The 72089-nt window shown below is 35.9% G+C and overlaps 1 protein-coding gene and 1 pseudogene across 3 annotated transcripts in view; one reads left to right on the forward strand and one right to left on the reverse strand.

Moving 5' to 3' along the window:
- Nucleotides 1-4532: 4532 nt before the first annotated feature.
- On the reverse strand, nucleotides 4533-37431 carry LOC120163019 (annotated as a pseudogene).
- A 33860-nt stretch (nucleotides 37432-71291) lies between these two features.
- The window catches only part of LOC120163176 (zinc finger CCCH domain-containing protein 48-like), a 4319-nt gene continuing 3521 nt past the window's right edge, over nucleotides 71292-72089 (forward strand). For 2 of the 3 annotated variants that reach the window (XR_005519630.1, XM_039173175.1), the window contains exon 1: nucleotides 71292-72046. Coding sequence is in view for 2 of the 3 variants with exons in the window: in XM_039173175.1 (XP_039029106.1) it covers nucleotides 71597-72046 (450 nt within the window). In the remaining variant the exon portion in view is untranslated. The remainder of the gene's footprint in view (nucleotides 72047-72089) is intronic. The other variant, XM_039173176.1, reaches the window with a different exon arrangement.

The raw sequence follows: 72089 nt of genomic DNA on the forward strand, positions 1-72089 counted from the left end.
ATAATGCCTCCATGTGCGCAAATAGTGCATAACTGCAGTCATCTCTTTCTCATGGACCGTGTATCTCCTCTTTCCCTCATTGAGCTTTCAGCTTTCATAAGCAACAAGATATCCTTCCTACATCAGGACCCCACCAATGGCAATGTCGGATGCATCGGTGAATACTTCAAATGGCTTGATGTGATCTGGCAACACCAAAGCTGGCTCACTTATCATAACAAGCTTGATTTCGTCAAAGGCACTTTGACACTTCGGGCCTTAATCCCACTCCTTATCTTTCTTCAATAACTTAGTCAATGGGGCGGTGATTTTTGAGTAACCCTTGACAAACCTCTAGTAATAGTTGGCCAACCCCAGGAATGACCTCAACTCATTCACCTTGGTTGGTAACTCTCATTTTTCAATATCTCGAATTTGTCTTTATCCATCTAGATCTTGCCACCTCCAACAATGTGGCCATGGAAAAGGACATCTCTTTTGGAAAATGAGCACTTCTCTTCTTTAACAAATAGTTCATTCTCTCACAATACTAGGAACACTTGCTTCAAGTGTTCAACATTCTCTTTCAATGTCTTGCTATAGATAACGATGTCGTCGAGGTAGAGTATAACGAATCGATCTAGAAAGGGTTGCAATACCTTGTTTATCAGGGTGCAGAAAGTGGCTAGAGCATTCGTGAGGCCAAAGGGCGTCACAAGGTATTAATAAGAATTGTACCTAGTCACATAGGCTGTCTTTGGTTCATTTCCCTCAGCTATCCTGACTTGGTAATAGCTCGACCGTAAATCCAGCTTGGTGAACCACCTTGCACCACCAAGCTGATCGAACAAGTCCGCAATGAGAGGAATTTGGTACTTATTCTTCACCGTGAGCTTATTCAAATCCTGGTAATCGATTCACATCCGCAAAGAACCATAATGCTTCTTTTGAAACAACACTAGTGCACCATAGGGAGACTAGGATGGCCGGATGTATCCAGCATCAAGGAGATCCTTCAACTGTCTGCGCATCTCCTCTAATTCGGGCGGAGCCATTCGGTAAGTGACTCGAGCGGGTGGCTCCACATTCAGTACAAACTCAATCTTGTGATCTACCTCCCTCTTTGTAGGCAACTCGGTAAGCATCACATCTTTGAATTCTGCCAAAAAGTGACTCACTACGTCGATAACTTCCTTTGTCGTCGCTGGCTCATCATACACCAAAACAGCTAAGAAGGTCGACTCCTCCTTACGCACTGCCTTCGTTAATTGAATTACGAATAAAACTTTGGCCCCTAATTTGAACCCTCAGTTCACTAAAATAATGCACTATTTCTTTGGATCCAGGATGCATAAACAATCAAAAAAATGAATAGGAAGGCATTGATTCGGTTCAAGAAACTCAACCCAAGCAAAAATTCGAAGTCATCAAGATGAATCACCTTGTTGGCTTCCCTGCCGGACCAACCTCTAACGGGTATCTCAATTCCTTTCATGACCCTCGCAATCAGAACTTCTTTGGCATTCACAGTTTTGATAGAACCAATTGTCTTCTCCACATGAAGGCCAAGTTTCTTGGCAACTTGTTCGGACATGAACAACTTTGAGGCACCGGTGTTCACTAGTGCACTCAATTTCTAGCCAGCAACATTGATGTCAATGAACATCAACCCATTCTTCTTTCGACCATTCTTGACCTCTATAGTGCTAAGGATGGAGCCAAGCTTAAGAGTCTCAATCTCCTCCCCATCTTTCTCCTTGATGGTTGAGAGTTTATTCTTCTATAGATAGTCCCTCGCCAAATGCCCTTGGCCCTTGCACTTGTAATATAGGATAATATGCTTGTTTTTCTTATCCAAATATTTAACATTCGATGGCTTGACAGTGCCACTCGAATCTTTATCGGATTTGGACGACTCGTCCCTATCACCACTGTTGCCTCGAAACTTTGGCTTTGGTTTGGAGTCCACATTCTTGACGCCAAGCTCTATGATTTACTCGGCCATCGTCAAGGCAATCAAGAGCTCATTGACCCTTTGTTGCCTTAACTTGTTCTTCGCCCATAGTTTCAAGCCATCCATGAATGTGAAGAATCTGTCCTCTTCATTCAAACTCGGGACTTGGAGATTTAGTTAGATAAACTTTTGAACATGCTCCCTCAATGACCCTTCATACTTGAAACGCCTCAACTTGGATCGCGCCTCCTTTTCAGCATACTCCGGGTATAACTGTTCCTTGAACTCAGCTTGGAACTCTGCCCAGGTCTTGATGGCAGCGTTCCTACGCTTCACATCATTGCATCTACGTCGCCACTGCATGAGGGCAACCTCCGACAATTAAACGCTAGCGATGCTTACTTTCTTGGCATCCTCCGTGATGCCCATATCTACAAAGTATTGGTCTAACCCCCAAAGGAAATTCTCGACATCCTAGGCGTACCTTGTCCCTTTAAACTTCTCTGGCTTAGGGATGTCACCCAAGGCTTTGGGTGCAATAGTGGCTATGCTATTCCCGAACTCAGCTTTGCACACCAGCAACTCGGTCTTGAGCAACTCGACCTCCATTTTCAGCCCTGCAACCTCATATTCAGAACCCTTGCTCTTGAGTTCCTTGACTTCCTTCCTTAAAGCCACCACCATGGCTTCCAAGGAATTTCCTCGATCAGTGTCTTCACATCTAACCAATTAAGTGTCTCATGAACCTCCTCCTTGATATTCTCCAAGGACTCCAGCTTGTCGAGATCCAATGATCCCAACCTTTCAAGGTCTACGGACTCCAGCATGTACATCACTCCCTTGGCTTCCGTAATGGAACCCTCGAGCCTAGTAACCTTCTCCTGGATGGACGTGAGAACATCTTTCGATGGTGCTCTCTTCTTCCCAGTATTGCGGGTTTCATTCCCATCAGAACCTGTTGCCTCGCCATGTTGTGGTGTCATCTCGAACTAACGAAAATCAACAAAAACAAGCTCTTATACCACTTTTCACAGGGCTAGACTACTGCTAGTAAACTCGTACGAACTTAGATGTTTTCAAGGTCGAAAATTGACTAAGTAACCTAACCCTCACTAAGAAATAAGCTTAGAACATTCTGGAAACAAAGGAAATGGGGGAAAATAAAGAGATGGGCACACAAAGGAAAAAGAGAGAGTTTAGAGTGAATGCTAACTTGTACTCCTCAATTTTAAGTGTGTAAATGAGGTAGGGGTGAGCCTCATTTTATAGTTGGAGTCCCCTACAATAACGGTTAAGATTAAATTACATCAATTATGAAGATGAGAGCCCTACTTTATCTACAAGCTAAAAACAAGGGATACTTTGTGGGAATTCTCTCTCTGAGATAATTTCAAATCATTATCATGCCTTTTCTCTCTCCAAGGTGATTGGGCCAGCTCTCCTGGGTCTTCTGGAAGGCCCAAAATGTGGCAAAGATAGTCTCTGTTAGCCTTGAACGAATTGGGCTCGGTCATGGGCTCGCGGTCCGTGACACAAGCTACCAATCCCATGCATGGAACTCTGTTCGGGTTTCAGTTAGATACAATCAGTAAAATGAATAATTAATTTGAGTTAAGTACTAGGTAGTATTTGTTTAAAGATAACTCTCAACTATTTGGCATTGAACGCTCACACACCTGACATTCTTATACTCAAACGTGGTACATTAAGAAATAGCAACAATTCATTTACCACCGAGATCACTTGGTTCGTGTAGTCCTAATCAATGTCTAAACTTACAATACGGAGGCCATAAACATCCTTGTTGAAAGAAAATTGTAAAGCAATAGGAGGCGAATCAAAGAAGACAGTAGAGGGATGAGTTGGTTGGGTCGATTTAGAATTTTTTTTGGGCTTAGGTTTGAACTCGACTAGGGTTTTATGTTTTGGGATGCCTGAATTTGGTTTTGATGGGCCCAATGAACTATAACATGGCACTGGATCTGTATATGTAGATTATTAAAATAAGAATATCATTCACTATTAATAATTTAATAATATTACTTTTATGTCATTGACCTTCATTGTTTGTATTTATTAATATTTTTATTAAAACAATTGATTTATCTCCAATATCAACATTCAAAATCAAATTCAACCTTCATTGTTTGTATTTAGATATTATATAAGAATTTTATTTTATGAATTTTTTAAATTTTATTTAAAATTTATATTTTACTTCACTAATTAAAATATCGCGACAACTTATTATTATTATTTTTAAATAATGACAATCGGAATAATATCGCATATATGGTGCGAGTATGGAAGACGAATGTTTCATACATTTTTCATAGAAAATATGGTATATATTTATTTGACTAATATTTATAAATATATATTATGAAGTGGGTCACAGAACAAGTATAACGAAGATAAGGTGGGTCTCAAGCTTCACGTGAGTGATAAGAAAAGAATAATTTTAATCTTATGAATCACGAAACGTGAATGATTTTAAGTTTTATATCGGTGACGGATCACGGGACGAGATGAAAATCTTTGACAAAAATAAATGCGGGCGTAGAATCCCTCTACCCGTCCCGCCCAATTGACATCCCTATTTACCTTCTTCATATTATTGTTTCCATCTACTTGTTGAATTACAAGATAATACAAGAATTGGTATGATAGATGACCTAATCGAGTCCTAAAACCTAATACAGAATCCATCAGGTAGTCTGACAAGAGAGAAAAATAAATACTATGCTATAATGATCCAGCTTGTATCTGTTCGTATAATGCCCACAACAGGATGCCAATCAAGGTGTCTCGAACCAAGCTTTTGAAAAGATCCTGAACCCAGCCATTAGACTCGCCTTCAGATGGAGTCTTCCCTGCGAGGTCTCTGAACCGCAGGTTCCCTTGGTCCGACACTAACGCATATATAACACCGTTCATGTGCCTCTTTCCGATCACCCCCACCACCGTCTTACACTTGTTTACAGCTTTGCTCCGTTTTAGAGACCATGCAAGATACTGAAATGCCAACACCAATCATATTCGTATGCATTTCCCAGATTGCAAATTTAGGCGCTATATGTTACTCGAATTCGAAGACCGGTGTCATGTACAACTATGTGTGTTATCCGTTTTTCTCTTTCGATCACTTATCGAAGGCATTCAATCTGTAGAAATTAAGAATACTTACCGTGTCTCGCTCATGTACAAGAGGCTGAAGAAGTGATGGATATGAGAAGCTTAACCGCTAATAAAGCTGAAAGGAATCGTTTTCGTTGTTTCGTTCCTGCAATGCAATTGGTAGATAAGCCACTTAAGATTTTATAGACTAGCAGAGAGAGTTCACATATGCATCTTTGACCCTAAATGACTTATGCCTCATGATACATAACTACTTGAACTTGTCTATAACTGCAGATTTGGCTGCCCTTCACTACCCTGTCCATTACTATCTGCTACAATTTCAATCATCATTCCCAACTATGACTCTTACAGTTCATAAGTTGATTTTACAAATATAATTGGTAGATATGAGTGTAATGAAATTCGGTAATGAAATGATAAGCGAAGTCCATACGAAAATATAAATCGATAAAGGTAAAACCTTGAGATCATTCCTGGATATATCAGATAATGGAGCTGTTATCCCTCGAATGACTGAGAGCACTAGACTAACTTTCTCAACCCATTTTAGAGACTTCCAGGCCCTTTCAAGCTGCAAGAACGTGACAGAAGTACATAGTTTTTTTATTTTATGCATCAAAAAATAAATGGATTTCTGGATCATACCAGGGAAGTAAAATGTGCATACCATTATCTCAATTGGACGATCCCCTAAGACTATCTGAGCACCAACTTCTTCAGATGCTTTTCGAGCAGCTCTGAACTGTCGAATCAGTGAAAATTATAAATTTTCTTTTGGAGAAAAGAAGAAAACCAGATGAATAATCTATGTGAACTCGAACAACCTCGTCTCCAAAAGGACGATTGAGATCAGATGATAATTTTGACGAGAACAGTGCCAAAAGTAGACGCAATGCTAGAGCAGTTTGACCCCCTGTAATTTACAAGAGCAAACCGAAGGAAAATCAGTAAGCCATTTGTCTAGCACACCCAGAGATGAGAGCAGAGAAGACATTAAAGCTTGCTTACCCAAGTTTATGCTATGACCGACAGCACCAAAAAACCCAGTCCCACTCAAAGAAAACATATTTGATCGTAATTGCTGTTCCCCTTTGTCAACGTCACTGGATATGTACATGATCCCAGCTCTGAAAATGAACTCTGCAATAATTAACATTAAGATATGGAGTGAAGATTTGCTGATATAATCCTATTTCTTCTTTTTTTTACTGTAATCCATCAGGGTGTGGCTGACTCATTCCTGGTTAAAATCCATTTAGTTTGTAGAAGTAGAATTTTCAATTTGAAGAAAACCCTCCAAATGTTTCACAAATGTTATTGGAAAGATTCACATAGGTTTATCCAACTTATCTATCGTTATACTTCAGAAGATGGTATCTGGAAATCCCCGTCAAATCGGACTCGTTGAAACTGTAAGCTCTCCATAAGGTGTTCAAACAGATCTCTCCATCCACAGAGCCTCCTCCGACTAACCTATGTTCTGAAATACAGTTCTAGTGGACTATAGTGTATAGATAAGACCTCTGAGAAATCCACCTAAAATCTACAAACTAAAAATCACTATAAATTTCCTAATTAAGACCGGAAAAGGGACGAAGCTCCTATATTCTACCATGTCTTCATCTTCTTCCCCATAATCACTTTTCTCATATAGAGAAAGAGCGGCCAACTTCTGTTCCCTCTTCAACTAAACCAGAATACTATCAAAGGTTTACGAGACAAATTTGTTCCATCAACACCTATTTAGAGGCAGAGATTTAAATAAGGGTTGTACACTATCGGAATTGCAGTCATTATACAGCGGTAAAGGCGCCGTCTAAAATCGGTCTTCTAGGATTGTTATACTCGTAATGACTATAATAACACCCACAATTGTCGCAATAGTAATAAATGCAACGCCAACTAAAACGCAGCCGGCAATCGTAATTTAAATCTCTTTCTATAGGTATATTTAATTAATCATGCATGTTCAATGACTCTTGTTAGTTTCAACCTTCCACATTCGTAGGAAATGGGATTGAAAACCCAAAATTCAAACAAAAAACGTAAAAAAATAAGTAAAGAGAAATTCCAAAACTCGCCTGCTTCTGCAGAGTTCGACCACCACATTGTCAGGCCTTACAGCCCTCACAACACGGTCGACGTCAGTAGCTGATTGCGGCGAAATATGAGTCGTACCCACCAGCCATATCGCCTCTGGTTCCACAAAGTCGGTCCTCCAGGCAGGAATAGGACCGAACTGTCGCTTCTCAACCAACACCAATGCCCCATTCTCCACCAAGTCCGCCAACTGAGGATGAGTTTGGCCGATTCTGGCAGTTGATTTTGCTAAAATATCGGCTCTGAAATCGAAGTCTGGTGGTGGGGGTTTGATGGAGACCTTGAAGGGTTTAACATGATTTGTGGAGAGGAGGAATTTTGGATTTGCAGAGAATATTGTTGTAGACACACTTTTTGCGACTGAAATGAACATATATTTATATATATATTTATACAATATATATATATATATATATATTGTATAAATATTATTATAAACATGTTTTACTTCTTGTATTAGGCCCAACAACGCCTAATGGTCCAGACTCATAATAGGTTAGAGTTTTCAGAAACCCTAACTCCACTCTTATCCTAGCCGCCAACCATGGGAACCGTTGGATCAAGGTGTGATCCAACGGTCCACAACACTCAAAAGTTTCCAGAAACCCTAGCTTTCCATTCGGTTCTCATCTGCGTCGCGTCACCCAGACTCCAGGGGTATCACGCCGCTACCAGCTTTCCTTTCACACATTCCACGCCGAGTTTCAAGGCACTCCATCCCTCGTACAACAATCGCAACAACGTGGATGTTTGGGACACCGGAAAAATAGCAAATAAGGCATCAGTTTAGTTCGAGTAGGACTCAGAAATCAAGCTAAAAATAGTTTATTTTTTAGTATAAATACATGTAATCAGTTCATTTGTACACTAGTAGTTGATACGAAATAAAAGCAGAAACTTTCGAGCAAAATCACGAGCACTATCAAGGCAAAGCAGAAACGTTTTTGAGATTTTGAAAGCAACAGAAGGTAGAGTTTGTACCTTTTTTTTCGTTTTGAGGCTTGCATGCATTCGTTTTGTTGTTCTTGACTCGGAAAACCACCAGGAACAAACATTTTGGTCGATGAACGAAGTGAGGCCTTTTATTTTTTCGAAACCTATTTCCTAGATCCGTATTTTTTGAGCCGATTTTTTGAGAAACCACTTGGATTTCTGGATTGAGGGAAGAGAGTGGTATTTAAAAAGGACGGGTTTTGTGGTGGACCACAGCCGATGAGCGGCGGCGAGGCGGTGGCCACCATTTTCAGGCGGCGACGCACGACTCTTGTTCTTGAATCTCAAGAACACTTGAGAGAATTTTTGAGCCAAGGGGGGAGTGTTTTCGTGGGAGGAGGAAGGAAATGAGAAATTAGAAAAAAAAATTTTGGTTTTATAGTAAACCCATCAGACGCTTGACCCGACCCGTGACCTCGTCTTAAAACCCAATTCAATTCTAATTGGCCCCAATTTTTATCTTTTCTTTCGTAACGGTCCCTTATGTATTATTTTCATATTTTTATTTATTTCTTTTTGATAATTCGTATTATTAAATATATATATATATATATATATATATATATATATATTCTAATGTTTTTTATTTAATGTTTTTTAAAGTTATTATATATATATATATTTATAACTATTATATTTATTATTATTTTACTATTAACGTATATAAATATATTTTTCTCTTTTGTCACTATTATTATCATTATATGTATATTCTTTATTGTATTTTATTTTATTTTATTTATTTTTACTTTTTTTAAACATATGTATATATATATTTTTCTCTCTCTCCATCTTTATTTATTTATTAATGTGGATCTTTTAAAGTTTATTTATATGTACTTATATCTATTTTTTTCGTATATATAATGTATTCATTATCTTTCTTTTAATGTACCATAACTTATTATCATACATATTGTTTTCATATTTTATTTTTCTTTTGTTTTGTTTTTTTTCGCTTTTTTATGTATTTGTTTTTGTTTTTGTTTTATGTTTTCATATTTTTCTATCTTTTTTTACTTTGTTACGTTTTTACTCATGTTACCCTTTTATTTAGTTTTGCTTTAATCTTATGTCTACTTATCTCATTATTTCTCGTTTATGTTTGTTCTCATATTTACACGTTTTTAACTTAATTTAATTTTGTACTACACTATGAATCTAACATCACTATCTTTTTAAAGGCACATTTTCAAATCAATCTAAGGTAAGCCGTTGGGATCATTATTTTATCTTTTAATTTAAAGTTATGTTTTTCTTAACTAAAGACAACTGGAAATTATGTAGTACCGAAAGGGCAGTTCAAGGGTGCTAACCCTTCATTGACTGTAACTGACTCCCGAATCTGACATATCACTGGTAAGACGCAGATCAGGTAAGAAATAAGGTATCCGATCAGCCCATTTATAATAAAATAAATGGTCGATGGTGACTCCAATTCGTTTAATCCAAGTCGAAGCCCAATTCTGGGGCCCAACCGAAAGACGGTTACGACAGCTTGGTGACTCCACTGGGGACAGGTAAGTTAGTCAGGCTAAGGTAGTTTCCAGTTGTCTTTTTAACGAAAAGGGTAAGTTTAAATTTTAAGGTAACATTTCGATCCTTATTGCTTACTTTTGATTATATTTTCGAGTAAATAGTTGTACTAACCGTTTTCTAATGATTTCGGTGACATTGCACTTTTGCTTCTTATCAAGACCGATGAGCCCTTAATCAGAGCCTTGGTTCAATTCTGGAACCCGGGATACAATTGCTTTACTTTTAATCAAAGAGGACATGGTGCCCACCATTGAAGAATACACTACACTGTTACACTATGAAAGTATCAGACTAGAGAGGGCCTACCTTAAACACATTAAAAGCCAGCCTTTCAAGAATGCACTAGCCAAAGTTGTCGGGGTTGACGAAAAATGGGTAACTGACCGGGCTCGATATAAAGGCAATGGGGAAGGAATTGCTTGGCTTCATATCAAGCAATTGATGAAGAACCATCCCGATGAGTGGAAGGCAATAGACCTGTTTGCACTGGGTCTGTATGGTCTGATTATATTCCCGAAGACTTTGGGTTACATTGATGCTGTTGTGGTAGAGCTGTTCGAACAACTTCCAAGACGAGTCAACCCAGCACTGACCATCTTAGCCGAGACCTTTCGGTCTCTTAATCATTGTCGAAGATCTGGTGGAGGAAGGTTCATTGGGTATATTCAGCTCCTTCAAGTCTGGATTCACAGCCACTTCTGGGAAGACTAACGGGGTCGCCTACCGCCGATTTAGCACCATATATTCACCTTTGGGAGAGTTCATCACAATGAAATGGTATTAAGGTGCTTCAAAGGAAAAGTGGATGAAAGTTTTTACACATCTTCATGATCGGGATATTACCTGGAGAGCCCTCTGGTTGTTCCTTGGTGATATTCTTTTCCGTTGTGGGGATTCTGATACCATAACTTTACTTGGACTTTGGGGTGCAGTGGGGTATGCTCTGTTGTTGGCACTGAGACAATATGGGGAACGTCAGTTTGTCCCCGTAACATACGGACTAATTAAATCAGAGTTTGTGTATAGCGGTGACAGTTATAAGAAGATGATCAAGGAAGCAGCCGATTCATGGAAGTAAGTATTTCAGATGGATGTTGTAGCTGCCAGAGACATGCTTACTCCGGACTATGTGGAGTGGCGAAGATTAAGAAAGAATGATAACATCCCGGTGCCAGACTGCGAAGACACCCGAACTATGGAGGAACATCTGAGGTTTGTCCCTTCTGGACTTGAGATAGCCAGGGCAGAGTATGAAGCTGTGAATAACGAGCTTAAGAAGAGGATTAAGGAACTTGAAGCTGAACGTTATCAATGGAAGCTAAATGCCAACTCTCAGAAAGGTAAAGCAGACAAACTGGAAAGGGAACAGAAAAGAGTCTATTTTGAGCTCGAAGACTTAAGAAAAGGCTATCAAGATAAGGTCAAGGGTAACTCCAAGTTAAAAGTAACCTCTGAATACTGAAAAGATGAAGCTCACAGTCTGAAAAGGAAATTTGAGGGGCCCGATGAAAGAACTTGGAAGGAACAACTGAAGACTGCTCAAAGGCGCTTGGCAGACAGTCAACATCAGAACCAACGCTTGAGAATCCGGGTGGCGAACTTAGAGAAACAACATGAAAAGGATGGCAAGACAATAGCTGAGTTAGATACTGTTGTAGATGGGTTCAAAAGGCAAGCGAACGAGCTTCAGATAGTGCCCTTTGATGGAGGTTTACAGTGGCGTTTCCGTTGGGAGCAAGCACAACGAAGGGTAAGGGCCAGAGATGCAACCATCCGAGATTTCCTGGAACAAGTACAGAAGGCGGCTTGTCATCTTCACGGCATGGCAAGGGAAGCAGGAGTGGTTCGACAAGGCATTCAACCAGTGACAGATGAAGGCAGAAGACTTGTCAACCTACTAGAAGCTGTTAGGGGTCTAGAGGATTTAGTCCGAATGTACCTTTAATTTATTTTTATGTCTCTTAAAAGATAAAACATTTTTATCTGAATAAGGATTGTTTATAATAATATACACTTTTCTGGATCAATGCCTCCAAACTGCATACATCATGCATTGTATTTCTTACATTTTATATTTCATGTTTGTTTTTATTTTATATTTTCCATGTTTTTACATTCGTATTAACTAACAGAACATGTCTCAGACACCAAGCGTACCACCGCAAGCATTAGATATGCATCACCCTCACAACACTCGTGCAAAAAAGAAACAAATGGATGCCAGAATCGAGAAGATTGAGGAGAACATGGCAAGACTGCATAAAGAATTGGAGGACAAAATGGCTCAGAACAATCAACGTACCATGGAGTCCATTAAGAAAAGCACGGAGTCCTTAGTCGACCAGATCGTGGATAAGTTATTCGGTTTACAACAACATACAAGTGCATCCGGAGAGGTGCATCTGAGGGGATAACCATACCACTAACCCCACAAGTGGTTGTCTCATCTGGACCTTACCCGGACTACAAGGTGACTCATCCGCTCCAAAGGGAAAGCTACATCAGTGGCAAATTATAGACTTCTGCGGCGAAACTTGACAGTCATCCGGATGACTGCCCTATCCGGATTTTGACGAAGAGGATAAGGCAAGGAAGATGGAAGAAAAGAACAGGATGTTAGAAGACCAAATGAAGATGGTCCAAGGAGACCATGATTATTATGGTGTGGATACAATGGAACTAAGTTTGGTTCCCGATTTGGTGCTTCCACCAAAATTTAAGGTTCTTGAGTTTGAGAAGTTCGACGGGAACAGCTGCCCTTCAGCCCATATCACTATGTTCTGTAGGAAGATGACAGGGTACGGGGGAAATGACCAACTCTTAATCCACTGCTTTCAGGAGAGCCTGTCCGGTTCAGCTATCCGGTGGTACAACCAGCTCAGCCGAACTCATATCAAGACGTGGAAAGACTTAGCCAAGTCTTTCTTAGATCAGTACAAATATATCAATGATATGAGACCAGACCGAGTTATGCTGCAGAGCTTAGAAAAGAAGCATAACGAAAGTTTCCGACAGTACACACAAAGGTGGAGGGATTTATCTGTGCAAGTTCATCCACCCTTGGATGAAAAGGAAACTAGAAAGTTATTTGTACAGACCCTGAAAGCACCTTACTTCGGGCATTTTGTAGCAATCACATCGGGAAGTTTCTCAGATTTAGTCATAGCTTGTGAGATGGTTGAACTGGCCATAAAACAAGGAAATATTGAGGGAGGTGACTCTAGTAGAAAGCCTCCCGTGAAGAACAAGGACCGCGAGATCAACAATGTCAACACCTACAATGCTAGCAAAGGTGTTACGATCTCAAATTCAAAAACAACTGTAGCTGTACCGTCTGGTACTTCTAACCAATCCCAGAGAGAACCAAGGAGTGATAGGGAAATCGAGCAGTTCGATCCCATTCCCATGACCTATAAAGAGTTATATCAACAACTCTTCGACACTTACGCAGTATCACCCTACCCAATGGATCCGATAAAGCCCCCATATCCAAAGTGGTATGACAAAAACGCTCAATGTGAATATCATGAAGGCGTGCAGGCATTCAATCGAAAACTGTCTCGCATTCAAGAGGCTTGTACAATGAATGCGAAACAAGAATTGGATCCATTTCAACTCCGGAGCACCGAACGTCGCCCAGAATCCCTTGGCTAATCATCCAGAGATCGAGATCAATGCAATCACCACAGAGAATGGCAAGAGAGTCAAAACTTGTGTTTCGAAAGTTAAAGCTCCTTTGGCTTGGGTATGGGGCCAAATGGTAAAGGTGGGGTTTCTTACACCCTATTCACGGGCAACAAGGATATGAGATGGTAACCATTTTTGTTACCACAACGAAGAGGGGCATAATGTGCAAGAATGCCCAGAGTTCATATCGTTAGTCCAACTCATGATGGACCAGAAAGAGCTGGAATTTTACGAGGAAATTCAAGATTCTACGGAAGAAGATATTTGCGCTACCGAAGAATCATCTGACAAGAGGTATGACAGGGGTGTTCCTCTGATAATTACCCCTAAAGTAAAGACGACAACAATAACACAAGCCAGGGTGCACAACACCTCGACTTTTTCAATACAAGGATAATCGGTAAGTGCCATGAAAGTACGAATGCCAAGTAAGTACTTATGAAGGATGTGATGGCAAAGTGGGGCAGAGACCACTTGAACCTTTCAAAGAAGATGTACTAGCTGTTAACGAACCTATAAAGGAGGAAGAAGCCAAAGAGTTCCTCAAGATCCTGAAGCACAGCAAGTACAATATTATAGAACAGCTCCACAGCTTACCTACGTGTACTTCAATGTTAGCACTATTTTTGAACTCGGAGGCACACCGAGAAGCGTTTTTGAAGGTCCTTAATCAAACGTTCGTGCCACAAGACATACCAGTCATCAAGATGGATCGACTGGTGAACAATATTCAAGCTGATAATCTCATCTCATTTTCAGATGATGAGATTCCATCGGAGGAAGAGGCCAACAAAAGCATTGCATATTACTACATATTGCATGGGGCACGCTTTATCGAGTGTATTGATTGATAACGGCTCAGCCTTGAACGTGATGCCTTTGGTGACATTGAAGAGGCTGCCAATAGATACCTCGCATATGAGAGCCTGTCAGAACGTGGTCCGAGCATTTAACGGGACTAAATAAGAGGTAGTCGGTAAGATCGAAGTACCTTTGACCATCGGACCAGCCACCTATGATGTTGAATTCCTTGTGATGGATATCATGTCGTCCTATAGTTGTCTTTTGGGAAGGCCATGGATTCATCAAGCAGGTGTAGTACTCTCCATGCTGCATCAAAAAGTTAAATTTGTTATCGATGGGGCCTTGGTAATTATCAACGCTGAAGAAGATATCGTGGCAAGTGTGACCACAGAGGCCCCAAACATCGAAGTAGATGAGGAAGCGGTGGAGTGCTCATTCCGCTCCTTGGAATTTATGAATGCCACATTCGTGGTAGATGGAAAGAAGATTCCTAAACTCTGACTCTCCAAATGTACAAAGATGGAGATCAAGCAAACCTTAGGATGAGGTACTAAAATTGAAAGAGGGTTTGGGAAACAGTTGTAAGAAAGGATTAATCCAGTCCTTCCCATTTCAAAGCTAGATCGGTTTGGGCTCTTTTCAGCTCAGTTATCAAGAAAAGAGAAAGAGATCCAAAAGAGTCGGGAGAGGAGATTACAAGGTTGACTGGAAGTGAATTCCAATGGAAGCCTATGACATTCCTGCCTCTTTATAAATATTCAAGTCAGGTGGTTATGTGTTTGAAACCACCATATCTAAGTTAGAAGTGACCTGGAAGATCTGGATATTAATATCGTGACCACAGAAGATGTTGACAATGGAGATAGATCCGGGATATGCCCATGCAACTTGGGTTCGTGCCTAGCAGTTGGTCGGTGGAAGAACTACTTGTGGTTTACAAGAGTATTTCAGAGTAATATTCGAACTACCCCTATTTGCCTATACCCGGGGCAATAGGTGATCTTTTGTAAGGGTGAATAAACATTTGGTTTAATTTCAATAAAGGATGCATTTTTTCTATATCCATGGCAAACAAAATTTCTTTTATTTCTTTTTGAATTCATTGTCTATTTTCTTCATTTCAGCACTTCATTTCTATTTCTCTTTCAAATTTAATTCTTTGACTGTTTCGTGTGGAATATTTCCTCTCACACACCCATACCTTCTTTGTTCCTTCAGGACCCCAGATAACGATAATGTAGGCACTGATGATATTGATCCGAAAGTGGATTTTGAATCAGCCATTTGCCTCGGGGAATTTGATGAATGCAACACTGAAGAGGAGTGTAACTTGCCTACTGAATTGTTGAGGATGGTAGAAAGAGAAGAGAAGCAACTTCTACCACATGAGGAAGCGATAGAAATCTTGAATTTGGGCACTGAAGATGACGGAAAAGAGGTTAAAATCGGTAACTCTCGACTAAAGCAAGACAAAACCTAATAGTCTTACTTCAGGAGTATAGAGATGTGTTCGCCTGGTCATATCAGGACATGCCGGGACTAGGCACAGATATGGTAGTTCATAAACTGCCAATTAAGCCATAATACAAACCCGTGCAACAGAAACTAAGAAGGATGCGACCAGAAATGCTCCTTAAGATCAAAGAAGAAGTCAAGAAGCAATTTGATGACGGTTTTCTTCAAGTGGAAAAGTATCTGGAATGGGTGGCCAACATAGTGCCAGTTCTGAAAAAGGATGGGAAGGTTCGCATGTGCGTCGATTACTGTGATCTTAACAATGTGAGCCCTAAAGACAACTTTCCTTTACCTCATATTGACACGTTGGTAGACAATACAACCGGGAATGCTTTCTTTTCATTCATGGATGGATTTTCGGGATATAACCAGATCAAGATGCATCCTGAAGACATGAAGAAAACCACGTTCATCACAATGTGGGGAACCTTCTGCTACAAGGTGATGCCCTTCGGACTAAAGAGTACTGGGGCAATATATCAAAGAGCTATGGTGACCCTGTTCCACGACATGATGCACAAAGAGATAGAAGTTTATGTCGATGACATGATTGTCAAGGCACAAACCTAGAATGAACATGTCGAGAATCTGAGGAAGCTCTTCTAGAGGTTGAGGAAGTTCTAACTAAGATTGAACCCTAGCAAGTGCACTTTCGGGGTAACATCCGGGAAACTATTAGGCTTCGTAGTCATCAGGAAAGGCATCGAGGTTGATCCTGATAAAGTTAAGGCTATCCAAAACCTACCTCCACTTCGAACACAAAAAGAGGTCTGAGGTTTTCTAGGTTAACTGAATTACATAGCTCGGTTCATATCTCAGTTAACCGATAAGTGTGACCCAATCTTCCGTCTTCTCCGAAAGAATAATCCAGGAGCATGGGATGAAAAATGTCAGATTGTATTCGAGAAAGTAAATGAGTATTTGTCTCACTCCCCTATCCTGATGTCCCCTATTCCGGGAAAACCTCTATTCTTGTATCTCTCCATATTCGAGAACTCCATGGGGTGTGTCCTAGGATAACATGATGAATCCGGGAAGAAGGAAAGAGCCATCTACTATTTAAGCAAGAAGTTCATCGATTATGAGGTCAGATATCCTCCTATCGAGAAGGTCTGTTGTGCTTTAGTCTGGGCTACAAAAAGACTCCGATAATACATGTTGTACCACACTACTTGGCTAATTTCCAAGTTAGATCCCCTGAAATACATGATGGGTGTACCTGCTTTATCTGAAAGGTTAGCCCGATGGCAGATGCTCTTGTCAGAATTTGACATTGAGTACGTGAGCCAGAAAGCAATCAAAGGAAGTGTTATATCAGAATTCTTGGCCAGCAGAACCGATGAGAATTATGAGCCTTTGGACTTTGACTTCCCAGAAGAAGACATGATGGCTATCTCCTTAGAAGAAGCAGGGACTTCAACGGATAGTTCCTGGAGAATGCATTTCGATGGTGCATCAAATGCATTAGGACACGGCATCGGGGCTATCCTAATTTCTCAGAAGGGAGTCACTACCCATTTACTAGCAAACTCAACTTCGATTGCACCAATAACATGGCAGAGTATGAAGCATGTGTCTTGGGAATCCGAGCTGCACTGGGGCAAAGCATAAAGACCTTGTGGATATATGGAGATTCAGCATTAGTAATCTATCAGCTCCGCGGAGAGTGGGAAACCAAGGATGTAAAGCTATTAGAGTACCAAAAACTAGTACTGAATCTGCTCGAAGAGTTCGACAAAGTCACCTTCCACTATGTGCCAAGAGAAGAAAATCAAATGGCTGACGCTTTAGTTACCTTGGCAGCCACATTCAAGGCTGGCGGGGAGGCTGAAATGATGCCAATCGACATGCAGTCGTATGAGTACCCGGCTCATTGTTACCAAATTGAAGAAGTGAAAGACATTAAGTCTTGGTACTACGATATTTTACAGTATATCAAGCATCGGAGTTATCCAGAAGAATCCACCGAAATTGATAAGAGAACCCTTAGAAGGATGGCAGCTGGATACATCCTTGACGGAGAGGTTTTATACAAGAAAAGACATAATCAAGTCCTGTTAAGGTGCGTCGATGCTGAAGAGGCAAAGATGATAGTAGAAGAAGTACATGATGGAGTTTGTGGAGCACATGCAAATGGACACGTGATGTCAAGACAAATAATGAGATGCGGGTACTTTTGGTCCACACTAGAAAGTGATTGCATCAACTATGCTAGAAGATGTCATACATGTCAGATTTACGGAGATAAAATCAATGTTCCACCTCATTCACTTCATGTAATAACATCACCATGGCCTTTCTCTGTATGGGGCATGGACGTCATCGGGCAAATTCATCTGAAGGCTTCGAATGGTCACCGTTTTATTATCGTGGCAATTGATTACTTCACGAAATGGGTAGAGGCTGCATCATATGCCATTGTCACTCAATCCACTATTTACAAGTTTCTGAAGAAAAAATCATTTCGGTATGGTCTACCCGAAAGGATCATCACGATAACGCTACAAACTTGAACAACAAAATGATGAATGCTACTTGTGAGCAGTTCAACATAAAGCATCACAATTTTACTTCTTACAGACCAAAGATGAACGAAGCAGTAGAAGCAGCAAACAAAAACATTAAGAATATAGTGGAGAAAACGACTTAAACTTACAAAGACTGGCATGAGAAGTTACCTTTTGCTTTGTTCGCCTATCGAACCTCAGTACGAACCTCGACTGGGGCAACTCCATTTTCATTAGCTTATGGAATGGAAGCAGTGCTACCCATTGAAGTAGAGATTCCTTCACTTCGGGTCTTGACATAAGTCAAACTGGATGATGCATAATGGGTACAATCCAGATATGATCAACTTAATCTGATAGATGAAAAGAGACTGAAAGCCATTCATCATGGTCAAAACTATCAGAAATGAATGATCCGAGAACATGACAAAAAGGTGTGCCCGAGAATATTTCACGAAGGAGATCTGGTGCTAAAAAGAATTTGTCCAGTCTAGAAAGATTTCCGAGGAAAATGGATGCCAAATTGTGAAGGACCTTATATCGTGAAAAAAGTCTTCTCTGGAGGAGCCCTTGTCCTGGTTGAAATGGACAGACCTGAACTGCCACATCCCATCAACTCGGATGCAGTCAAAAAGTACTTCGCTTAGGATGAAAACCCGAGAGGGCGTCCTAAGTTAAAAAAAAGAGAAAAAGAAAAAGGAAAAAAATAAAAAATCATTTAGGGTGAAAACCTGAAAGGGCGCCCTAAATTGAAAAAAAAGGAAAAGGGAAAAAAGAAAAAAAAACAAAAGAAAAAGAAAAGAAAATAAGGTGGGTTCAAGATGAAAACCCGCAAAGGGCATCTTGCAACCAAGAATGGGTCCAAGTTGAAAACCTGAAAGGGCGATTTGGATATCAGTTCAAGAAATCCAAACAGTGGAAGCATCCCGGCATCTGAATCTCCAGCAAACTCAACAAGTCGGAGAAGGGTTGCACTCTCCAGAACATTGTCGCATTCTCAAAGATCCCTTGGCAAAGGCTGTGTTCAAAGTCACTTGACGGCTTTTCAGCTCAGAAGTGCCCACATTATCGGGATCTCATACTTCATCATGTATTCATTTTCCAAAATGTTTGTCATGTATTATTTGTTCTTTTTCTCCCTTATGAATAAATACAATCTTTTTCTCTAAATCAATTCCTTTCGAGCATCTTGAATTGAACTTACACTTAATGATTTATCTACTTATGCAAAAGATAATCGCATATTACTGTACAAAGATTCATTGAAAAGTACAGCTTTCAGAGTCAATTTCAACTCCACAACGGAGGATATCGCGCCATTTGAGGCTCAACTTCACGACGAAGGGGCTTCCCAATGTCATAACCAATTTCAACTTCATAGCGAAGGATATTGGACCCAAGACAACACAAGCTCAACTTCACGATGAAGGGGCGGCTGATTGTCAACAAACAGCTTTCAGAGTCAATTTCAACTTCACAACGAAGGATATGGACTCAAGACAGCACAAGCTCAACTTCACGGCGAAGGGGCGTGACTCTCAACAAATAATTCCCAATTTCATATCCAATTTCAACTTCACAGCAAGGATATTGGACCAAGACAACACAAGCTCAACTTCACAGTGAAGGGGTGGCTGACTGTCAACAAACAATTTTCTAGTTCCAGAACTAATTTCAAACTTCACGACGAAGGATATTGAACTCGGAGCAATACGACTTACTTGGATTTAACGTCACGACGAAGGATATCAATTCTCAGGCTCAACTTCACAACGAAGAGGCCACCCACGGTTTCAACTTCACAACGAAGGGAATGTGCACACAAGCAGCATCCATCTCTAGATTGGATTTCAACTTCACGACGAAGGATATTCAACTCAAAGAAGGAGTGTCTGTCATAAACTTTCTAGTTTCAGAGTCAATTCACTTCACGGCGGAGGATGTTGGCCTCGAAACAACACAGCTTACATTGGATTTCAACTTCACGACGAAGGATATCCAATTCCCAGGGTCAACTTTACGGCGAAGAGGCCGTATACAATTCCAACTTCACCAACAGATTGACCCAACTTCACGAGTGAGTCATCTATGACACATCAATACCGAAGTCTTCAGGATAAGTTTTTCACCTCCACGACGAAGTATCGTGAGCTAGAAGATGGTTCAGAGGCCACTTACAAGGGTTTGAGTACGATTTCAACTTCACGACGAAGGATATCGTGCTTAGAGTTTCCAGTTTAACCGACCTCACGACGAGGGAGTAATTTTGTGATTTCAATTATCAGATTTAACTCTAGATATTCGATGGGATTTGACCCATATAGGGATGATACGTTTGTGGTAAATGAAAAGTGTGTCTTTAATCTTTGCCCTATCCGCGTTACCGACTATGGGCAAAGAGGGGCAGCTGTAGACACACTTTTTGTGACTGAAATGAACATATTTTATATATATATATATATATATTATATATATAAATATGTTATAAATATGTTTTACATCTTGTATCAGGCTCAACAATGCATAATGGTCCATACCCACAACAGGTTAGGGTTTTCAAAAACCCTAGCTCACTCCACTCTTGTCCCGCCAACCATGGGAACCGTTGGATCAAGGTGTGATCCAACGGTCCACAAACGCAAAGGTTTCCAGAAACCCTACATTTCCATTTGGTTCATCTGCGCGCGTCACCAAGACTCCAGGGGTATCACCCGCTACCAGCTCTCATTTCACGCATTCAACGTCAAGTTTCAAGGCACTCATCCCTCATACATCAAACCGCAGTAACGTAGATGTTTGGGACACCAAAAAATAGAAAATAAGACATTAGTTTAGTTCGAGTAGACTCAAAAATCAAGCTAATATAGTTTATTTTTTAGTATAAATACATGTAATCAGTTTATTTGTACACTAGAAGTTGATACGAAATAAAAGCAGAAACTTTCGAGCAAAATCACGAGCACTATCAAGGCAAAGTAGAAACGTTTTGAGATTTTGAAAGCAACAGAAGGTAAAGTTTGTACCTTTTTTTCGTTTGAGGCTGCATGTGTTCGTTTTGTTGTTCTTGACTCGGAAAACCACCAGAACAAACGTTTTGGCCGATGAACGAAGTGAGGCCTTTTATTTTTTTCGAAACCTATTTCCTAGATCCACATTTTCGAGCCGATTTTTTGAGAAAACCACTTGGATTTATGGACTGAGGGAAGAGAGTGGTCTTTAAAAAAGATGGGTTTTGTGGTGGACCACCGCGATGAGCGGCGGCGAGGCGGTGGCCACCATTTTCAGGCGGCGGCGCACGACTCTTGTTCTTGAATCAAGAACACTTGAGAGAATTTTTGAGCCAAAGGGGGAGTGCTTTCGTGGGAGGAGGAAGGAAATGAGAAATTAAAAAAAATTGGTTTTATAGTAGACCCATCAGATGCCTGAACCGACCTGTGACCTCGTCTGACCGCGTGTTTTAACAGAAGGGGGGTTCGCGTTTTGGTCCCCCAATTTTCAAAGTGTTTAATTTAGCCCCCTAATTCAATTTTTAAAACCCAATTCAATTCTAATTTGGCCCTAATTTTTATCTTTTATTTCATAACGGTCCCTTGTATTATTTTCATATTTTTATTTATTTCTTTTTGATAATTTGTATTATTAAATAAATAATTATATTAATTATTTTTATTCTAATATTTTTTTATTTTAATGTTTTTTAAAGTTATTATATATATATATATATATATATATATTTATAACTATTATATTATTATTATTTTACTATTAACGTATATAATATATTTTTCTCTTTTGTCACTATTATTATCATTATATGTATATTCTTTATTGTATTTTATTTTTTACCTTTTTTTAAACATATATATATTTTTTCTCTCTCTCCATCTTTATTTATTAATTAATGTGGATCTTTAAAGTTTGTTTATATGTACTTATATATCTATTTTTTTCTCGTATATATAATGTATTCATTATCTTTCTTTTAATGTACCATAACTATTATCATACATATATCATTTTCATATTTTTCTATTCTTTTTTTTTTTACTTTGTTACGTTTTTACTCATGTTACCCTTTTATTTAGTTTGCTTTATTCTTATGTCTACTTATCTCATTATTTATTTTCTGTTTGTTCTCATATTTACACGTTTTTACTTAATTTAATTTTGTACTACACTATGAATCTAACATCACTATTTTTAAAGGCACATTTTCAAATCAATCTAAGGTAAGCCGTTGGGATCGTTATTTTACCTTTTAATTTAAAGTTATTTTTATCTTAACTAAAGATAACTGGAAATTATATAGTACCGAAAGGGCAGTTCAAGGGTGCTAACCATTCCTTGACTGTAACCGACTCCCGAATCTGACATATCACTGGTAAGACGTAGATCAGGTAAGAAATAGGTATCCGATCAGCCCATTTAATAAAAATAAATTGTTGGTGGCGACTCCAAATTCGTTTAATCCAAGTCGAAGCCTAATTTCGGGGCCCAACCGAAAGACGGTTACGACAATTGTAAAGCTTGATTTAAGAAGAGCATCCATGGAAAAATAAATGGATGCAAGAAGAAAGTTCGGTTCCAGCCTTAAAGCTCGAAAACTAGATAGTTGAGGTTGTGTTCCAGGTTTGGATAAGAAGATTAACTACTCTTAACTACACTTTTTTTTTTCTTTTTTTCTTCTTTCGAGAGTAAGACACGTAAGCTACAGGAATATTAGAGTTTTTAAATAAATATTGGATGATGCTGCCAAATTAGTAGCGGAAGTTTACCATGCAGCAGTCTTAATATACGGTTAAAGAAAGATGTTATCGGTTTTGTTTATTTTTTTAACAAATCCAATAAAAAATTACCTAAAACATTATTATTTCTACAAGTTTTGTTATTATTGGGCGCTTTACCGGTTTGTTAACATACCCTGTAAAGCGCTACCTAAAACATTATTTTTTCTACCGGTTTTGTTATTATTGAGCACTTTACCGGAAATATTAAAAAAAATTAATGTTTAGGTAGAAAATAATGTTTTAGGTAATTGTTTACCGGATTTGTTAAAAATATAATAACAAAACCGGCAGCGCATTTCATTAGTCGTATATTAAGGCTATAGCCTATAGCTCGTTAGAACTTCCCCAAATGAGTACCATTAATGATAAGGTTATCTAAGTTTTTAAATCTTGTTGTTATCTAACTATTTAAATCTTGTCAATTAAGTCACATGTCATTAGATATTAACAGAGGAGATGAGTGACGGTTAATAAATTTGTTTAATTATACATTTAGTCATCATTACTTACACATTCTATTAATTTGGTCATAACTTTTATTTAATTCAATCAATTTAATCCTCAATCCGTGTAATGGATTTTTTTAATATTTTTTATTTAATAAATTTTCATTTAATCAAATGGTGTCACGTGTCACTAATTGAATGAATGAAAATATTTAAATCAATAACTATTGCTAGTGGGGTTTGAACATGGGATGTAAGTTGAAAAACTAGGGGCCCTAACCACTAAATTTGCTTATTATACGTAACATAATCTATATATTTATAATTATGTAAAAAGGTTCCTGAACGTTTTCCTGATGCACATGGAAACTTAGTGGAATTCTAAAGTATCAATCAGAAATGTCTGATTATATCGGTTAGAAATCGATTCTCTTCAATGAGATCTTATTCCTGGAATCTGATCAAATTGCACAAGTTCGTGTTATCTATATTGATAACTACAAAATGCGTCTGAAAAATATAGGATTCTCTAGTGTGTTCCTTATATTTTGAAAATAATTGTTTTATTGTTTTAACACGTGGTACACTGAAATCTATGGTTTCTGTTTTATGGATGCACCGACTTAACGGTGATGGCTTATGGATTTGTATCATTGTATAAACTGTATCTTGGAGATATAGATTTGTAAAGTACAGCTCTGATCAAGCTGTAAAATTTTTATGGACCTAATGTGACACTTAGGTAGGCTCTGCGGCCCTGAGATCATTCTCGGGTAGGCCTGCGGCCCTAAGATGTTCTTAGGTAGGCCCCACGGCCCCGAAATCTATCTTGGGTAGGCTCTCAGGCCCTAAGATGTTCCCTTAGGTTAATTCTTTGTAAGATGGTTTTAAAATACGAGTTTAAAAAGCTCCACTACAATATGGTTTATGGGATTTTACTGAACTATCATTTGATTAGTGTACCTATTATGATTTTATCGTATTGATGAAACACACTAGACATCCTATTTGACCTCATGAAAACGTGATTGTATGAAAGGTTTCTTATGAACTGAGATTCATGGCTTCTACTCGATGAACTTCTAAGGGAACCCCAAATTATTCTACAAGCTGGTATACATATGATTCAATAAAATTATATGGCTTTTTATTTATCTACATGTCATGTAGCATCATCTGGTAGTTCTGTATTACTGAGCTTTCCAAAGCTCACTCTATTACTCACCTTTTCAGGTTAAACAATTGTACCAGTGCATCTATCGACTTCAGTAAGGGAGTTCTTCCGGCGTGGTTGCAGAGTATGGTATTTGTGATTAGGGGCATGTAATTGTATTTGATTTATATACGAGTTTGGAAATCTGTTTTATTTTTAAATAGTGATAAATGATTTTATAAGTTTACATGTTCTGATAAAAAGTTTTAAAATTTCCGCTATTTTTACGGTGGGTCGCTCCGGTGACCCTAATGTGACTTCCCGGATCAGATCGGGCTACCCGTATCGGTCTGGAGGGTTACATTTAGTGGTATCAGAGCTATGGTTTGAGTCAAAATTTTTCAAGATAGACCGGCCGGTCAAATGTCAAAATATGTCTGATCAGTACATGCCCCTAGACTGCAATCGTACCTCTCTGAGCCGGAACTCCAGGGCTGAGTCCCTATCTGTATTGAGTAAACCAAAGTTTCTATCTGCTAAGGCTATACTTGTACAAAAAGGAATACCAGTAACATATGTCTAAACGCTGTAAAGTATCTCATGAGCCATGTGAGAGTTATTCATCTGAGAATTTCTGACTCGACTCCGGAAATGAAATTGAGATATGTTGCTGCTCTACGAGCCTATTCACGTATCCAATGCTGATTTCACAAGAATAAAGTTGTTCTGATTATTTACTTGGACTGAGGGAGAATTCTGAAGAGATTGATTACTCGAGAAAATTTTAAATTCTTTATTGAAATAAGGAAAATTTATGATAAGAATGTATGCTCAGCTGGTTAAGGATAAGTGGAGGAATCGTACTTTTATAAAAGCTATTGATAGATTTGAAAGAACTGATGGAAGTTTCATTTATGCAATTATGTGAAATGAAGGAATTTCGAGGACGAAATTTTTTAAGGAGGGGAGAATTGTAACACCCCAATTTAGGGGCTAAATTTAAGAAAATATAAATTGATTAAATTGTAAAGTTTCTAAAGTTGGCAAACCGTTTTCAGAAGTGCAGAAGTTCAGTGGCTAAACCCATGATTTAACCATTTTTTAATATGTTGAATTATAATCTGATTCTCGTGCGCAGGCAGCAGAAATTTTCAAGATTTCCCTTCTCCATCAACCCAACTTCCACTCCGATCTACTCGCCGTCCGACCTCCAAACGACGAGCCGAAACAACCATCGTGTTCGTTGTCACCGAGGAACAAACCCCTCAAACCTTTCGTCGTGAATCATCGCCGTTCGTCGTGAATTTCAGTCGGAAATATTGTCGGTAATAACTCGGTTTTAGTTGGTTTTTCATCGATTCACGACGATGGGTCATCCGTTTACGACACCTCCCGCACCATGTTCCTTGTGCCGTTCCGAGTCCATCGGTGTTCTCCTTTTCGCCGGCGGCGGCGCGCGTTGGGAGGTGAACCGGTCAAACTCCCGATTTGTTGAAATCGAGCTCTTCGCCGTTCAAAATTGTGAACCGAGCTTTGTAAGTATCTCGAAATCGCTCAAAATTTTTAGAAAATTTTCCGGGATTTTATCACTGTTCACGCCCCCACGCGCCGCCACTGCGCGTGGGGAAGAGAAAAGTGACCGGTTTGACCGGTTTTGGAACTGTTTTGACCGGTTTGACCGGTCATAACCCGACCCGACCCGTTTACCCGACCCGTTTACCCGACCAGTTGACCCGACCCGACCCGTTGACCTTTGACCGTTGACCCGTTGACCGTTGACCCAGTTGACCAGTGTTGACCAAAACTTTGACCGGCTTTGATCGAGCATTAAACGACCTTTGACTTCGACCGAGTATACCTATCCTGACATTTTTCGACGTTCCAAATCCGATTCTGCTGTCCGTTTTTCGAAATTCAAACCCGAAGACCTTTAAATTGCCGGTCAAACCCGTTGACTTTGATTTTGATCGAATATTCCAAATTTCCGAAAAGTCATATTTTATGCTTTCGACGTCCTGAATCCGAATCCGAAGTCCGTTTCGCCAAATTCGAACCCGGTAAGCCGTCTTTCACTGATTTATCACCCAATTCGATCCGTTTATCGTAATTAAGCTTCGTTTCTGATATAATTTATGTTGATATGTATCTGAGGAATTATTGGAAGTTGAATTGAAGATCAAAGGCGTTCGAATGGAATTTTTATGGTCGATCGGTATTGCACGGAAATCGAGGTAATACTTTACTACCTCTTTATGCTTTATGGAGCATGTTGATATTGGTAAATGCATGAATAAGATAATGTTGGTCACTTTTGTAGAGTTGAATAATTTATTCACTCGATATGAATGTGGTAGAAATTCTGTAACTGAATACGGATCGAATGACTAAGATAAGAGATTGATAATTGTTAGAATTAAATTACAAGTTTGTGATTTGTGATAAAGAAATCAGCTCTGGATTTGTAACTTATATTTTATATCATCAAGGGTTAAATGTTAAAGATACTTGGATGAAAAATTATGAGAATACTCCGATATGGTAAAATTACGAAATACCCTTATGTTGGAAAATGACAAGAATTGCCCCTGGAAGTTGGTTAATAACTCTGAAAATACATATTGATCCGATATAACTACTGATGTGCATAAGAAATGTTAGTTTTATTTGGAAATTTTGGATAATCGGTTTTAATCCTATGAGAGTTTGTGAAGGAATCATTTCAAAATCAAAGAATGTTCGGGAAAGCAATTGATCATAGGATCTCTAAATTATAATTATTTTCGTTAAGTGCTAATATTGAAATTATTTGGTTAAGAAATTACGAAAATGCCCTTGAGAGATAAAATAGTCTGAATTGACCCTGAATGAGAGAGTACTTTGAGGATTTGTACTTAACTCGATTAAGTACGAATTTAATTGTTAAGATCCTGTCTTTGTACAGAAAAATTTATAATATTTCGTTTGTAAAATCTGAGAAGACACTTGACCCGAAATATTCGAATAAGGAGTAAATACTTGAAGAGTAATTATTGGAGGTATTCTGCTGATAGAATTGTTCGAAAGGACTGAAGTAAATGATAAGATTGAATTAAATAATAAGACCGGATGGAAGGAAATGATTGAAATATTCTAGAATTATAAAATGACCAAATTAACCCTGGAATGGAAATAACTCAAGAATGTCACCAAGCTCAGGAATGAATGGATATACTCAAGCTTTGAAATGAATAGAAAAAATGTTAAGCACCAAAATGACCAAAATGCCCTTATGACCTAGAATAAGTAAATGTCTTGGATTAATTAAGAAATCCAAATAAACATGGATGTTGTGCTACCAGTAAAAGTTGTGAAACGCAACTTAAGTGATTAACCAACGTTAGTACTATATCATTACCTGAATGATATAAGTATCACTTGAATGTTTGTTCATCTGCTCAAATTTGGATCGATGATAATTCTGGAAGTACTTGGCGCAGCTCAACTTTAGAGCGCATACAGTACTAATAAGTGGGTAGTCGTTAGTCAAATCAACCACGAATACCATAATAACTTTATTATATGAATAAATTGAAATGAAATGTAGTACAACGTGTATTTGAAAATTCAGAAACGTCTGAATTATTCTGGAAAACTTTAAAGTAATCGAGATAGACTTGCTTAACAAACGAACTAAGTAACATCAATGAGTATGGATTAAATAGGTGATTTGATGAGTTTGGAAACACTGTTGAACTTACATGATGAATTGTCATTATGGGTTATGAGCCATGGATCCAGTACGTCAGTATTTCCTGATATTGTTGAAACGTGGAAATGAAATAAAGACCGTTGGAAGATTTATTCAGTGATGATTATGGGGATGATCTATGGATCTGCACTATGGTATTAAAGAGTGAATGCATTGGAAGGATAATGAATTGATTTGTTGACATGCATCAGTCTGTGAGTTGTGTAACTTGAGTTGTTTGATAATACTATCGATAGTCATAGATCGTAAATGACTTGAATCTTCGATTACATATTTTGACCTAAAATCAATTCGGTCATGTTTGAAAACGCAAGTAACGCAGAAGGAAAAGATTATGAATACCTCATTTGGTACAATTGGGCTGAAATCCTATGAATTCAAAGTATATTCCTGAATACCCCTGATTGTTTGGGTAATGGAATCACTCGCAGTAAATCTGAATTTAGAATTATTATGTAAAAAGGTTCCTGAACGTTTTCCTGATGCACATGGAAACTTAGTGGAATTCTAAAGTATCAATCAGAAATGTCTGATTATATCGGTTAAAAATCGATTCTCTTCAATGAGATCTTATTCCTGGAATCTGATCAAATTGCACAAGTTCGTGTTATCTATATTGATAACTACAAAATGCGTCTGAAAAATATATGGATTCTCTAGTGTGTTCCTTATATTTTGAAAATAATTGTTTTATTGTTTTAACACGTGGTACACTGAAATCTATGGTTTCTGTTTTATGGATGCACCGACTTAACGGTGATGGCTTATGGATTTGTATCATTGTATAAACTGTATCTTGGAGATATAGATTTGTAAAGTACAGCTCTGATCAAGCTGGAAAATTTTTATGGACCTAATGTGACACTTAGGTAGGCTCTGCGGCCCTGAGATCATTCTCGGGTAGGCCTGCGGCCCTAAGATGTGTTCTTAGGTAGGCCCCACGGCCCCGAAATCTATCTTGGGTAGGCTCTCAGGCCCTAAGATGTTCCCTTAGGTTAATTCTTTGTAAGATGGTTTTAAAATACGAGTTTAAAAAGCTCCACTACAATATGGTTTATGGGATTTTACTGAACTATCATTTGATTAGTGTACCTATTATGATTTTATCGTATTGATGAAACACACTAGACATCCTATTTGACCTCATGAAAACGTGATTGTATGAAAGGTTTCTTATGAACTGAGATTCATGGCTTCTACTCGATGAACTTCTAAGGGAACCCCAAATTATTCTACAAGCTGGTATACATATGATTCAATAAGGAAATTATATGGCTTTTTATTTATCTACATGTCATGTAGCATCATCTGGTAGTTCTGTATTACTGAGCTTTCCAAAGCTCACTCTATTACTCACCTTTTCAGGTTAAAACAATTGTACCAGTGCATCTATCGACTTCAGTAAGGGAGTTCTTCCGGTGTGGTTGCAGAGTATGGTATTTGTGATTAGGGGGCATGTAATTGTATTTTGATTTATATACGAGTTTGGAAATCTGTTTTATTTTTAAATAGTGATAAATGATTTTATAAGTTTACATGTTCTGATAAAAAGTTTTAAAATTTCCGCTATTTTTACGGTGGGTCGCTCCGGTGACCCTAATGTGACTTCCCGGATCAGATCGGGCTACCCGTATCGGTCTGGGGGGGTTACATTTAGTGGTATCAGAGCTATGGTTTGAGTCAAAATTTTTCAAGATAGACCGGCCGGTCAAATGTCAAAATATGTCTGATCAGTACATGCCCCTAGACTGCAATCGTACCTCTCTGAGCCGGAACTCCAGGGCTGAGTCCCTATCTGTATTGAGTAAACCAAAGTTTCTATCTGCTAAGGCTATACTTGTACAAAAAGGAATACCAGTAACATATGTCTAAACGCTGTAAAGTATCTCATGAGCCATGTGAGAGTTATTCATCTGAGAATTTCTGACTCGACTCCGGAAATGAAATTGAGATATGTTGCTGCTCTACGAGCCTATTCACGTATCCAATGCTGAATTGATTTCACAAGAATAAAGTTGTTCTGATTATTTACTTGGACTGAGGGAGAATTCTGAAGAGATTGATTACTCGAGAAAATTTTAAATTCTTTTATTGAAATAAGGAAAAATTTATGATAAGAATGTATGCTCAGCTGGTTAAGGATAAGTGGAGGAATCGTACTTTTATAAAAGCTATTGATAGATTTGAAAGAACTGATGGAAGTTTCATTTATGCAATTATGTGAAATGAAGGAATTTCGAGGACGAAATTTTTTTAAGGAGGGGAGAATTGTAACACCCCAATTTAGGGGCTAAATTTAAGAAAATATAAATTGGTGGATTTAATTTGGTATTTTGAAAGAAACAGGGGATTAAATTGTAAAGTTCTAAAGTTGGCAAACCGTTTTCAGAAGTGCAGAAAGTTCAGTGGCTAAACCCATGATTTAACCATTTTTTTAATATGTTGAATTATAAATCTGATTCTCGTGCGCAGGCAGCAGAAATTTTCAAGATTTCCCTTCTCCATCAACCCAACTTCCAACTCCGATCTACTCGCCGTCCGACCTCCAAACGACGAGCCGAAACAACCATCGTGTTCGTTGTCAACCGAGGAACAAAACCCCTCAAACCTTTCGTCGTGAATCATCGCCGTTCGTCGTGAATTTCAGTCGGAAATATTGTCGGTAATAACTCGGTTTTAGTTGGTTTTTCATCGATTCACGACGATCGGGTCATCCGTTTACGACACCTCCCGCACCATCGTGTTCCTTGTGCCGTTCCGAGTCCATCGGTGTTCTCCTTTTTCTCCGGCGGCGGCGGCGCGTTGGGAGGTGAACCGGTCAAACTTCCCGATTTGTTGAAATCGAGCTCTCCGCCGTTCAAAATTGTGAACCGAGCTTTGTAAGTATCTCGAAATCGCTCAAAATAATTTTTAGAAATTTTTCCGGGATTTTATCACTGTTCACGCGCCCCCACGCGCCGCCACTGCGCGTGGGGAAGAGAAAAGTGACCGGTTTGACCGGTTTTGGAACTGTTTTGACCGGTTTGACCGGTCATAACCCGACCCGACCCGTTTACCCGACCAGTTGACCCGACCCGACCCGTTGACCCGTTGACCGTTGACCCGTTGACCGTTGACCCACGTTGACCATTGTTGACCAAAACTTTGACCGGCTTTGATCGAGCATTAAACGACCTTTGACTTCGACCGAGTATACCTATCCTGACATTTTTCGACGTTCCAAATCCGATTCCGCTGTCCGTTTTTCGAAATTCAAACCCGAAGACCTTTAAATTGCCAGTCAAACCCGTTGACTTTGATTTTGATCGAATATTCCAAATTTCCGAAAAGTCATATTTTATGCTTTCGACGTCCTGAATCCGAATCCGAAGTCCGTTTCGCCAAATTCGAACCCGGTAAGCCGTCTTTCACTGATTTATCACCCAATTCGATCCGTTTATCGTAATTAAGCTTCGTTTCTGATATAATTTATGTTGATATGTATCTGAGGAATTATTGGAAGTTGAATTGAAGATCAAAGGCGTTCGAATGGAATTTTTATGGTCGATCGGTATTGCACGGAAATCGAGGTAATACTTTACTACCTCTTTATGCTTTATGGAGCATGTTGATATTGGTAAATGCATGAATAAGATAATGTTGGTCACTTTTGTAGAGTTGAATAATTTATTCACTCGATATGAATGTGGTAGAAATTCTGTAACTGAATACGGATCGAATGACTAAGATAAGAGATTGATAATTGTTAGAATTAAATTACAAGTTTGTGATTTGTGATAAAGAAATCAGCTCTGGATTTGTAACTTATATTTTATATCATCAAGGGTTAAATGTTAAAGATACTTGGATGAAAAATTATGAGAATACTCCGATATGGTAAAATTACGAAATTACCCTTATGTTGGAAAATGACAAGAATTGCCCCTGGAAGTTGGTTAATAACTCTGAAAATACATATTGATCCGATATAACTACTGATGTGCATAAGAAATGTTAGTTTTATTTGGAAATTTTGGATAATCGGTTTTAATCCTATGAGAGTTTGTGAATGAATCATTTCAAAATCAAAGAATGTTCGGGAAAGCAATTGATCATAAGATCTCTAAATTATAATTATTTTCGTTAAGTGCTAATATTGAAATTATTTGGTTAAGAAATTACGAAAATGCCCTTGAGAGATAAAATAGTCTGAATTGACCCTGAATGAGAGAGTACTTTGAGGATTTGTACTTAACTCGATTAAGTACGAATTTAATTGTTAAGATCCTGTCTTTGTACAGAAAAATTTATAATATTTCGTTTGTAAAATCTGAGAAGACACTTGACCCGAAAATATTCGAATAAGGAGTAAATACTTGAAGAGTAATTTATTGGAGGTATTCTGCTGATAGAATTGTTCGAAAGGACTGAAGTAAATGATAAGATTGAATTAAATAATAAGACCGGATGGAAGGAAATGATTGAAATATTCTAGAATTATAAAATGACCAAATTAACCCTGGAATGGAAATAACTCAAGAATGTCACCAAGCTCAGGAATGAATGGATATACTCAAGCTTTGAAATGAATAGAAAAAATGTTAAGCACCAAAATGACCAAAATGCCCTTATGACCTAGAATAAGTAAATGTCTTGGATTAATTAAGAAATCCAAATAAACATGGATGTTGTGCTACCAGTAAAAGTTGTGAAACGCAACTTAAGTGATTAACCAACGTTAGTACTATATCATTACCTGAATGATATAAGTATCACTTGAATGTTTGTTCATCTGCTCAAATTTGGATCGATGATAATTCTGGAAGTACTTGGCGCAGCTCAACTTTAGAGCGCATACAGTACTAATAAGTGGGTAGTCGTTAGTCAAATCAACCACGAATACCATAATAACTTTATTATATGAATAAATTGAAATGAAATGTAGTACAACGTGTATTGAAAATTCAGAAACGTCTGAATTATTCTGGAAAACTTAAAGTAATCGAGATAGACTTGCTTAACAAACGAACTAAGTAACATCAATGAGTATGGATTAAATAGGTGATTTGATGAGTTTGGAAACACTGTTGAACTTACATGATGAATTGTCATTATGGGTTATGAGCCATGGATCCAGTACGTCAGTATTTCCTGATATTGTTGAAACGTGGAAATGAAATAAAGACCGTTGGAAGATTTATTCAGTGATGATTATGGGGATGATCTATGGATCTGCACTATGGTATTAAAGAGTGAATGCATTGGAAGGATAATGAATTGATTTGTTGACATGCATCAGTCTGTGAGTTGTGTAACTTGAGTTGTTTGATAATACTATCGATAGTCATAGATCGTAAATGACTTGAATCTTCGATTACATATTTTGATCTAAAATCAATTCGGTCATGTTTGAAAACGCAAGTAACGCAGAAGGAAAAGATTATGAATACCTCATTTGGTACAATTGGGATGAAATCCTATGAATTCAAAGTATATTCTGAATACCCCTGATTGTTTGGGTAATGGAATCACTCGCAGTAAATCTGAATTTAGAATTATTATGTAAAAGGTTCCTGAACGTTTTCCTGATGCACATGGAAACTTAGTGGAATTCTAAAGTATCAATCAGAAATGTCTGATTATATCGGTTAGAAATCGATTCTCTTCAATGAGATCTTATTCCTGGAATCTGATCAAATTGCACAAGTTCGTGTTATCTATATTGATAACTACAAAATGCGTCTGAAAAATATATGGATTCTCTAGTGTGTTCCTTATATTTTGAAAATAATTGTTTATTGTTTTAACACGTGGTACACTGAAATCTATGGTTTCTGTTTATGGATGCACCGACTTAACGGTGATGGCTTATGGATTTGTATCATTGTATAAACTGTATCTTGGAGATATAGATTTGTAAAGTACAGCTCTGATCAAGCTGGAAAATTTTTATGGACCTAATGTGACACTTAGGTAGGCTCTGCGGCCCTGAGATCATTCTCGGGTAGGCCTGCGGCCCTAAGATGTGTTCTTAGGTAGGCCCCACGGCCCCGAAATCTATCTTGGGTAGGCTCTCAGGCCCTAAGATGTTCCCTTAGGTTAATTCTTTGTAAGATGGTTTTAAAATACGAGTTTAAAAAGCTCCACTACAATATGGTTTATGGGATTTTACTGAACTATCATTTGATTAGTGTACCTATTATGATTTTATCGTATTGATGAAACACACTAGACATCCTATTTGACCTCATGAAAACGTGATTGTATGAAAGGTTTCTTATGAACTGAGATTCATGGCTTCTACTCGTGAACTTCTAAGGGAACCCCAAATTATTCTACAAGCTGGTATACATATGATTCAATAAGGAAATTATATGGCTTTTTATTTATCTACATGTCATGTAGCATCATCTGGTAGTTCTGTATTACTGAGCTTTCCAAAGCTCACTCTATTACTCACCTTTTCAGGTTAAAACAATTGTACCAGTGCATCTATCGACTTCAGTAAGGGAGTTCTTCCGGCGTGGTTGCAGAGTATGATATTTGTGATTAGGGGGCATGTAATTGTATTTTGATTTATATACGAGTTTGGAAATCTGTTTTATTTTTAAATAGTGATAAATGATTTTATAAGTTTACATGTTCTGATAAAAAGTTTTAAAATTTCCGCTATTTTTACGGTGGGTCGCTCCGGTGACCCTAATGTGACTTCCCGGATCAGATCGGGCTACCCGTATCGGTCTGGGGGGTTACAGATACGTTTGTGGTAAATGAAAAGTGTGTCTTTTAATCTTTGCCCTATCCCCGTTACACGACTATGGGCAAAGAGGGGCAGCTGTAGACACACTTTTTGTGACTGAAATGAACATATATTTATATATATATTATATATATTGTATAAATATTGTTATAAATATGTTTTACATCTTGTATCAGGCCCAACAACGCATAATGGTCCATACCCACAATAGGTTAGGGTTTTCAAAAACCCTAGCTCACTCCACTCTTGTCCCAGTCGCCAACCATGGGAACCGTTGGATCAAGGTGTGATCCAACGGTCCACAACACGCAAAGGTTTCCAGAAACCCTACATTTCCATTTGGTTCTCATCTGCGCCGCGTCACCAAGACTCCAGGGGTATCACGCCGCTACCAGCTCTCCTTTCACACATTCAACGTCGAGTTTCAAGGCACTCCATCCCTCATACATCAACCGCAGTAACGTAGATGTTTGGGACACCAAAAAATAGCAAATAAGACATTAGTTTAGTTCGAGTAGGACTCAAAAATCAAGCTAAATATAGTTTATTTTTTAGTATAAATACATGTAATCAGTTTATTTGTACACTAGAAGTTGATACGAAATAAAAACAGAAACTTTCGAGCAAAATCACGAGCACTATCAAGGCAAAGCAGAAACGTTTTTGAGATTTTGAAAGCAACAGAAGGTAAAGTTTGTACCTTTTTTTCGTTTTGAGGCTTGCATGTTTTCGTTTTGTTGTTCTTGACTCAGAAAACCACCAGAAACAAACGTTTTGGCCGATGAACGAAGTGAGGCCTTTTATTTTTTTCGAAACCTATTTCCTAGATCCACATTTTTCTAGCCGATTTTTTGAGAAACCACTTGGATTTATGGACTGAGGGAAGAGAGTGGTCTTTAAAAAAGATGGGTTTTGTGGTGGACCACCGCCGATGAGCGGCGGCGAGGCGGTGGCCACCATTTTCAGGCGGCGGCACACGGCTCTTGTTCTTGAATCTCAAGAACACTTGAGAGAATTTTTGAGCCAATGGGGGAGTGCTTTCGTGGGAGGAGGAAGGAAATGAGAAATTAGAAAAAAAAAATTGGTTTTATAGTAGACCCATCAGATGCCTGAACCGACCTGTGACCTCGTCTGACCCGCGTGTTTTTAACAGGAATGGGGGGTTCGCGTTTTGGTCCCCCAATTTTCAAAGTGTTTAATTTAGCCCCCTAATTCAATTTTTAAAATCCAATTCAATTCTAATTTGGCCCTAATTTTTATCTTTTATTTCATAACGGTCCCTTATGTATTATTTTCATATTTTTATTTATTTCTTTTGATAATTTGTATTATTAAATAAATAAATATATATTAATTATTTTTATTCTAATATTTTTTATTTTAATGTTTTTTAAAGTTATTATATATATATATATATTTATAACTATTATATTTATTATTATTTTACTATTAACGTATATAAATATATTTTTCTCTTTTTTCACTATTATTATCATTATATGTATATTCTTTATTGTATTTTATTGTATTTTATTGTTGTACCTTTTTTTAAACATATGTATATATATTTTTTCTCTCTCTCCATCTTTATTTATTAATTAATACAGATCTTTTAAAGTTTATTTATATGTACTTATATATCTATTTTTTTCTCGTATATATATAGTGTATTCATTATCTTTCTTTTTAATGTACCATAACTTATTATCATACATATATCGTTTTCATATTTTTCTATTCTTTTTTTTTACTTTGTTACGTTTTTACTCATGTTACCCTTTTATTTAGTTTTGCTTTATTCTTATGTCTACTTATCTCATTATTTATTTTTTCTGTTTGTTCTCATATTTACACATTTTTAACTTAATTTAATTTTGTACTACACTATGAATCTAACATCACTATCTTTTTAAAGGCACATTTTCAAATCAATCTAAGGTAAGCCGTTGGGATCGTTATTTTACCTTTTAATTTAAAGTTATTTTTTTCTTAACTAAAGATAACTGGAAATTATATAGTACCGAAAGGGCAGTTCAAGGGTGCTAACCCTTCCTTGACTGTAACCGACTCCCGAATCTGACATATCACTGGTAAGACGTAGATCAGGTAAGAAATAAGGTATCCGATCAGCCCATTTATAATAAAATAAATTGTTGGTGGCGACTCCAATTCGTTTAATCCAAGTCGAAGCCTAATTTTGGGGCCCAACCGAAAGACGGTTACGACAATTGTAAAGCTTGATTTAAGAAGAGCATCCATGGAAAAAATAAATGGATGCAAGAAGAAAGTTCGGTTCCAGCCTTAAAGCTCGAAAACTAGATAGTTGAGGTTTGTGTTCCAGGTTTGGATAAGAAGATTAACTACTCTTAACTACACTTTTTTTTTTCTTTTCTCTTCTTTTCGAGAGTAAGACACGTAAGCTACACAGGAATATTAGAGTTTTTAAATAAATATTGGATGATGCTGCCAAATTAGTAGCGGAAGTTTACCTTGCAGCAGTCTTAATATACGGTTAAAGAAAGATGTTATCGGTTTTGTTATTATTTTTTTAACAAATCCAATAAAAAATTACCTAAAACATTATTATTTCTACAAGTTTTGTTATTATTGGGCGCTTTACCGGTTTTGTTAACATACCCTGTAAAGCGCTACCTAAAACATTATTTTTTTCTACCGGTTTTGTTATTATTGAGCACTTTACCGGAAATATTAAAAAACATTAATGTTTTAGGTAGAAATAATAATGTTTTAGGTAATTGTTTACCGGATTTGTTAAAAATATAATAACAAAACCGGCAGCGCATTTCATTAGTCGTATATTAAGGCTATAGCCTATAGCTCGTTAGAACTTCCCCAAATGAGTACCATTAATGATAAGGTTATCTAAGTTTTTAAATCTTGTCGTTAGGAGATGAGTGACGGTTAATAAAATTTGTTTAATTACACATTTAGTCATCATTACTTACACATTCTATTAATTTGGTCATAACTTTTATTTAATTCAATCAATTTAATCCTCAATCCAATCGTGTAATTGGATTTTTTAATATTTTTTATTTAATAAATTTTTCATTCAATCAAATGGTGTCACGTGTCACTAATTGAATGAATGAAAAATATATTAAATCAATAACTATTTCTAGTGGGGTTTGAACATGGGATGTAAGTTGAAAAACTAGGGGACCTAACCACTAAATTTGCTTATTATACGTAACATAATCTATATATTTATAATATAGTAGTTAATGGTAATAAATGATCTTATAAGGACTCAAACATGAAATAATTGAATAATATGAAAATATAAAAATATAAAATATATATAAACAAATATTACAATTTATTAATAAATGAATATGTTCTATTTATATTTTAAATCACATTTAATATAAAAATTAAAATAAAAGTGAATTTAATATATTATAATTGAAAAGTATCATTTTACGTATTTTAAATTAATAAATTGACTTCATTATTCTAATTTTATTGAATTGAATTGTATCATATCTTATATTTTAAAATATTATTGACAACACTAGTTTTTGTCCGTTTATATTATTATTATATATTATTAATTATATATGTTTTATTATATACGTTATTATTATATATTATATATTAATAATATTAGTATTATTAAATAATATTACAAAATACCAAATATGATCCGGAGGCCCATTTACAAGTTTGGAGGTCCAATTGATAACTTGGAGCCTGTTTTACAAGTTTAACCCAAGCCAAGCCCAGAAGCAGCAGATCCGACCCAGAAGCCCAACAAGTAGAACCAGTCAGACCCGGTGCAGGCCCAAGAAGCCCAAACTCAGTAGCTAGGGTTTCTACAACTTGTCTCCAGTGCTGTCATTCTTCCACACCGTTAGATCAAAGAAGATCCTATGGCCCAGATCTTCCATCAGCTAGGGTTTTCACCCTAGCAATCGCCGCCTCCAGTGACACCCTCACCACCGCTGCTGTCACCATCAGATCTCACCAGAATCCAATAGAACACTCCAGAAGAGTAACACGCACAACGTATCATCTCTAAGGTGAGCTGCCACCGTAGGTTCGATAACTCACCGAAAAGTTATCATTGCAGCCGAGTTCTTAAGCCTAGAAAAGGAGACCATCACCTGCAAGCAAGAGAAGAGACAATAGCGACGAACATAGAGACAAACAAAAAATAAAGAGACAGAGAGGGAAACAGAGAGCATACTAGAAATGGAGGGAGAAAGCAACAAAAAACCCAACAACAACAAGCATAAACAACAATCCACGACAACTAGTATTCGAAATAAGAGGGGATAGGAGGAGAAAAACTCACCACTCCATTATCGGAACTCGCAAACATCGTCGGAGAACCTTAAGGTCGAAGGTACACATTTAGATCTATTACATATGGTGTAATTTTAGGATAAACGGAGTACTGATTTGGGTTTAGAAAAGTTTGGGCTTCGATTTGAAGTAGTTTCCCATATTTCCAGCCACCGTGAACGGTGGTCGACGGTGGTCATCGGCTCCGGCGAACAGCTGGTGGCCGGTCATCCCACCGGTGGGATGTTTAGAGAGAGGACAGAGAGAATGGATTCTCTCATTTTTAGAGAGAGAAAGAAATTTGAAGAAATGAGAGAATAAATGTCATTTCTGGCCATTTAAGGGTATTTATACCCAAATTGAAACTACGTCGTTTCAAGGGGTGGGTGTCTGTGTAATTCGGGGATAGGAAAATTATACGTGTGGTCCCTCTATCTTTGTAATCTCACAATTCGGTCACGAAATTAGGTTCCTGTGTTTTTTTATTTGGTTCTTATATTTTATTAATTTGTATTTTAGTCATTGCTCATGTTTATATATATGTTTAGTATAAATTGCATACTTAGTCCCTTAAATATTAATATTTTATATTTTAGTCTCGAATTAATTTAGGGTAAATTATATAATTAGTACACATCTTTAATATTATTTCGAAATAGGATTAATTAATTTTACTATGTTATATTTTAATTGCTATTATTATTATAAGACTAATTATAACAACATTAATATAATTTATATTAAGATAATTTTATAATATAGTTTTAATATTATATATTATAATAGGACTAGTAATATTTATATTAAATATTATTTAGTAATTTATAAATTTAAATTTAAAGAATAAATTTATTGTTTATTGCAAAGAAATTAATTAATAAATACCGGTACCAATTTTGGACGTTATGGGGGTGCTAATCCTTCCCCATACGTAACCGACTCCCGAACTCATTCTTCTGGTATGTAGACCCGAGTTGTATTATTTTAATATTATTCTTAGGAATATTATTAGAATAATATGACATTTTGGTGACCAATCTCACCCAATTAAAAGATTGATGGCGACTCTGCAACTTGGTGTTTCATCTGATTCAAGGAAGATAAACACTCACTTTTTTTAGACTAGTTACACTGTTTAGAGTGTACTATTTGCACTCTCCGTCGCCGGGCAGAGAAACGTCTCGACAGCTTGGCGACTCTGCGGGGGATTTTTTTTAAAAATGAGAGTCCAACCACCAATTTATTAATTATTCATCTTTGCAGTAAATAATAATTTTTTAATTATTTTTTAATTATTTTACTAACTTTTGTTTTTTGTGTGTATAGATTTAATTTTGGCTCATTAGAATAAAATAATGGGATGTATATTACTTTATTTCTTTTTATGTTTTTCCTCACATACTGAGTACTGCATTCATGACATGAGCTAAAACCCTGCTCTTATCATGTTTAAGTGAATGAGAAATTACTCCCTCGTGTGGTTTTCACTTCCGTATGGGATAGGGGACCATTTTTTGAGCTCACACCTTATGTTCCTCATGTGGTTTTCACCTCCGTATAGACATAAGGAAGTGTGTTCCTTCAAATTGAACTTAATCTGAAAGTCTGTAATGGACTAGGATTGAGGGCTTGGTAGTCCAAGGGGACATTAACAAAGGACAATTCGTTGACTCTTTTACCCTAGAGCCAAAACCCAACATATAGTAAAACTTAGAACTTAAGTTCAGGTGGAACCTAGCCCGATTAAGTCTCATAAGATTAAGCACACAAGGAAAAGCATGTTGAGTCTTTTGATTTATTTAGTATTATCTTATTTTCTGAATAAATACATGTGAGCTAGAAATCATGCGGTTAGGCTTGTTATTCCAAATAAAGCATGGAACTAGAAAGAATGAAGTTAGGATACGATTCTTTCTTGCTAATCAGTTTTTCCCCCTGAATACATATATTAATTGTTCTGTTTGCATTTGCATAATCTTGGCATGCTCAAGGGTGTTGATTTAAGAGTGATTATCAAAATCAAAGGTTTTCATTATGGACAAAGGGTTGCATGATCAAGTAAATTGCAAAGTAGCCAAATAAGGGTATCTTGAGGAAGCTTTTAAAATAATGGAGAGGTATGCACATAAAAATCCTGTTAGATTGGTACCGAACGCTTTTTATGGTAAGAGCATCAATAGGAGCAGTCACAAGGGAGAGAATTTTTATGAAGCTCAAGCCCGTTTTTTGAAAGATGAAAACAATAAATTGAGCATAGAGGTCGAAGCCATGCTTCATGATTTCCGAAAGGTCAGCCAAACCTTTAAAGATGTTGGACTTGGAAATACCCCTGAAGAATGGATGACATAAATCATTAAACTAAAGACTAATGCTGGCTACTGGAAAAAGATACATGAGGATCAAGAAAAGAAATTCTTTTATGACTTTCAAATTGCTGAATAAATATATAATGCAACCATCACCAATTTGGAGAAATATCAAGCTGAAAATCAGATATTGAAGAAGGATATAACCAACATGGAAGCTTCATATCTGATCCATCAATGTGAGATTAATGCTAAATTAAAATCCACTAGAGCTCAGAACCACACATTGATGAAAATGGTGGATGATTATGGAAATCTGGTACAAGAACTTCTTGTGCATAAAGGTTCTCTGATAAAGGAAAATGAACAATATTGTCTACAACTTCGGGAAATGGCACGTAAGATTTAAGAAAAAAAAGATGACATAAAGAAAAATGTTGTCCAAGCAAGCAAGGTAGCTCACAAGCTGGTAAACTTAGCTAGTTTTACAAGGGAACTGATGCAGGATGACGATCTGATTCTGGAGCATAAATGGAAATTAACTTGGGCTTTTTGTGTTCAATGGAAGCTGTTTTAAGATAATCGCTCTTGAATTACACTCTTTCATACATGTGTTTACATTCACATTCGTATTTACATTTATGTTCTGCATAACATGATAATGTGTGACAATCACAAAGACTTGGGAGTAATCAGTAAAAGATTTTGAAATCAGGAATTCTGAAAGTACAATAAAAAATCAGGGGCAAACCTTAAAAAAAGATTGAAAGTAATGAATGGAATATTTGCTCAAGTTGGAAAGATTGAAAGAATCCAAGAATAGTTGTAGAAATCCAACGAGAAATGCTTGAAGAAACAAGAAGGTTCCAAGCTAAGTCCAGGGAACAGATGACCAAGATAATAAGTATGATGGTTACAATATTATATGGGGAGAAAATGTTAGAAGACTTTATAGAGCATGAAAAGATGAAAGCCTTGGGAAAAAGTCTCGATTTCAATAATGTAGTCACTGATATGATGACAAATGACCAAGAACATGTTGTGGAATGTAGAAATTTAACTCAGCTTCATAGATTGGGAAATATAACAGAAGACATGGAAATTGAAGTTGGTCCAAAGAAGATAAATATCGAACAAGTCCCATTGAAAATAGATAAAAAAGGCAAGAAGGAAAAAAAAAGGATGACACATCTCTTTCTAATTCTAATTTTGTATTCAGAGTTATTACCCTTTCTCTTTGAAAGTGGTCTTGTAACACCCATCCCTCCTAGTAATTATTTGCATCCAAATTGGGAAAATGTCAAGAATCCATGGAATTATCACTCTGGAGATTTTGGTCATTCTACAGAAAATTGCATAATGCTGAAATTAAAAGTCCAAGACCTTATGGCAGAAGGGTTGTTATGTTTCGAAAATGGGAAACCTAAGCTCCTCAAAAATTCAAAATTGGTTGAAAAAAAAGAAATTTTCAAGTCATTATCCCTCTCAAGATGATGGTAAAAAGTTAGACATTCAAAGAAAACATTTTCAGGAAGGCAATAGTAAGAAAACAGTCATATCAAGAGAATCTTTACCCTGTTTTCCTTCAATCTCATGCAACAAGTTATATGCCAAATTACATGAAGCCCATCTTATTACTCCATGTCTGGCTAAACCTTTAGAACCTCCTTACCCAAGATGGTATAATAAAAAGGTCTTTTGTGAGTATCATGCTGGAATTTGAAGACACTCCATCGAAAATTGTGGTAACTTTAAACGACGAGTTAAAGACGTATTAACACATGGAGTTATAGAAGTAGATGCCAACAATAAATCCATTTTAATCAAACATCTAAGAATCAACTCTAGAAATGAAGTTGATAGTATCAAAACAAAAGGAGGACAAGGCAAATCCAAGGAATATGAAATAAGTATGGTCGATACTTATTTGATGAGTGAAACAAAAAGAAGAAATGAAAAAGTAAAAGGAAAAGTAATTCGACATTGGCCAACATGGTTAAAAGGGAATGGAGCAAGTAAAACCCTAGATACAACCTTGGAGACACCTATATCAGATCTCTTGAAATCAAGAGAAGTAGAAGGAAATTTAAAGAGTATAATGAATAATACTCTAATTACATCTGCAAGGAGCATTCAAAACCACGATTCAACCATCGTCACTAAAGGAATTTGTTCTGAAATTCAAACTGAGGCAGAAAAGATGATGCTGGGATTTGATCAAGAGATAACTCAGGAAAAAAGTAAAAGTTTGTGTATCTAAAAGCTCATCCAAAGAAGCTACCCAAGAAATGATCAAGAAATGGGGGGAAAATATCGACAATGATCCTGGTTTGATTATACACCCGACATCCAAGGATTAATGGGACAGTGGAAGTTGTTATCTACCACTATTGTACCTTTCATTTTGTAGCATCTTGTTTGAACATGTTTTTGTTCCTTTCTCTACCTTTTATAAATAAATGTGTGTTGCTTTTAAGGTTATGAGCATTGAATCAATTTTACAATCTTGCAAACTTTTTGAATATCATTGGATTAAAAGCTCTTTACAATTAGAATTACACATCTTTGAAAAAGTATCAAGATTGAATACCAGAAAAAATAGACCCTGACCTTACCTCAGAATAAATGCATCCCAAACAATACCATTCCACAAATATGAGAAAGATTTCTCCAATGTAAGGAATTAGATAAAAGGCTTTGTATTGATATTTAAAATCATACAACGTGGGACATATTTTGTGTAACATTGCAAAGCTGACTAGATTACTTTTCTATTAATGAGGTTCAATGATGACTTTGATAAATCTAGTCTAAGTCAGTTGCTGGTGAATTGAAATTTGGTAATGAGATCTTCTGAATTCCATCAAACACATAGACTATAACAGGTTCCCTGTAAAAAACTAAGAGTCATATATGTAATAAAGTTGTCCCTCTAGAGCAATTGGTTGATAGCCCTAGCTTTATGGATAAGTTTCAGCTAGCCCAATGAAGGCAAATTCCAATAAAACTGAATTCAGCTAGCCAAAATGGAAAAAGGTTACAAAAGAAGAAGTTGTTATAAAAAAGTGAAATAAATGCCTATTATAGTCTACTTCACACAAGTGCACACAGAAATTTTATTATTAGATCAATGTTTTCACACTACTTTGAATAGAATCAAAGATTTCAGAGAATTGAAATGAAGGTATTTTAGAAGGTCTATTAACTGTTATACTATTTGTGTCATTTTGTATGCATCCAGTTAAAGATACCAAGTCAAAGAAAGTGAGACATGTGATAATATTCACAAAGAACGAGAGAGGATTGACATCTTCACTAAGATGTAACCGTATAAAATAGGGAAGCCAACTTGAAACTAACCTCTTAATCTTGATACTTGTAAAAGAACTATAACTCTGAAATGATAAAAATTGTTGATTCTTTTTATATTCTTTGAAGTCATGCTTATGATTTGATTCTACTGTGAACCTATAAGAAACAATATTTTACAAAATTCTTTCATTTTTTGATAAGAAAAGAGGAAGAACATTTTCAAACAGGATTATCCCAAAAGAGAAAGAATCTTAAAGCAAGTTGATGCCTATACTACCTTTATCTGGGAAAAAGAATGAGCAAGGCCAGAATATTGAAGCATTTCATATTCTTGAAAGCAATTGGCTCGATAAATCAAAAGTCTGAGAAATTGAACTTATAATATTCCCTGTGTGACAACCTATCAATAAGAAGATGATTGCCTCATTCGTAAGAGGCACATATCTCAGATATTTCTGTCAGAAGAATTGATCACTTCTTAAGTTTATGTCAACATGAAGAAAATCCCTCAAAGTTACTTAACAACAAGGTTGTTTAGTAACAACAAAATAAGAGCATTCCAGATAAAGAAATTTGGGGTACAAATAGAACCATGAGTATCCACGATGGGACATTATAAAAGTTGGATCATGAGGGAATCACGAGATTCTAATCAAATGGACATTAAGAGTGAATTTTACAACTTGGAATATTGGGGCATGCTGAAGGTCCATTTTGGTCAGAAAAAATTTATGTGAGACATGCTGAAGGCTCGTTTAAGACAAAAATGATTCAAGTAGGATAATTTGAACAATCACATCAATGTTGGATCATTTTGAAGGCTTACATTAACAAGAAGCAAATGCTGGGGCATGTTGAACCCTTATCATCCTATGGAAAGATCATCGATTTGAGAAAATATTTCCACTGAAGCAGAAAGGTATGAAGAATGAAAATAGTGAAACAATGAAAGTAGAGTGGATCATACATAGCTATTTCGTCCACCATGTGATTACATTATCCCCACAGGAGTCACAAGAAGTGATGAATGTGTTGTCAAATATTCCTTGATATGATACTAACAAGTCAAAGCATCCCGTTTGCCTTTTTACTAAAATATCATTGTGACATCATACAAAAGATTCGAACATCATTCCCTGATTGAGAAATCTACGCAGAAACCACAGGAAAGGATGAATGTGTTGTCAAATGTTTTACGAACTAGTAATTACGATGTTGAACTAATGTTGCAATCATGTGGTTGACTTAACATGAAGTTGCTTTTTTCAATCCCAAGGTCAGAAATGAGAAATAATGAAGATTTATTTCCATGAAGAAACGTTGGAACTTTAACAACAAGAAACTAGTGGAGCCAACTAAGATTGAACGATAGGTTGTTGTTAAACATCTTGACATGATATGATCTGAATAATCTTGTTCGAGATCTGATTAGATATGGAGACATGAAAGAAATTAGGATAAATGCTTCTGGTGATGTGTTTCAAGAGTCAAATCAAAACAGACGTGGTTGATATTCTGATTAATCTCTACTGGGTTTAGCATATATATATATATATCTAAATTCTGCAAAGATGATAGATTCTCTTTTCAAAGATGAAAGCTTTTTCAGTTTTTTACACAAGTTCAAGGCAACTGGTGTTATCAAAGAAAATGGGGCAACAAGGTTATAATTCAGAATATGTCAGGAGTTTCATAAATGAAACAGTTATTCTGAAGGCAAAAGAAGACACCAAGATACAAGATGATCAGATGGTTCTTTAGAAATGCAAGTTTGATAACATAAGTTGCTACACTAATATTCGAAAAAGCTCTGAAAAAATGATCAAGTGGAAGGAAATCAAGCTTTGGAGTCAAATCAACATTTTGCATTCATAAGAACATCATTTGCATAAAAAATCATGCATTACATTGACACGTGTTCATTACATTTTTTACATAAAGATGCAGGGACAAAATACCTTACGACTTTTAAGGTAGAATTCAGATCTCAAATAGAAGAATCATGATTGGAGAAGCAAACATCTAAAGAATATATGTATGTAGTCCACAGAGGAAGCATTAATTTTGGGGCATGCCCAACCAAGAAGTTATTTCGAAAAATGAGAAAACAATTTTTAACATTTCTCATTCAATATTTTCCAAAAATGAAATTACTGAAAAGTAAGAAAGCGATTTTCAAAGTTTCTTACCCACTAAATTATTTCCCATGAATTTGTAAATCCTTTGGGTCATCTGTAAGTCTTTTGAGCATGATGTTAAATCCTTCGGGTCATATGTTAGTCTTTCGAGCAAGATGATAAGTCCTAAGGTCCATCCGTCAAACCTTTGGGTAGGATGTTTACATATGATTTTCTCATGAAAATGAGATAGCAATTTTCAAAGTTTCTCATTTAATGTTCTAGAAAATCAAATTTTTGAAAAGTAAGAAGTCTCTTACCAGTAAAATATTTCTCACAAATTTGTAAATCCTTCGGGTCATCTGTAAGTCTTTCGAGCATGATGTTAAATCCTTCGGGTCATCTGTTAGTCTTTCAAGCAAGATGATAAGTCCTTAGGGTCATTCGTCAAACCTTTGGGTATGATGTTTACATATGATTTTCGCATGAAAATTAGATAGTTTTTTCAAAGTTTCCCATTTAATGTTCTAGAAAATAATTTTTTGAAAAGTAAGAAGTCTCTTACCCAATAAAATATTTCTCACGAATTTTTAAATCCTTCGGGTCATCTGTAAGTCCTTCGAGCATGATGTTTAAATCCTTCAGGTTATTTGCCAGTCTTTCGAGCAAAATGATAAGTCCTTAAGGCCATCCGTCAGACCTTTGGGCAAGATGTTTATAATTTTTAATTCCAGTCTCCACGGAAGAGTAGTGGAACGGATTTTTATCAAAAGTTGTAGTTAACTGGACAAAAACTTATTGTCTTTTTATCTTTTCTTTATTATTGTTTACACAAAAATAAGCAAAGAGGGGCAGCTGTCGACACTAGTTTTTTTCCGTTTATATTATTATTATTATTATATATTATTAATTATATATGTTTTATTATATACGTTATTATTATATATTATATATTAATAATATAAGTATTATTAAATAATATTACAAAATACCAAATATGATCCGGAGGCCCAATTGATAACTCATAGTCTGTTTTATAAGTTTAACCCAAGCTAAGCCTAGAAGCAGTAGATCCGACCCGGAAGCCCAAAAATTAGAACCAGTCAGACCCGATCCAAGCCTAAGAAGCCCGAACTCAGCAGCTAGGGTTTCCACAACTTGTCTCCAGCGCCGTCACTCTTCCACAACCATTAGATCAAAGAAGATCCTATGACCTAGATCTTCCATCAACTAGGGTTTTCACCCTAGCAAACGCTACCTCCAGTGACACCTCACCACTACTGCTGTCACCATCAGATCTCACGATAATCTAGTAGAACACTCCAGAAGAGTAACATGGGTTGCACAACGGATCATCCCTAGGGTGAGTCACCACTGTAGGTTCGGTGACTCATCGAAAAGTTATCATTACAGTCGAGCTCTGAAACCTATAAAAGGCGACCATCACCTGCAAGTAAGAGAAGAGACAACAATGATGAACATAGAGATAAACAGAAAATAAAGAGACAGACAGGGTAGTGAAGAGCATACTAGAAACGGAGGGAGCAAGTAACAAAAAACCCAACATCAACAATCATAAACAACAATCCACGATAACTAGTATTCGAAATAAGAGGGGATATGAGGAGAAAAACTCTCCACGCCATTATCAGAACTCGCAAACATCGTCGGAGAACTTTAAGGTCGAAGGTACAAATTTAGATCTATTACATATTGTGTAATTTTAGGATAAATGGAGTACGGATTTGGGTTTAGAAAAGTTTGGCCTTCGATTTGAAGAAGATTCCCAAATTACCGGCCACCGTTCATGGTGGCCGGCGGTGGTCATCAACTCCTGGCTGTCGGCTGGTGGGATGTTTAGAGAGAGGACAGAGAGAATGGATTCTCTCATTTTTAGAGAGAGAAAGAAATTTAAAGAAATGAGAGAATAAAGGCCATTTTTGGCAATTTAAGGGTATTTATACCCAAATTGAAACTACGTCGTTTCAAGGTGGGGGTGTCTGTATAATACATGGATGGGAAAATTATACGCGTGGTCCCTCTTTCTTTGTAATCTCACAATTCGGTCCCGAAATCAGGTTCCTGTGTTTTTTTATTTGGTTCTTATATTTTATTAATTTTTATTTTAGTTCTTGCTCATGTTTATATATATGTTTAGTATAAATTGCATATTTAGTCCCTTAAATATTAATAGTTTATATTTTAGTCCCAAATTAATTTAGGGTAAATTATATAATTAGTACACACCTTTAATATTATTTCAAAATAGGATTAATTAATTTTACTATGTTATATTTTAATTACTATTTATTATTATAAGACTAATTTTAACAACTTTAATATACTTTTTATATTAAGATAATTTTATAATATAGTTTTAATATTAAATATTATAATAGGACTAGTAATATTTATATTAAATATTATTTAGTAATTTATAAATTTAAATTTAAAGAACAAATTTATTGTTATTGCAAAGACATTAATTAATAAATACCGGTACCAATTTTGGGCATTATGGCGACTCTACAATTTGGTGTTTCATCTGATTCAAGGAAGATAAACACTCACTTTTTCGAGACTAGTTACACCGTTTGGTGTGTACTATTTGCACTCTCCGTCACCGGGCAGAGAAACGTCTCGACAAATATAACGTTCGATTAGATTATAATCTTATTTAACAACTATATATTAAAATAGACCAATTCAATAAAATCAAGTTTCCCCTAAAGTTTTCTTCAAATAAATAACGAATAAATAATAAAATATAAAATTCTTACTCTAATTGGGATATAAACAAGTCAATGCATAAGTTAAAATGCTTACTATGATAAGCCTTCAACTATCTGGAAAATTTTAAGTTAACGAAGCTATTCATTATATTTCAATTATAATATATTAAATTTATTTTTAGTTTTAGTTTTTCATTAAAATGATTTAAAATATAAATAAAATGCATTCACATATTAATCAATTATAATATTTGTGTATATATATATATCATATTATCGTATCATTCAATTATTCCATGTTGGAGTTCTTATTAGGTCATTTTCCTTTTTTTATTGCCATTAACTATATATATTATGTCGTGATAGATTTGTTATTTTAATGGTGCAACCCAGTGGTTGGGGCGTTTGCTTTCTCTCCTCAAATCTTGGGTTGAAACCCCACCAACAGCAGTTATTGATTTAATTTATTTTCTATTCATTCAATTGGTAACACATATCACCATCTGATTGGGGGATTAAATTTATTGAACTAAATAAAAGTGAGGACCAAATTAATAGAATGTGTAAGTAATGAGGACTAAATGTGTAGTTATACAAATTAATAACTGCCACATCATCTCTTCCGTTAATATTTAACGACATGTGACTTGATTGACAATATTTAAATAGTTAGGTGAGCTGATTGACAAAATTGAAAAATCGGTGGTTAAAGTAAAAGGGGTAAATAGTTAGGTGGTCAATGTTATAGTTTACCCTAAAATAATGTTTTATAAATATTGTATTTTAATAAATTACATTTAGATTTTTTCTAAATAATGCCTTGTATTCACTTAGATTTAACAAAAAAATAAGAAGATTCACATTTTTAAATTTAAACCCGTCAATATAATTTTGGATCACATGACACCACCTAATTGGATAATATAATTTTATTTTTCACCACCTTGTGGTGAAGAAAATTAATTGAATAAGAAGTGAAATCGACGAGAATCAAACACATATACTTGGTAAAGAATCAAAACGCTCAAATCATTTGGCCAAATTTTCAAAGTGAAAGATCACCATAGTGAGCTCTTAATCATAGATAGAGTAGTTACACTCATGCATATTAGGTTGTTGTCGAGACGTATAAATAATTACCTTCCTTTTTTTGTATGAAGAAACACCCAATGTCACTTAATGATGCATCAATAAACAACACGTAGTCCTTTCTAGACTCAGTTAGAGTCGACATTGGTTCATCGATCAGAATTGCATTTAACCGGTCAAAATTGTGTTGTCTCTCGTTATTCCACTCAAATGAAATTCCCTATTACAATAATTTAGTCATATGGATTGCAATCACTGAGAATTCTTTGACGAAGTGCCTATAGTATTTGACAAGTCTAAGGAAACTACGAATCTTAAAAACATTTAGCGACAACCAATGTCAAAATCTTTTGTAGGTCTAGACAAATTTCATATGCTAAAAATCACATGAATAAGAAAAGTGAACTCAGACAACTAAAATTCACACTTACTAAATATGACAAACAATCACTTCATTATACTACCCAAACATAGAACTAATACCCCATTCAACAAACCCTCTGCCTCATTGGGTTACATGGGTCAACCTGTGAGACTGACTTGGAGTAGCATTGGAGCAACGCTGGCGGTGCTTGAAATCTCTCAAGAAATACCCTAAGAACTTGTTGTATGATTTTAGCGTCGCTCAAATGGTGTATGTATACATGTCGCAATGTTAGAATGTTGTAGTTTCATCACGTGTACGTAAGGGTGGTTAGGTTGGTTAGCCAAGTTAGTTAGTTTGTTAAGCGATTAATGATTAGCTAAACCTCTGTTATAAAAGCAGTGTACCCAGCTGATATGAATCAATACAATTCTTTACTGATTATATATTTCTGTTATTTCACACTTCCTAACATGGTATACGTTCTGGGGATTTCTTATAAGCCTTCGCTGCTGCTCTCTCTTGGTAACGATCATGGAGTCGTCCAAGAATTTTGCACACAAGAAAGTGAGTGTTCTCCTTGACGAGATGAACTTTTTGTTGTGGAAACAACATATATTACTCACAGTCCGAAGCCACTGCCTCGAGTGGCTATTAACCAGTGTCTTGAAGCCACCACCAGAGACGGTTCTTGATAGCAATGGCGAGATGACTGTCAATGATGACTTTGAAGAGTTCGTGGCACATGACAATGTGCTAGCGTCGTGGCTCCTTTCCACCATCAGCCCGTACCTCCTACCGCAGTTTGTTGGAGCAGACTCGATTGTTGCAGTATGGAGCACGATGCAGTAATTATTTTCCAGCAGATCGACCACCGCTGCTATGGGACTGCACTGCAAGATGCAATCGCTAAGAAAAGGAAATGACACTATGAGGACCTATCTTTCTCGAGTTAAGGAGGTATACAATGCACTCGCCTCCTATAGAAGTGTAGTACCATATATTGGCCATATAGCCAGTATACTTAAGGGATTACCCAGGGAGTACCAGCCGTTCATGGCGGTTATCACTACAATGAAAGAAATGCTCTCACTCGAAGAATTACATACAATACTTCTAGATGTTGAAGCTCAGTTAGCCGGATTTGATGAATCCTTGGATTCATTGCCTATGAGTGTGAATATTGTTCAACATGCGGTGAAATACTCTGATGACAACCGTGGTTCCAGGGCCTCTCGTCCCTCCTCAGGCAATCGTTCTGCTGGTCGTGGTCGAGGAAGAACCATAATTAAATACCAATTATGTGGTAAGCTCGGTCATCTCGTTTACCGCTATTGGCATTGATTCGATGAGGATTTCATGTGTGTTACTGCTAGTGGTCATCACTCGACTGTTGAAACACCAATTCAGGGTGTGATTACTGTAATGGTAGGCCTCAAACGGTTGCACGATCACCGCAGGCCAATGTGGCTTCTAAACCAGTTGACCTCTGGGTAGTGGATTCGGGTGCAACTCACCACGTTACCCCCGACATTAATAACATCCCAAATTCTGCTAACTTTAGAGGCCCATGTAAACTAACTGTGGGAAATGGAGTGTCACTTGACATTCACAACATTGGTAATACGATTTTTGAGTCTTCAAGAGCTCTATTTTTTAATGATCTATTGAATGTTCCCTGTATAACAAAAAATTTGATTTATGTCTCCAAGCTTGCTAGGGATAATGCAGTTTATGTTGAGTTTCATGCTGGAAAATGTTATGTTCGAGATGAATCAACAAGAAATATCTTGCTGCAAGGTGAAGAAAAGGATGGTATGTACACTTTTTCCCTCGGAGTATAATCTGGTGCTGTTGCACATGTATCTGCTGCAGATGTAACTCGAGATCAGTCTGAACTATGGAACCGTCGCTTAGGACATCCAGCTCGATATGCTCTAGATAGAATAGCTAATCAAGTCAATGTAAAGATTGATCTTGGGATTAATAAAACTTGTGTGGCCTACCTTATGGGCAAGAGTCACAAGCTTCCTTTTGAATCATCTAAAACTGTGTATAAGGATCCATTTGAGCTTATTTTTTTAGATTTATGGGGACCCCCACACGCGCCATCTAATGGATTTCGATACTACGTATCGTTTGTAGATGCGTATACCAGGTTTATATGGGGTTTATTTCCTAAAAGACAAGGCTCAAGGCTTATCTGATTTCTAGCTGTTTCATAAGCTTATATTAACTCAGTTTGGTGTGTCGGTTAAGGCAGTTCAAACTGAATGGGGAGGAGAATATCGCCCTTTCTCTATGCTTCTAGCTCAAGCTGGCATTATGCATCATTTGTGCTGCCCTCATACATTGGAGCAGAACGGTGTTGTCGAACACAAACACCATCACATAGTCGAGCTTGGCCTGGTTTTGCTGGCTCAGGCATCCTTATCTATTCAGTACTGGTCCTATGTGATGACAGTAGTTGTTCACCTCATCAATCGATTACCAACCAAGGTGCTTGAAGGGCAATCACCTTTTGACAAGTTGTATAGCAAGAAACCCACTTATGCTGACCTAAAGGTCTTTGGGTGCCAGTGCTTTCCCCATCTAAGACCTTTCTAAACTTATAAATTGTCCCTTTGTTCACAACCTTGTATGTATTTAGGGTTTAGCCCTAGGCATAAAGGGTACCAGTGCCTTGCAGATGATGGAAATGTTTATATTTCACGTCATGTGGTGTTTAAGGAAATGGTGTTTCCATTTGCAGGTAAAGGGGCAGACAATACGCAACACAAAGCCAGTGTCTTTCGTTCACAAAATATTCCAGTTATTGTTGATACACAAAGGTGGCGTAATATGCTTGGTTTTAACCGTGTTGAGGATGGTTTGGCTGAAGATGTCCTTCCAGGTCAAGCATAACAAATTCAGAATGTTCCTGAAATTGTAACCCCGCTAGAGTTCGCTAATGAGGTTCCTTATGTCTTAGACACAACCTCGAACTCCAATACTGATATAGACCCTGATGTAGTTGACACGGACGAGCATGCTAATGCAGACACGAATACATGTGATAATATTTCAAATGAACTTGGTGCTATAAACTCGGTGAGACAAAGTTTTCATCCAATGCTAACTCGCAGCAAGTGCGGGATATTCAAACCCAAGTCATACACTGCCTATATTGAGCATAATATACTTGCTTCTATACATAAGGCGCTGCAGTCTGACAACGGGAGTGAGGTAGTCCGAGCCGAGATAGACGCGCTTCACAAAAATAACACGTGGTCGTTAGTAAAACTACCAGCAAGACGCACTCCCATAGGTTACAAATGGTTATTCAAACTCAAACGGAATCCAGATGGTACCATTCATCAGTATAAAGCCAGATTAGTTGCGAAAGGCTATTCTCAGGTACCAGGACACGACTTCACTACCACCTTCATTCCCGTGGTCAAGTTCTCTACCTTCTACGTTGTGTTGACTCTGGCTATGACAAACGGATGGGAGCTCAGGCATGTGGACATCAATAACGTGTTCCTCAACGGGGACCTAGGTGAAGACGTTTTTATGGAGCAACCACCGGGCTTTGAGATGTTGGCAACAGATGGAACTCAGCTCATCTGTAAGTTACAAAAGGCTCTCTATGGCCTTTGACAAGCGCCTTGAAATTGGCACACCAAACTTAAAGACAGATTGGTGGAAATCGGATTTAGCTCATCTCGTGCGGATTCTTCTTTGTTTGTCAGTAGGAAACATGGGAATGATACCTATGTGTTGGTTTATGTTGATGACATTGTCATCACCGGGCAGTCTACTGATAGAATACAAAAGGTGGTATAGGCGCTTAGAAAACGGTTCTCGCTCAAGGACTTAAGTCTGCTCAGTTACTTCTTAGGCATTGAGGTGCATCGGTCACGGGAGTCCATTGTACTAAGCCAAAAGAAGTTCATCCTTGATCTACTGGAAAAGTATGGTATGACAGGAGCAGCCAGCTGTGGAACACCGATGGTTCTGTCTTCCAAACTTTTAGAAAATGAAGGAGAGCTGCTTCCTAATGCCACTGAATACCGTAGTATAGTTGGCTCTTTATTGTATGTGTGCCACACTCGTCCAGACCTAGCGTATAGTGTTGGCAAGGTCGCCCAATTCATGCATGCTCCGAGAGAAGCACATATGGTTGCTGTTAAAACAATATTAAGATATCTAGTTGGATCGGTTCATTATAGGCTAATGTTCCAACCGGGAGATGACTGTCTGTTTGTTACAGTGTTCACTAATGCAGACTGGGGAGCAAATATCGATGATAGACGGTCGATCTCAGGCTATGGCGTCTTTGTTGGTAAATGTCTTGTTGCCTGGAGCTCGAAGAAGCAAAAAACAGTGTCAAGATCGACAATGGAAGCCGAGTATAGGTGTGTAGCAGACGCTGCTGCTGAGGTGACCTGGGTTGGTGCATTGCTTAATGATCTCAGGCTGCAGTAACGCCAAGAACCGGTGATCTGGTGTGATAATACAGGGGCTGTTGCGATGAGTGCCAATCCCATCTATCACTCTCAGTCTAAGCACATTGATATGGATGTGCATTTTGTTCAGGAGAAGGTTGCAGCTGGACAATTGTTAGTGAACTACATACCAGCTGAGCACCAGATTTCAGATGGTTTCACCAAGGCATTGTCAAAATCTACCTTTGAAGAATTTCGAAAGAGTGTGTGTGTAGTGTCTGCTGTTCGAAGTTGATCAAGATAAGAAAAGTAGAGGGAATGTCAGGCTGTTGAAAGGAGAAAAGGAAGAGCAAGGGGAATGTTAGAATGTTGTAGTTTCATCACATGTACGTAGGGTGGTTAGGTTGTTAGGTTGGTTAGCCAAGTTAGTTAGTTTGTTAAGCGATTAATGATTAGCTAAACCTCTGTTATAAAAGTAGTGTACCCAGCTGATATGAATCAATGCAATTCTTTACTGAGTATATCTTTATGTTATTTCACACTTCTTAACACGTAAGTAGTAGTATAGTTCAAAGATTACCTTTACAAGAATTGATGAAATGGTATTCTTATGTTTTTGCACTATAAGAAAAAAAAATAAGATTTGATGAGAGTAACACAGAGTAATTGTAATAAAAAGTAAAATAGAAACTAAATGAATGGTTGCCTCAACAATTATGTTGTCATGAAAAGAGCTATAGTCAAGGCAGAGAAAACTAATGTATAATGAAAAGGCGAGATAATAGAGTTTTTGATGCTGTTGCTAAGTTGTCACGTCAAGTTTATCTATTTGGATACTTGACATAGTTTCTTTGTTGTCTTCCTACTATTTCTAGTAGAAGATCTGGTGACGAACAAGCCATGACAATACATGTCTATGGGAACCTTGAGATGAATGTCATCTTTAACATTTACTCTTTTTAGTCACGTTAATTCTTCCCTTATATCTAAGGTAGTTTAGTCTTCGTCAACTCTCTAATAATGAAAACTTGTATTCAAATAATATGTTTCGTAAACTCGGTCCTTTCGAATGTAAATAAGTAAGAATTAAGTATTTATGTATAAACTACTTAACTCACAATCAAATGCAATTACAAATTAAACATTCGAATAAATAAACTGCTATAGAAATAACAACTGTCCACAACATAATAAAAATTCCCCAAAACCCTAGCCAGTTTAATTAGTTTATGGCTAGGTCAAAACCGTTCACAAAATTATACCAAATTATTGAAAATCAAATATAAGGAGAAAAGAGTAAAGAACTAAGAGAGCAAATAGTATTCGTCTTCGAAGCTCTTCCGCCATGTCTAGCAGCGCCTCCGACTCATTTTGACGACGGCTTCTTGTGAAGGAGGAAGAAAACGGACAACTTTCAACTTAGGGTTTAAGGAAGTACCCCTCGCCTATTTATGCTATGTCCGCACCTTCTTTTAGGAAAGATATGATTTCAGAATTTGAATTCTCCTTATCTTCTTATCTTTGTCCACCATTTTTTGCATTTAAAACCCCTAGGGTTTCCAGGTCAACAGATACGTAGCTGGATCGGTTAAAGCGTATTGGCTGACAAATATTTCTCCTCACTTTCCATGACAACTTCTTCTCCTTCAATGTCCTTCACTCCATCTTCTACCTGCACACCAAATACATACCATGCAACACACTTTTCACACAAAAAATATATAAATGTAACAAACATAAATTGCATGTAAAAACACAAAAACAAACAAATATGCAATGAAATGTACCTAATTTCAAGCCATAAATCATATAAAAGAGTATAATTTACACCTCTTTTACCGAGTTATCAAAGACCCACATCTCTAACAAGCTTTAGAGAGTCTCACTCTTATTAGTGTATCCGACCACAATGCTAGCACTTCGAAAAAACTGAGGCTCTATATGAACCTCCAATACTCACTACTAAAGCTGACAAAATTAAAATATTAAGGTTTAATTAAAAATTAAGTGTAAAAACAATACCTGTAGTTAACTTGTGCCTAATTTTTTTTTGACATAATGACAAAAATTTCTCCTAACATTTGCATAAATGGTCACTTTGCCCCATTTTTTTATGGAGCATTTTACACCCAACATTTTTATTTTTATCAAAATAGATCATGTTAGATGAAAACTGTTAGTTCACTAACTGTTAACACATGTTCATAACGTGATATTTTCACATGTGTCCAATTAATGATGGATCATGCGCCACATCACCAAAAGTGATTACATGACATGTGTCACACTATAAAAGTAATGATGTGACATTGTAACACAACCAACTCGTATCCAACACGTATCTGACCCAGATACGAGTCCGAGGTATCACATCAAATTTCAAAAACTTTAAATTGTTCCAAAATAATGAAAATTTCCTTCTATAAGAAAACTTCATATCATTTCAAAATAAAAGTTTACAAACTTATCAGAGCATATACAATTCAAATCATTTATTTTAAATGCCAACTACAATTTCAGATACAAAATACATATTAATAAAATACTTTTCTGATCTAATAATCGGGAAGGAGGTGTTGAACTGTGTTGCATTGCCTACCCTTCCTTTATTCCTCTTCTTGTTTCTCGAGACCTACATGTGAAACACTCACACGCTAAGTCGATGACTTAGTGAGGCATAAATAAATTTTTTATGACATATTAGTCCCTACTATGCACATTTCATATGATCCTCATAAACTATAGAATACATTATGCATCAAAACATAAATACATACATACATATTTTATTATTCTTATTATTTATCTTTATTCATATGATTAACAATCATATTTCTTATTTATGAGCTCTTGTACCTAACCTTGTTAATCAAATATGTACATATCATCATATATGTTTCTATAACATATTTCAAATATTAACTTAATACAAATATCATATAACCATTCATATGATAACTATATTCATGCGCATCATATATCACATATACCACTTCACACAAAACTCAATGCATTATCGTATCAAGTTTATTTATATTGTCTTTTATTTGCCCAGGTACAATACTGAAAACTTAAGGTATGTGAGTACATAGAGGTTGTGCACTATGCTGTCACCACAGCTTGTTAATTCCCACTAGGGACGCGTAGAATTTGTCCCGAATGACCACTATGTCTCGAAGGACCACATATAACACATATCACATGTCCCGAAGGACCACGTAGAACCCTCGACCTTGACATGCCAACTATACCCTAGCTCTCATAACACATAACATGGGCATTGTCACTTATTTCATTCACATATACACATTAATATCACATATCATGTAATACTCTCATGCAGTCTCATATCACATATTCATATGTCACATAGGCACATTTACATATACATGTAATCATGTAGTTTATTTTCATGTAGCTCATATCACTTTTCATATGATCTCGTATTCATGTGTCACATAACTTATAACACTTCTCACGTGTTCATATAAACATGTATGTCTTATCTTGTTCACATATGTTCCCCATATATCACATAGTTTATATTTTGTTCTCTTATTTTGATCTAGATCACATAGGTCATATCTCATTGAGTTCCTAACCTTCCTTGAGTAATCCCTTATACCGTATCATATGGCTTACCCTTGAGTTATCTTATGTTCACCTATATATATTATATAATTCTTATAGTTTATATCCTTATTTTATCTCGTATTTCATATTCTTATACAATCACATAGATCATTTATACTATTTCACATGGCTTACTCCACTAACACGTGTTTACATAAATCATGTAATATACAACAACATGTCAACACATATACTCATGCACCCATATAAATCATAACACACACATCTTATATTTATAAACTCATACATTTTGTTAATAGACTCATCGCAATTCATATTTTCCATTAACACCAGATACTTGTCGACTGATCTGGACTTGCTCTCGATTGATATCTACATAATCATACACTATACATATCAATATTCTAAATAGCATACTCTGATTCTCATATCTTAAACTGAATGAAGAATCTGTTTTCAATTTCCCTTAGAATAGGTATCGGTACCCACTATAGGGTATCGATACATCCCTAGCTGAGGTATCAGTACACTGCCTAGGTATAGATACCCAAATTACATTCGATAATTTTTCGTTTCAAGGGGGTATCGATACCATCCTTAAGGTATCGGTACCCTTTGAATGTCTTCCTGAATTTTTACTCTTGAGGTATCGGTACCTGATGAATGGGTACCGATACCCCTTGCCTTGAAATCACATTTTCAATCCGAAAATTACTTCATTTCAACTCAACTGCTTCATATATCATCCCATTTCTTATTCTTAACTTACATACACATGCTTAAACTCATTAATACTCATTCAATACATCTTTAACTTAAAAATCCAATCATCTACAAAGAATTCAAGAATCAAATTCAAATTTTGACATGTTCAAATTGTAATTCTATCACTTCAAATCTCTTAATTCAACTATTGACAAGTCAAATTTAGCCTCCAATTTAACTTATCAACTCTTTTTCAAAATTTCATTTAAAAACTCTTTAACTTTAATCTCACCTAACTCTTTCATTCTATGCTTTAAAACTAACTTAAGCCTTCCTTAGGCTTAATTAACACTTAAGAATCATAAACCCAACTTAAAATCAAGGAATAATTAACTAACAAGAGACTCACCTTATCTAGCATGGTTTCATGTTTGGAAGAAAGAAGAATATAAAGAGAATTCTGGAACTCTTCTTTTTCCCTTTTCTTCACCCCACGTGTAACCCATATATAACCCTTCTCACTTAATTATCTTGATGGATAAATGACCATTTTACCCTTTAATATTTTTCATATCTACCAATAAATTCTCTTAAATAAAATTCCCCATTAAGTCCTTAAACTTCTAAATTTTCATAATTTGATAACCAAATTTTAAAAACTTCCATTTTAGTCACTAACCTAATTTTTAGGATGTTACTAATCTCCCCTCCTTTAAGAAAATCCATCCTCGAAATTTCACTGAACCAATTAATAAGTACACTGCCTATATATCTCCTTTAATATTCTTTTATTGTTTCAATAACCTTCTCGTTCCTGTTTACTGCTACTAGACTTACCTTTTCTTTTACATTCGTTCTTATAAGTCCATAAAATATCACCCATCCTATAGACAATACTTAAATCCTTACTATTCAATATCATGAATCAATCCTTTTCTAATAGCTTTACACCATAAACCAATTCTTTACTCATTCATTAATTCCTGTCCATATTAAAATACACATAATCTTTTCATATAATCTTATACTCATCTCTGATTACCGATCTTCATCGCATATTCGTAAATTTAATAATCAACTTCACTTATATGAAATCTCCTTCTTTACCATCTATTGTACTTGTAATCCCTTCCTTAAAGCTCCCATTTAAACATACAAATACTTATTTCCTTGCATACATCATATCTATATGATCAGAATATACAACCACATCTAGATCCACATTATAATTGATTAACTTAACTTTATCTTTTCTTCAAATCTTATAACTTTATTATCCACACCGTTACAATTAATCAGTAACAACTTTTCAGTCTAGGGCATAAGCCCTAATCAAACTAATCATATACATCCTTTCAGTTGAAATCAAACCAGTGTAATTTACTCACTTATCAAACTCACACTCTTATTCATATATAATACTATTCCTTTGTCTCCTTTACTACCTTACATTTCCAAGATTAAAATTCATAATCATATCTCAATCCATACCATACTTAGTTAGCTTACCCTAACATCATCTTCTAATCCTTCAACTTTAATACACTTACTATCACATAACTCTATTAGTCAGCATCAATTCTTCCAATCTAAAGCATAAGTCTTCATCAAACCATTCATATACATTCATTCCAGTCGGAATTAACCTATCAATAATTTACTTGACTCATCAAACTAACCTTCTTACTTATTCACAATGCAATTTCCTGGGTTCAAACTCAAGTATTACAACTTCCTTTATCTCATAAATAATTCATCGATGTACTCATTCTTAAACTCTTACAAAACAGTATCTATATTACTTGATCCATTTAAAATACTCCTTGTACTTCACTTTGCATAATTTCTAACAGAACTTTTAATGAAATCCATTACTTTCATTTCTAAACTTATCTTCATATCCATTCTTAACTCCTTATTTAATCTTCCACTACCAGACCCTACTACTTATGCTTGTCTGACTTTCATCAGATTTGATCCTTTAACATGGAATACAACTAATTCCTTTAAATTATCAAACTGCACTCTTATCCTTACACATTACGATTCCCCTGTTTCAAATTCATAAACTCTGGCTTCATACATCTGATAAACTTGTCACTGAATACTTATTCTCAAACTTTTCTAAAATAATAACCATATCATTTGTTCCTTTAACATTCTTATGGCGGCACTTATCCAACATAGTCTATCTTATCCATAAAATAACGAAACTAATTCATATAACATTTCCGATTCAAAACAGTAAAGACAATCTAACAATATTCTAACGTGTTTTTAACTTTCCAAAAACAACATTCGATCTTATAAGGCACTTCCTGAGGTGACTGCTCTTCAACCTACCTGGTCAGCGCAGGTGAATTGCTATCACAATCAGGAATATCACCTCACTTCACTTTAAAGTTATCATAATCATACTTATATTATAACTTAACAATATAATTCTATTAGCAAGACAACACACTTCTTACACTATCAGATCAGAAATTTTCACTTTATGTTGGCATGTACACATTTTAAAATTCATTTAACTTCGGTTTAAGCCTAGAATCGACTAAACCTTAGCTCTGATACCATTAAATAAAACACCCCAACCCATATCCGACCCTGATACGAGCCTGAGGTGTTGTATCAAATTTCAAAACCTTTTACTTGTTCCAAAATAATGAAAATTTCCCACTATAAGAAAACTTCATATTATTTCAAAATAAAAGTTTACAAACTTATCAGAGCATCTAAAATTCAAATCATTTATTTTACATGTCAACTACAATTTCATATACAAAATACATATTATAAAATACTTTTCTGATATGATAATCGGGAAGGAGGTACAAATATGTCTTTCATTACATACCCTTACTTTACTCCTCTTCTTGCTTCTCGAGACCTACGTGTGAAAACTCACACGCTAAGTCGATGACTTAGTGAGGCCTAAATAAACGTTTTATGACATATCATTACTAGTCCCTACTATGTACATTTCATATGATCCTCATAACTACAGAATGCATTATGCATCAAAACATAGACACATACATAAACATATCATTTTATTATTCTTATCATTATTCATATGATTAACAATAATATTTCTTAGTTATGAGTTCTTGTATCTAACATTGTTAACCAAATATGTACATATCATCATATATGTTTATGTAACATATTTCAAATATTAACGTAATACAAATATCATATAACCATTCATATGACCACTATATTCATGTACATCATATATCACATATACCACCTCACACAAAACTCAATGCATTATCATATCAAGTTTATTTATATTGTCTTTTATTTTCCCATGTACAATACTGAGAACTTAAGGTATGTGAGTACATAGAGGTTGTGCACTATGCTATCACCACAGCTTGTTAATTCCAACTAGGGGCGCGTAGAATTTGTTCCGAATAACCACTATGTCCCGAAGGACCACATATAACACATATCATATATGTCCCGAAGGACCACGTAGAACCCTCAACTCTTGGCATGCCAACTATACCCTAGCTCTCATAACACATAACATGGGAATTGTCACATATGTCATTCACATATACACATTAATATCACATATCATGTAATACTCTCATGGAGTCTCATATCACATATTCATATGTTACATAGGAACATTCATATATACATGTAATCATGTAGTTTATTTTCATATAGTTCATATCACTTTTCATATGATCTCATATTCATATGTGACATAGCTTATAACACTTCTCACGTGTTCATATAAACATGTATGTCTTATCTTGTTCACATATGTTCCCCATATATCATAATTTATATTTTGTTCTCTTATGTTCATCTAGATCACATAGGTCATATCTCATTGAGTTCCTAACCTTCATTGAGTAATCCCTTATACCGTATCATATAGCTACCCTTGAGTTATCTTATGTTCACCTATATATATTATATAATTCTTATAGTTTATATCCTTATTTTATCTCGTATTTCATATTCTTATACAATCACATAGATCATTTATACTATTTCACCTGGCTTACTCCACTAACACGTGTTTACATAAATCATGTAATATACAACAACATGTCAACACATATACTCATGCACCCATATAAATCATAACACACACATCTTATATTTATAAACTCATACATTTTGTTAATAGACTCATCGCAATTCATATTTCCATTAACACCAGATACCACTATTATGCACACACCTGGACTCACTAGTCAATATCGTTCTCTTATCTTTTCTTCAATGCCCAATACTTATCGACTGATCTGGACTTTTTCTCGATTGATATCTACATATCAATATTCTAAATAGCATACTTTGATTCTCATATCTTAAACTGAAGGAAGAATCTATTTTCAATTTCCCTTAGAATAGGTATAGGTACCCACTATAGGGTATCGGTACATCCCTAGCAGAGGTATCGATACATTGCCTAGGTATCGATACCCAAATTACATTCGATAATTTTTCGTTTCAAGGGGGTATCGATACCATCCTTAAGTATCGGTACCCTTTCAATGTTTTCCTGAATTTTTATTCTTGAGGTATCGGTACCTGATGAATGGGTACCGATACCCCTTGCTCAGAAATCACATTTTCAATCTGAAAATTACTCCATTTCAGCTCAATTGCTTCATATATTATCCCCTTTCTTATTCTTAACTTACATATACATGATTAAACTCATTAATACTCATTCAATACATCTTTAACTTCAAAATCCAATCATCTACATATAATTTAAGAATCATACTCAAATTTTAACATGTTCAAATTGCCATTCTATTGCTTCAAATCTCTTAATTCAACTATTGACAAGTCAAATTTAGTCTTACATTTAACTTATCAACTCTTCTTCAAAATTTAATTTAAAAACTGTTTAACTCTAATCTCTCCTAACTCTTTCATTCTTTGCTTTAAAACTAACTTAAGCCTTCCTTAGGTTGAATTAGCACTTAAGAATCATAAACCCAACTTAAAATCAATGAATAATTAACGAACAAAAGACTCACCTTATCAAGCTTGGTTCCACGTTTGGATGAAAGAAGAATATGAAGAGAATTCTAGAACTCTTCTTCTTCCCTTTTCTTCACCCCACGTGTAAAACATATATAACCCTTCTCACTTAATTATCTTGATGGTCAAATGACCATTTTCCCTTTAATATTTTTCATATCTACTAATAAATCCTCTTAAATAAAATTCCCCATTAAGTCCTTAAACTTCCAAATTTTTATAATTTGATCACCAAATTTCAAAAACTTCCATTTTAGTCACTAACTTGATTTTTAGGATGTTACAAATCTCCCCTCGTTTAAGAAAATCCGTCCACAAATTTTCACTGTACAAATTAATAAGTACACTGCCTATATATCTTCTTTAATATTCTCTTATTGTTTTTCTAACCTTCTCGTTCCTGTTTACTGCTACTATACTTACCTTTTCATTTACATTCGTTCTTATAAGTCTATATAATATCACCCATCCTATAGTCAGTACTTAAATCCTTCTATTCAATATCATGAATCAATCCTTTTCTAATAGCTTTACACCATAAACCAATTCTTTACTCATTCCTTAATTCCTGTCCATATTAAAATACACATTATCTTTTCATATAATCTTATACTCATCCCTGATTACCGATCTTCATCGCATATTCGTAACTTTAATAATCAACTTCACTTATATGAAATCTCCTTCTTTACCATCTCTTGTACTTGTAATCCCTTCCTTAAAGCTCCCATTTAAACATACAAATACTTATTTCTTTGCCTACATCATATCTATATGATCAGAATATACAACCACATCCAGATCCACATTATACTTGATTAACTTAACTTTATCTTTTCTTCAAATCTTATAACTTTATTAGCCATACCATTACAATTAATCAGTAATAACTTTTCAGTCTAGGGCATAATCCCTAATCAAACTAATCATATACATCCTTTTAGTTGAAATCAAACCAGTGTAATTTACTCACTTATCAAACCCACACTCTTATTCATATATAATACTATTTCATTGTCTCCTTTACTACCTTACATTTCCATGATTAAAATTCATAATCACATCTCAATCCACACCATACTTAGTTAGCTTACCCTAACATCATCTTCTAATCATTTAACTTTAATACACTTACTATCACATAACTCTGTTAGTCAGCATCAATTCTTCCAATCTAAAGCATAAGTCTTCATCAAACCATTCATATACATTCATTCTAGTCGAAATTAACCTTTTAATAATTTACTTGACTCATCAAACTCACCTTCTTACTTAGTCACAATGCAATTTCCTGGGTTCAAACTCAAGTATTACAACTTCCTTTATCTCATAAATCAATCATCGATGTACCCATTCTTAAACTCTTACAAAACAATATCTATATTACTTGATCCATGTAAAATACTCCTTATACTTCACTTTGCATAATTTCTAATAGAACTTTTAATCTAATCCATTACTTTCATTTCTAAACTGAACTTCATATACATTCTTAAATCCTTATTTAATCTTCCACTACCAGACCCTACTACTTAAGCTTGCCTGACTTTCATCAGATTTGATCCTTTGACATGGAATACAACTAATTCCATTAAATTATCAAACTGCACTCTTATCCTTACACGTTACGATTCCCCTGTTTCAAATTCATAAACTCTGACTTCATACATCTGATAAACTTGTCACTGAATACTTATTCTCCAACTTTTCTAAAATAATAACCACATTATTTATTCCTTTAACGTTCTTATGGCGGCACTTATCCAACATAGTCTATCTTATCCACAAAATAACAAAACTACTTCATATAACGTTTCCGATTCAAAACATTAAAGACCATCTAACACTATTCTAACGTGTTTTCAACTTTCCAAAAACAACATTCGATCTTATAAGGCACTTCATGAGGTGTCTGCTCTTCATTTTGCCTGGTCAAGGCAGGTGAATTGCTATCATAATCAGGAATATCGCCTCACTTCACTTTAAAGTTATCAAAATCATACTTATATTATAACTTATCAATCTAATTCTATTAGCAAGACATCACACTCCTTACACTATCAGATCAGAAATTTTCACTTTATGTTGGCATGTACACATTTTAAAATTCATTTAACTTCGGTTTAAGCCTAGAATCGGCTAAACCTTAGCTCTGATACCATTAAATGTAACACTCCCAACCCGTATCCGACTTGGATACGAGTCTGAGGTGTCACATCAAATTTCAAAACCTTTTACTTGTTCCAAAATAATGAAAATTTCCCACTATAAGAAAACTTCATATTATTTCAAAATAAACGTTTACAAACTTATCAGAGCATATACAATTCAAATAATTTATTTTACATGTCAACTACAATTTCAGATACAAAATACATATTATAAAATACTTTTCTGATCTGATAATCGGGAAGGAGGTGCTAACATGTCTTGCATTGCATACCCATACTTTACTCCTCTTGCTTATCGAGATCTACGTGTGAAACACTCACACACTAAGTTGATAACTTAGTGAGGCATAAATAAACGTTTTATGTCATATCATTACTAGTCCCTACTATGCACATTCCATATGGTCCTCATAAACTATAGAATGCATTATGCATCAAAACATAAAGACATACATATACATATGATTTCATTATTCATATGATTAACAATCATATTTCTTAGTTATGAGTTCTTGTACCTAACCTTGTTAACCAAATATGTACATATCATCATATATGTTTCTGTAACATATTTCAAATATTAACTTAATACAAATATCATATAACTATTCATATGACAATTATATTCATGTACATCATATATCACATATACCACTTCACACAAAACTCAATGCATTATAATATCAAGTTTATTTATATTGTCTTTTATTTGCCCAGTTACAATACTAAGAACTAAAGGTATGTGAGTACATAGAGGTTGCGCACTATACTGTCACCACAGCTTGTATAATTCTCACTAGGGCGCGTAGAATTTGTCCCGAATAACCACTATGTCCCGAAGTACCACATATAACACATATCATATATGTCCCGAAGGACCACGTAGAACCCTCAACTCTTGGCATGCCAACTATACCCTAGCTCTCATAACACATAACATGGGCATTGTCACTTATTTCATTCACATATACACATTAATATCACATATCATGTAATACTCTCATGGAGTCTCATATCATATATTCATATGTCACATAGGCACATTCACATATACATGCAATCATGTAGTTTATTTTCATATAGTTCATATCATTTTTCATATGATCTCATATTCATGTGTGACATAGCTTATAACACTTCTCACGTGTTCATATAAACATGTATGTCTTATCTTGTTCACATATGTTCCCCATATATCTCATAATTATATTTTGTTCTCTTATGTTCATCTAGATCACATTGGTCATATCTCATTGAGTTCCTAACCTTCCTTGAGTAATCCCTTATACCGTATCATATAGCTTACCCTTGAGTTATCTTATGTTCACCTATATATATTATATAATTCTTTTAGTTTATATCCTTATTTTATCTCTTATTTCATATTCTTATATAATCACAGAGATCATTTATACTATTTCACCTGGCTTATTCCACTAACACGTGTTTACATAAATCATGTAATATACAACAACATGTCAACACATATACTCATGCACCCATATAAATCATAACACATCGCAAGTCATATTTCCATTAACACCAGATACTATTATGAACTCACCTGGACTCACTAGTTAATATCGTTCTCTTATATTTTCTTCAATGCCCAATACTTGTCGACTGATCTGGACTTGCTCTAGATTGATATCTACATAATCATACACTATACATATCAGTATTCTAAATAGCATACTCTGATTCTCATATCTTAAACTAAAGGAAGAATGTGTTTTCAATTTCCTTTAGAATATGTATATGTACCCACTATAGGGTATCGGTGCAACCCTAGCTGAGGTATCGATACAATGCATAGGTATCGATACCCAAATTACATTCGATAATTTTTCGTTTCAAGGGGGTATCGATACCATCCTTAAGGTATCGGTACCCTTTGAATGTCTTCCTTAATTTTTACTCTTGAGGTGTCGGTACCTGATGAATGGGTACCGATACCCCTTGCCTAGAAATCACATTTTCAATCCGAAAATTACTTCATTTCAGCTCAATTGCTTCATATATCATCCCGTTTCTTATTCTTAACTTACATACACATGCTTAAACTCATTAATACTCATTCAATACATCTTTAACTTCAAAATCCAATCCTATACATAGAATTTAAGAATCATACTAAAATTTCAACATGTTCAAATTGCAATTCTATCACTTGAAATCTCTTAATTCAACTATTGACAAGTCAAATTTAACCTGCGATTTAACTTATCAACTATTCTTCAAATTTTTATTTTAAAACTCTTTAACTTTAATCTCTTCTAACTATTTCATTATTTGCTTTAAAACTAACTTAAGCCTTCTTTAGGCTTAATTAGCACTTAAGAATCATAAACCCAACTTAAAATCAAGGAATAATTAACTAACAAGAGACTCACCTTATCAAGCTTGGTTCCACGTCTGGAAGAAAGAAGAATATGAAGAGAATTCTAGAACTCTTATTCTTCCATTTTCTTCACCCCACGTGTAACCCATATATAACCCTTCTCACTTAATTATCTTGATGGTCAAATGAGCATTTTGCCCTTCAATATTTTTCATATCTACTAATAAATCCTCTTAAATAAAATTCCCCATTAAGTCCTTAAACTTCTAATTTTTCATAATTTGATCACCAAATTTCAAAAACTTTCATTTTAGTCACTAACCTGATTTTTAGGATATTACAGACATGAACCACATCACTAAAATAATTACATGACACATGTCATGTCAATAATTTGACACATGTAAAAATAACACGTCAATGATATGGGTTGACAGTTAGTCAGCTAATAGTTTTCTTCCAATATGGTCTATTTTGACCATAAATTGAAACATTATGGGGTAAATGCTAAATAAAGAATATGGTGAAAAGTGATCAATGTAAATGCGTAATGTTTTCAACGTTGTCATTTTAAGTGTCTGATCTGTCATAATCGTTAAATTTTTTTATCAGTTATTCAAAACGTGACATATAGTATGTTTATAAATTTTGAAACTTTTTATTTGATTTTTATAAAATTATTATTGTTTTTTAAAACCCCAAATTTTATTAAAAATATTAAAAACCATAAAATTTCTAAACCCAAAGCATGAACTCTATTACGTGTCACCCCCATCGTCATCGTTGTTATTAATCGTCTATCCATCGGTTGTTAGATTCCAAAACTGATCATCCCCTCGCTATCACCCCTAAATCATATTTTAATCTCCATGACCAAGGAACAGGGTTTCAAATAGCAGTTCACGACCGCGATAGCACCCGTGAAATAGCGGTAGCGCTACTTTCCGATATACCTGCTACACCTAAAATAGTCGTAACAGCGCCCGCTACGGCCGCAACAGTGCTCGCTATGGCCACAATCGCAGTAAACACGAAATGAACGAAAACCCTACAGCGACATCGATTTGAAACCCAGCCATAGAATCCCCTTTCAATATCCACAACCATAGATGTTAACGATTAGAGGAACATTGATTATAACACTTTGCTGGTTCCGATTGAATTTGCAAGAGCGATGGGTGACTCTAAGGGTTAAGGATTTTAGAGATTTAAGAAGATTCAGAAGACGACAAAGGAGCGACTGATCACTGGGTGGGCAACAACGGGTGGGTGGTTACTTGACAACGATGTCAAGGGCCAACAACGGTCGGTGATAGTAATAAGGGTTTGGAATTAAGTACTTTAAGTTTTTTTTAGATTTTAGAAAATTTTGAGGTTTTTTCTAAAAATAATACTAATAATTTTGTTTTTTTTTTTAATTTAAAATTTTCAAAAAATATAAATACAATACTGTCACGTTTTTTAATGGTTGATTAAATTTTTTAACGACTATAGCAGACCAAACACTTAAAATAGTAAAATCGGAAACATTAGACACCTATCTTAATAAAAAAATGTTTAGGCACTTAAAGTGAATAAGAGTTATATTTTGAACACTTATTTTTGAATTAAGCCACGTATTAATTATCAAATTGTAATCTCTCATAATTGAGGGCTCACGAGTGTTATTTAAACCAATTCTTAAAAGACTACTTAAACGAGTTGAAAATATAGTATAGATAATGTAAAACTGACGCTATTTTGTTTTGTTTCTTTTCACCGCCTTTCTTTCCCTCCCTCGAACGGCGACGGCCACCGCGGCAATCTTGTTCCTCCCCCTAAATCCTCCTCCTTATTTCTGAGTTATTGCGTCATCAAATAGATAAAGAAGAGGACATGTTTCGATCGATTTAGGGTTTCAGCGATCTCTTTCATTTCCAGATTCTTTCTCATTGAGATTTCCCTGCTGTTCCTAGACACTGCATCCTGACCTTGTTCCCATCCATATTTGTTACTGATACAAAAGAAAAAGTGATTATGGATTTAGACGGCGGCAACAGGCGCGTCTTTAATAGACTCGGAGGTCCGTCAGCTGCCCCACCACCCAACTCCACCAAAAACCAGAGAGTTTGTTATCATTGGAGGGCCGGTAAGTGCAGCCGTTCCCCTTGCCCTTTCTTGCACCGTGAACTACCTCATTCTTCTGGCCTCACCTCCGCAGCCGCTAACGGATCGGGTGTTCCCAAACGTTTCGCCGATGATTCTGGGTTTTCGAGCCCTGCCCCACGACGAGGCCCCAACTTCAATAATAATCATAATAATAGTTGGGGGAGAATGGGAGATAATAAGGTGGTTAGGAAAACGGAGAAAGTATGCGATTATTGGGTGCAAGGGAATTGTAATTACGGAGATAGGTGCAAGTTTCTACATTCCTGGTATTTAGGGGAAGATTTTACCTTGTTGAATCACCTTGATGAGCACCAGAAAGTAAGTGTCTCTTCGTTTCTTTTATTCTTTTATGGTGTTAATT

This window comes from Hibiscus syriacus, unplaced genomic scaffold, assembly GCF_006381635.1.
Source record: "Hibiscus syriacus cultivar Baekdansim isolate YM2019G1 unplaced genomic scaffold, ASM638163v2 tig00111427_pilon, whole genome shotgun sequence".
NCBI classification, from domain to species: domain Eukaryota; kingdom Viridiplantae; phylum Streptophyta; class Magnoliopsida; order Malvales; family Malvaceae; genus Hibiscus; species Hibiscus syriacus.